The sequence below is a fragment of the Schistocerca piceifrons genome, chromosome 3 (genome assembly GCF_021461385.2).
Source record: "Schistocerca piceifrons isolate TAMUIC-IGC-003096 chromosome 3, iqSchPice1.1, whole genome shotgun sequence".
Taxonomy (NCBI): Eukaryota; Metazoa; Arthropoda; class Insecta; order Orthoptera; family Acrididae; genus Schistocerca; species Schistocerca piceifrons.
This window is the reverse complement of record NC_060140.1, coordinates 472,430,382-472,502,470: the sequence shown is the minus strand read 5'-3', so window position 1 is coordinate 472,502,470 and position 72,089 is coordinate 472,430,382. Positions and strand designations below refer to the sequence as shown.

The 72,089-nt window shown below is 40.4% G+C and overlaps 1 protein-coding gene across 1 annotated transcript; it reads right to left on the bottom strand.

Moving 5' to 3' along the window:
- Nucleotides 1-27,226: 27,226 nt before the first annotated feature.
- On the bottom strand, nt 27,227-47,123 carry LOC124789404 (nuclear envelope phosphatase-regulatory subunit 1). Its single transcript, XM_047256747.1, has 4 exons — nt 46,986-47,123; nt 46,719-46,790; nt 46,500-46,634; nt 27,227-27,547 (listed from the first exon to the last, which is right to left on the bottom strand). The coding sequence occupies exons 1-4, from the start codon at nt 47,011-47,013 to the stop codon at nt 27,402-27,404; spliced, it is 381 nt and encodes a 126-aa protein (XP_047112703.1). The 5' UTR covers nt 47,014-47,123; the 3' UTR covers nt 27,227-27,401.
- Nucleotides 47,124-72,089: the final 24,966 nt, after the last annotated feature.

The following is a 72,089-nucleotide window of genomic DNA, read 5'->3' as shown; positions in this document are numbered from 1 at the left end:
TTTAATGGACTAAGGCTACCCTGGTTTCTGAATGTAGACTCTTGAGAAAATAGTATCTCAGTAAAGAACTTAGAGGGTCATTTGCATTTGCTGATGTGCCCATTCACAAAATACTACCTGGTTATGGAAATCAGCGCCATGAAATTCTTGATGCAGTGACATGTGATATGGATGATGCTTATGATGATGCAATATTGTGACAATACTGCCAAAGGATACACCAGAATCCCACTGTAATTGCGAGGTGCTTATCCGCGGGTTGTGGTACACTGCTGCTAATACAGCTATTTCATTAGCTTCTCCTGTAACACATTTGCTTTGTTTCCTTTTGCTGGTCTGTACACTGCCATCAGACATAAAGGTGTTCACAACCTTGTAAAAGAAAGAACAAGAGCAAGTTTTATGCTCGCATAAAATACAACAGCAGCCTCAACGTTTCTCCTACATTCCCCATAAATCAGGATTATTTCAATTTTTTTTTTTTCCTTCTGTGGTTGCAACATTCATCATCCATTTACATGTCTGTTCTCCAGATGACAGGTGGACGTGTAGGCAATAAATGCTTCACAAGTACTATAATGTTTGGAGCCACTATCCATTCTATGTCTGCATGATATGTGAGCTCCGATCGCAGTGTACTACCTGTTATGATACATTGTAGTTCACTACATGGACATGTTGGTACATCGAGTAGTCCCCAGTTCGATATGTCAGAGGAATACAACATTACAAATGGGGTTTTGAATCTGAAGTTATGAAATACTGGCCTGTCCTAGCCTTGCAGCATGGTGGTGGGTCCCATGTACCATTGGATGTTCAAGGGCCATTGAGTAGCATGTCATAAATTACAACTGTATACCCATTTCTAATCCTCCGATTACCGCGCCATCTGTGGCGAAACAAAGATAATGCTTCACATGAAACATGTATAGATTTTGCCATATAGATTGTAATCTGTAATTAAAAATAGGGGCTCCCCTCAAGATTTCAAGGTTGGCCCCTGCAACCACAGAAGTGATAGGGTGGCTGGTCAAAAGTGTGGTATCTTTCAATGTTCCCTCTCCCGAAGCAAACAAATTGAAATTATAATTTTTTTGTGATGATGTGTAGTTTTTGAAATATTTCAATGTCTTTGGTTAAAATGAACACCCTGTATATAGCAAGAACAAAAGCAAAATCAATATTGGTATCTGTGATACACCGTAAAATGTTGTTTTGTTGGATATACATTTAACATGACACACTCTTTTCTGTTATCCATGCCCAGCATAAACAAAAACATTTGGTTCTTGCTTTTGTTAGCAGTTTTGTAGTGACAAGATGGAAATCACACTTCCCAGTTTATGGTAGCTATACAAAATATATACATATGAGGGGCGTTTGAAAAGTCCGTGCAAAAATAAAAACTACTTACGTGTTTGGGCTAAACCTTTTTAATTTTTGACATAGTCTTCTTTTAGACACATACACTTCATCCAACACTGTTCTAATTTGTTGATCCCTTCCGAATAATATGAATTGTCCAAGTCTGCAAAATAGCTATTAGTTGCTGCAATTACCTCCTCGTTTGAATAAAATCTTTGTCCTGTCAGCCATTTCTTCAAATTGGGGAACAAGTAGTAGTCCGAGGGAGTCAAGTCTGGAGTTGGGTGAATGTGAAATGAGTTGGAATCCTATTTCCATTATTTTTTCAACCACAACTGCTGAGGTGTGTGCTCGTGTCCTGATGGAAAAGGACTTTTTTGCAGTCTAATCGCTGATGTTTTTCTTGCAGCTCGGTTTTCAAATGGTCCAAAAATGATGAATAATATGCACCTGTAATAGTTTTACCCTTTTCCAGCTAGTCAATGAGGGTCATCCCTTGTGAATCCCAAAAGACTGTCACCATAACCTTTCTGGCCAAAGGAATAGTCTTTGCCTTTTTTGGTGCGGATACTCCCTTGGCAACCCATTGTTTAGATTGTTTTTTGGTCTCAGGAGTATAGTAATGTACCCATGTTTCATCCACAGTGACGAAACAACCCTTAAAGTCCTGCAGATTCTTCCTGATCAGCTGCAAACCATCCTTGCAAAACTTCACATGATTCCGTTTTTGGTCAAGCATGAGCAATCGCGGAACCCATCTTGCGGATGGCTTCCTCATGTCCAAATGTTTATGCAAAATATTATGTACTCATTCATTTGGGATGCCCACAGCACTAGCAATCTCACGAACCTTAACTCTTCTGGCATCAATCACCATATCATGGATTTTATCAATGATTTCTGGAGTCGTAACCTCCACAGGGTGTCCAGAACGTTCAGCATCACTTGTGCCCATATGGCCACTCCGAAAATTTTGAAACCACTTGTAAACAGTTCTAATCGAAGGTGCAGAGTCACCTTAATGTTTATCAAGCTTCTCTTTAGTCTCCTGAGGAGTTTTGCATTTCATAAAGTAATGTTTAATCACCACACGAAATTCTTCTTCGTACATTTCTTGACAATCACTCGACTTCCTTGATTCACACAAATACCAAACACAAAGAAATAAACCAATATGGCTGAAACTTGGTGTGTGTTCTTTCCAAAGATGCTACTAACTAAACATGATCTCAATACGTGCCATCTCTTGGACTTTTTCATGGACTTTTCAAGCGCCCCTCGTATAGTAGAAGCATTTGGGTGTATGGATTTGCGAAGTGAATCCAAAACAATGTGAAATTGATAAAATTTAAGAAGCCAGAACAGTAAACTTAAAATCTATGTGTAACTACTAAAGATTATTCTAAAAATTTCTTATATCCAATACACATGACAAAGCACAAACACTATTAAGTTCTATTCAAAGTGGAATGCACATTCCTTTATATGCCCTTTCAACTAGGTTACCCTGTTCGGTAGGGATATTTTTTGCAGTCAGTATTCTGAGAGGTTTTATGCACCCTGGCATGACCTCCTCTCCTGTGCCAACCTCTTCATTGCAGTGTAGCACTTACATCCAGTGTGTATTAGATTACCTATATATAGTTTAATTTGGGTCTTTTCAGATTCATGGTACTGTATTGTTTACACATACACATATGCTTATAGCAGGTGAAAGACACTGTACATATTTGAAAAATGCTAAAACTTACATGCCATTGAACACTGAACCTACAGACTATTTCTGCAATACAAAAATTGTGGCTATTAAGTGACTATAAGGAAAATTTAGCTACAGATACCAGTATTTACTAGACTGCCAGGGCAGACGTTTTTGTTATAACCTTTAATCACTAATAAATTGCGTGGATACACAAAAGTAGAAACACTAGCGGGTTACATGCTACTAACTCCGTATCTCTCATTCAACTGCCGTGCCGTGACATGCGGCCGGCGCCGTTCATAGCCAGGTGGCGCTCCCGCGCTCGGCCGAGCTGCGGAGCGCCTCTATCGCCGTGTTCGCGTACTGACATAGCGGCACTTTTAAATCTCGTGGCACTGTCACAACACTTTTCCCCCTTTGAAAAAAAAACACTCACTTCCTTGGAGACACGGACAGTGTGGAGACATCCATGGCCTCTTGGGAGGCCCCGAGAAGATTCCGTGGAGAAACACGAGAGTATGGTCGAAAGTGTCCAGGACGGAAGCTTGCGCGTGGAACGTGCCTCCTGGACGAGATGATGGGCGAAAACTCCGGAGCAGCATCCATAGGTGTCGTGGACCTGGGGCTGTGCTCCAGCGAGATGGGTCCCGGAGAAGGCTGCGTCGCGACTGGGGCCGGTTCCGGCGTACTTGGAAGCGGTAGCGACGTCGGCTGCAGCAACACGCACAGACGATCAGCAGCAGCGATAGGACTGGCTTCTCGGGCTGGCGGAGGCGAAAGAAGGGGCGGTGGCACCGGCGTGGCCACCACTCATGGGCGCATCTGGTCGTAATGGCGAACAACCATGCCGTCGTCCGTATGTATTTCACAAAGCCGGCGGCCGTGAAGAGCCTTGACCACCTCTGGAATCCATTTAGGGCATGATCCATACCCTCGTGCCCACACGTCGGCGCCCACCAAGTATTTTCCCGCACTAGGGGACACAGTACAAGGCCTGACAGGGTGAAGCAGGTGCAGTAGAGTGCGCGGTTGGTGGCCATGCAAGAGTTCAGCAGGGCTGCGATCACCCAGAGGCGTGAAGCGATAAGAACTCAGAAATTGCGACAGAGTGTCATCTGTGGAAAAATCACTAAGGAATTTTTTCATCTGGCTTTTGAAAGTGCGGACAAGGCGCTTGACCTCCCCATTCGATTGCGGATGGAAGGGCGGTGCTGTAACATGATGAATCCCGTGTCCAGTACAAAAATCATGGAAGGCCTGCGAAGAGAACTGAGGGCCATTGTCCATGACAATCGTCGATGGAAGACCTTCTAGCGCAAAGATTTTGGACAAAGCCAGCGTCGTCGCCACAGTGGTGGGCGACGGACATTGAACAACAAACGGAAACTTCGAGAAGGCGTCAATCAACAGTAGCCAATAAGTGCCGAGGAAGGGGCCGGCAAAGTCAGCATGCACTCGTTCCCACAGCTGCGCCGGATCAGGCCACGGAGAGGGCATTGTACGGGGAGCAGCCAGTTGTTGAGCACACTGACCACACGCAGCGACCATGTGGGCGATGTCCGAATCAATACTGGGCCAATAAACGTGCCTGCGGGCCAGGGACTTAGTCCGAGAAATCCCCCAATGCCCCTCATGCAATAGTTTGAGAACATCTTTGCGAAGAGAGGCTGGCACCACAACCCGTGGAGATGCGCCATCCGTGGCCAGAAGAACAACACCCTCATGAACAGACAGACGCAGGCGCAAGGCATGGTAGTTGCGAAGGGGATCCGATGCCCGGCCCTTGGTCCTGTCCTGCCAACCCCGTTGAACAAAACCGATCACCTGACGCAGGACCGGGTCCCGCGCAGTAGCCGACGCGACCTGTGAACCTGTAAGTGGAAAACCCTCGCCTGCACGACATTCTTCCTCATCAATGTGGAAACAGAGAAGTTCATCACGATCGAAAACCGGGTCGGGGCCCATCGGCAAACGCGACAACGCATCAGCGTTGCCGTGCTGGGCCGTGGGGTGATAGTGAATCTCATAGTGAAAACAAGACAAGTATAAGGCCCAATGTTGCAGGCGGTGAGCTGCCTTATCCGGAAGCGACGCCGAGGGGCTGAACAGAGAGACCAGCGGCTTGTGGTCGGTGATGAGGTGAAACTTAGAACCATACAAAAAAACGCTGAACTTTTTTAAAGCATAAATGATAGCGAGCGCCTCCTTTTCGATTTGAGAGTAACGCCGTTGGGCATCGTTGAGGGTCTTGGAAGCATAGGCGATGGGTCGTTCCGACCCATCCTCATACCGATGGGCGAGAACAGCCCCTAGGCCATACTGTGACGCGTCAGTCGGCAGAACCAAGTGCTGACCCGGACGAAATGTGGCAAGACAAGGCGCCGACTGCAAATGAGCCTTCAGGTGGACAAAAGCCTGCTCACAGTCGTCGGACCAACAGAAAGGAACGTTTTTGCGTAACAGCTGATGCAGAGGATGAGCCACCGCCGCTGCAGATGGAATGAATTTGTGATAATAAGCAACCTTGCCTAGAAACGCCTGAAGTTCTTTGACCGTAGACGGCCGGGGTAGAGTGGTAATGGCCGCAATGTGCTGTCATAGAGGACGTATACCCTCACGGGACAAGTGGAAACCAAGATACACAATTGAGGGTTGGAAGAACTGTGACTTGTCCAGATTGCACTTCAACCCAGCTGAATGCAGAACCCAAAACAGTGAACGCAAATTGCGAAGGTGCTCCTCAGTGGAGGCCCCCGTGACAACAATGTCATCCAGGTAGTTGATGCAGCCGGGAACGGAAGCCGTGAGTTGTTCCAAAAACCGCTGAAAAATGGCCGGCGTGCTATCGACGCCAAATGGTAACCGCTGGTACTGATACAACCCACAAGGAGTGTTGATGACGAGAAATTCCTTGGAAGATGCATCCAACGGCAACTGATGGTACGCCTCCAATAGTCAAGTTTGGAAAAGAACTGGCCCCCAGCGAGCTTGGTAAATAACTCCTCAGGACGGGGAAGAGGATAAGTGTCAATGAGGCTCTGAGCATTGACAGTGGCTTTAAAATCACCACACAATCGCAGACTCCCATTTGGTTTAGAAACCACCACAATGGGCGATGCCCATTCGTAACAGGAAGGAGAATCCCCGAAGCTGTTAACCTGTCTATCTCAGCTTTGACAGGTGCACGCAACGCCATCGGAATAGGGCGTGCCCAGAAAAACTTAGGGCGAGCTGTAGGTTTAAGAGTAATGTGGGCTTCAAAATCCTTGGCACGACCCAGACCAGCAGAGAACACGGACGAGAATTCAGAACACAAGCCATCCAGCTGTTGATACAGAATATCCTCAGATATGAGGTGCACATCATCATCAATGGAGAACCCGAACAACTGGAAAGCATCATAACCGAACAGGTTTTCAGTGCCCGCATGATCCACCACATAAAACGTGAGGGGCCTAACAACAGACTTGTAGGCAGTGGAAGCATCAAACTGGCCAACAATAGGAATTTTAGGGGACTGACACACAGAAGCAATGTGGCCTTTTTTCCTACATGAATTACATGTGGCCCAATGTTTTGGGCATGCAGCCCTGTCATGCTGTACGAAACAATGTGGACAAGAAGGAAGTGCGGAATGAACCTGCTTCTGTGGTTGCTGTTTTCGCTGCGGGCGTGGCGGCCCAACGCGACGTTGTTGACGCGAGTGCACCGCCGCCACATCGTCGTTTCCCTGTGAAACAGGCAAATTGTCCGCGTCGAAAGTGGTTTGTACAGCGCCTACATCACACCATGCGTCTATTTGCGCACCAGCAGCGTGAGACACTTCAAAAGATTGAGCGATGCTGAGAACTTCCGATAACGACGGGTTTGGCAATTGTAAGGCATGTTGCCGAACTTCTTTATCAGGAGCAAGCCGTAGAATAGCGTCCCTAACCATTGAATCAGCATAAGACTCATGATGAGTGTCCGTGACAAACTGACATTCCCGACTCAGACCGTGTAGTTCCGCCGCCCAAGCCCGGTAAGAATGATGGGGCTGTTTACGACACCAGTAGAACGCCACGCGGGCGGCAACGATGTGGGTGTTTTTTCGGTAATAGTTAGACAATAATTCACACATTTCTTGGAAGGACAGAGAGGCAGGTTCCCGCAGGGGGGCTAACTGAGATAGCAGCTGATAGATCCGTGGGGAAATCCAAGATAGAAATAACGACTTACACATAGGAGCGTCGACAACGCCGAAAGCCAAGAAGTGTTGCCGCAAATGCTTCTCATAATCCTCACAGTCTTCAGCGGCCTCGTCGTAAGGAGGGAACAGAGGCAGAGAAGAGGAAGACAGACAATGAGTAAGCGACGTCGACAACGCCTGAATAGCAGCCGTCAGCTGTGTTTGTTGGGCCTGAATAGCAGCCGTCAGCTGTGTTTGTTGTTCAATGAGCGCTTGCATAAGCTGTTCCATGTCTGCCCCGACACGAACACACAATTCCACAACGCAGGAAAAAAAATATCCGACCTCGTCGCCAAAAAGTGTTATAACCTTTAATCACTAATAAATTGCGTGGATACACAAAAGTAGAAACACTAGCGGGTTACATGCTACTAACTCCGTATCTCTCATTCGACTGCCGTGCCGTGACATGCGGCCGGCGCCGTTCATAGCCAGGTGGCGCTCCCGCGCTCGACCGAGCTGCAGAGCACCTCTATCGCCGTGTTCGCGTACTGACGTAGCGGCACTTTTAAATTTCGTGGCACTATCACAACAGTTTTTAGTGCTGTTGTCAGAATATGTGTCGGTCCTAGATAAAAATTAGTCTTCAACAAGTGCAACAGAGAAGAAATCCTGCACAAGAATGGCAGAATTGAACAAAGATGATGAGAGAAGGGAGTATGATGAGTGAAGGCAGCATGATGAGTACAATACAATACACAAAGCATAAGATATTGGACTCAGTGTGAGAAAAAGACTGGGCACATCAAACATCTAGAAGGAGAAAGGGAGTTACAGAGTGGTACAAAACTGAGCTAAAACACACTACAGATGGTGGAGGAAGAGTGAAAGTGTTGCAAAGACAGGCATTACAAAATTTTAAATAAGAATGTCAAACAACAGAAAAAAACTATCCCCAATAAAGATTATTATGTCCAAAGGAGTTACACGCAATGAGAAATGCAGCATGACAGAAGGGATAGAGAAGTATATAATTATGAGCATTGAAGCACGAAGAGGGTTGACAAATAAACAGAAGACACAAAGTAGTTGAAACACAAGTATTGAAAACTATCAAGGAGGAAACATTTTTGGAGGAACCACCCCATAACATGCTTTAGGGATAACTGCAGAGGAGCTAAATGAGAATGGTCGGGTAGAGATTTAAGCCACACTCTTCTTACAGACTTAGTAAGTACATCAGATACTGCTAAAGTAGATGATGACATGCAGACTAGTGTTGACAACAGTTCTGTTCTTAACTTGAGGGAATGATTAATGATGGTGACTGGACTTTTTTCATGTTTGTGGTGCTCCCAGAAGTTACTAATCGCAAGAACAAATTCTCACTGTAACAGAGAGCAGTGCAAACAATACCATCATTGGACTGCAGGCAAGCAGTGTTCATGTTATGGAGTAATGAATCACAGCATATTAATTTTTGTCATGGAGCCAGCAGATGTCTAGTTTCAGAAATACAGTAATAACTACCTTTGTGATTATTTTTATTTTAATATTACATTATAAATTTTTATCCAGTACGCAGTATGGCATCATATCTGAAATAACTATACATTGCAATTTTAATATAATTTCTGATTTAGAATGAACATGGCATCTGTTAAACATACTATTTATTTAGAAGCATGTTTTAGCACTTGTCTTTACAACGCAGTTCAATCGTGTCACTGTTGTAAGGCCCCACAGAGGTAGGGTGTGAGAGTGTTCACCTTGCAGCACTGAGTACATACATTCCCATATTGTCTGACTCCATGTGGTGCCACTGGTAGTGAATAAAAGTTGTATATGTGGAATCAAAGCTATTGATCACGTTTTCATCCCTGCCAGTGATGTCCGCACTGCTTTAATTTGGTGTGCAGCCGAGGCCTTGAGTGTGTACTTGTATGTACATAGCTTGATGAGGATAAAGACAGGGACATTTTACTGAATTATGGCTATTAGTATCAGTCCCCTGCTTGCATGTCATGACCCCTCACCACACCACAGCTCATCCTGAACAAAACAGTTTATACAAAGAATTATATTTTACACGCTGCACTTGACACACAGTTCACTGAATTTTTTGCTTTTGTAGAAGCTGATATGGCACTTCTTCCTCTTTTTCAGAATAAAATTCAGTCATCTGTTGCAAATATATTTTTATTTTGCTTAAAATATATTTGCAAGTGATGTCTGAATTTTATTTTGAAATGCAGGGTGTGGCAGCATTTATAGTAAGATTTTAAAAACACAGCATCAGGCAGTAACTGTAATTTATTTATTACTTCTTATGTCAATTAATAGCTAAAGGTATGCCATTTACTAATGTGTAAGTCATTGTCCACTGCGTGGATTACTTTTTGAATATGACACCTGTCAAATGATGCCCTCTCTGCACAACACATTCATCTAGGCGGCGTTCGAAGCTTTCCATAACTCGGCATAATGTATTCCCTGGGACATTGCCGACAGCAGTTCTGATGCGATCCTTCAACTCAGGAATGGTGGCACAACATGTTTGAAACACTTGTTGCTTCAGGTAGCCCCAAAGGAAAAAGTCTGCACATGTAAGGTCAGGTGAACGAGGCGGCCAGGAAATGTTACCAAATGGGAAATTACTCTACTGGGAAATGCCTGTTGCAATAAATCCATGCAAATTCTGGCTGTATACAAGGTTTCTCCATCTTGTTGATACTATAATTGTTCCACATCCACATCGACCATACCAAATTGGGGAAGAACGAAGTCTTGCAGCATCTTTAGGTAGCGTTCAGTGATGACAGTTACAGCCACACCACTGTCATCCTCAAAGAAGTAAGGGCCAATAATCCCAAAGGAAGCAACTCCACACCATGCTGTGACATGAGAACTGTGCAAGGGCTTGATATGCAGTTCATGCGGGTTTACATCACTCCAATAATGCATATTCTGAAACTTCCTGGCAGATTAAAACTGTGTGCCAGACCGAGACTCGAACTCGGAACCTTTACCTTTCGCGGGCAAGTGCTCTACCAACTGAGCTACCCAAGCACGACTCACACCCCGTCCTCACAGCTTTACTTTTGCCAGTACCTCATCTCCTACCTTCCAAACTTAATAGAAGCTCTCCTGCGAACCTTGCAGAACTGGCACTCCTGAAAGGAAGGATATTGCGGAGACATGGCTTAGCCACAGCCTGGGGGATGTTTCCAGAATGAGATTTTCACTCTGCAGCGGAGTGTACGCTGATATGAAACTTCCTGGCAGATTAAAACTGTGTGCCGGACTGAGACTCGAACTCGGGACCTTTGCCTTTCGCGGGCAAGTGCTCTACCAACTGAGCTACCCAGTTGGTAGAGCACTTGCCCGCGAAAGGCAAAGGTCCCAAGTTCGAGTCTCAGTCCGGCACACAGTTTTAATCTGCCAGGAAGTTTCATATCAGTGCACACTCCGCTGCAGAGTGAAAATCTCATTCTGGAAACATCCCCCAGGCTGTGGCTAAGCCATGTCTCCGCAATATCCTTTCTTTCAGGAGTACTAGTTCTGCAAGGTTCACAGGAGAGTTTCTGTTAAGTTTGGAAGCTAGGAGACGAGGTACTGACAGAAGTAAAGCTGTGAGGACGGGGCGTGAGTCATGCTTGGTTAGCTCAGTTGGTAGAGCACTTGCCCGCGAAAGGCAAAGCTCTCGAGTTCGAATCTCGGTCCAGCACACAGTTTTAATCTGCCAGGAAGTTTCATATCAGCACACACTCCACTGCAGAGTGAAAATCTCATTCTGGAATGCATATTCTGTTTATTCACTGAACCACATAACTCAAAATGAGCTTCATCTGACATAAGGATGGTGTGCAACATTTGTGGCTTTTGGTGAAGATCACGCATGGTTAAGCAGAATGTTTTGCGTGAAACCCAATCGCGAGGCCTAATTTCCTGAACAATCTGCAGCTTATATGGGTGAAAATGGAGATCTTCGTGCAATATTCTCCTGAATGAGCGATCGGACATATGCACAGTTTACGAGCAGATCTTCTTGGGATACGCAATAGTGCAGAATGAACATTTTCCACAGCTTCTAGTGTCTGCACAGTTCTTTCACTTCTTTCTGGTTTGCCATTGCAAACAGAACCCGTTGTTCGAAATGCACATACCCACCTCACAACGGTCCATCCATCTGGAACTTTCCCATGACGTCCCAAGTTGAAATGTTGGGTAGCAATAACAGAGTCCTTATTCTTGAAATAACTTTCAACAGCAAAGGCACGATGCTGTGCACTCCACTGCTCCAGATCACTGTCACACTCAAAATGGCAGCTCATTAGTACACGAATGCGGCACGAGCTGGCGCGCATTCTTGCACTACGTCATCATACTACGCAAGTCAAATTACGCTATGAACACTGCTGCACCCTGTACATACTACAGTTGCTGAAAAATAACAGCTATAAATAAAATAATACTTCTTCCTCTTCTTCATTTGCCTTTCTGCACCATCTTCACAATGTGCACTTGCTGAGTACATAATTAACTATTTCCTTCTCCCTCTTTCTTTCAGACGACCCGTGCATTTATTAGCACCATGCCCAAAATACAGAAGACGTCCAGTTGCCATCTCCCACATGCATTCCTTATAATACAGTCAACTGTCATTTTATCAGTCATGTTGACACCAAACAATGTGCTTTTACAGGAAATTACAGTCTTTTTTTCCTTACTTTGTGTGCTGGAAAAAAGCATGAAAAGTACTTGGAAGATATTTTGATCCTTCATTCCTTGATTCCCTGATGCTAAACTATTGCAGGATGATGAGTACATTTCAGCACTGGGCTGTTTCATGCCATCTGGACTCTCAAATAATGTGGTTTATTGTTCTCAGCAACAAAATTTTCTTCTCATACATCTTCACAGCTATGTGAAGAAAGGTAAAGAAGTTGTCTATTATCATATTTCTTCTTCATTTTAGAAATTTGTCCAGAAAGTACAACATACTCACCTAATGGCTGGTTGTATGGAAGTGTTGTGAAAATGTATTATGCACACATACTTCATCTAATTTGAGGATGTATTATCTTATTTGTTTTTGAATCACTTTGGCAAAACTGCACCTAGTTTTCCTTTTTGTACTAATTTCACCGCTATCACTCAATGTTAAACTAAATAACCAATGACGTTGCCAACAATACGCCTTCCTCCCCCCCCCCCCTCCCCACCCCTTTTTTTTTAGGCTTGACCAAGTAAGTTGAAATTAAGGAATATGAGAAATTCTTGAAATCTATCTCTGAGCATTATGTCCTTCCTGAATGTAGGCTCACAATTTCACAAACAAAAGATCATATACTATAATATTTTTCATGCAAATGACAGCACCAGTTCACACAATGGAAATCCTATTTTCCAGTTGCTTTAGTGACCCAATCCAATAACTGCTCTTTAAGTTATTTCCAGTGACTTAGCTCTTTACACTTCTATGTATAGATTAAAACACTGAAAAGAATTTGAAAAGCTTTGAGAACAAATTTGTTGACTTCTTTGTAGACATAAGACGTTCCTCACTTTTCCAGAATGTCCACAGCAGACTTCTCCAGATGACTAAAGTTGTAAATTTTCCATGTTGTTCCATTACTACAATTCATGCTAAAGCAATTGACAGCCTCAAAAGATTACTGTGGTGTGTCCTGAATTTGAACAGTAACTGCACTCTCCTCTAAGTGAAGGCAAAGGTGTAGGTCCTCAATCACAAGGGAACTTTAGTGAAAAACATCAGGTCAACAGCATTTTATAACAGAATGCTGGATTTAATCACGTGACTGAGGGTTTAGGGCTTTTGTGCAAGTGTTTAATGAAAGATGTTCAAACAATGGTAGTGACTAGGGCAGGGAACAGCTCAGATATGGCCACAGCACACAAATATGGAAAAGTCGCCCAAAACCCCGGGACTGGGCAGACTTACCAGACAGGAAGAGAGTCTAGGTAAACAAGCTTGGTAAATCACATAAATCTGTGGGCCTACAAATGGATCTTCTCAGAATGCAAATTATATACATTTTCTTGGGCACTGGCAAAACAAATCTGGGTTGAAGGGTACATGGAAAGCAATTTAAATGCTAAGTTCTCTAAATTCTGTGCACTGTATAATTTAATTTTTTAAAGAGGTACTTCCAAATGTAGCCACCTCAACAACAGCAACTAAGGGTAACAGATGGATCACTGCAGGTATTAGAAAGTCATTCTAGACAATTACATTTCTCATTTCTTTGCAAAAGCACTAAACTAATCCATAGTTCCTAAATTATTAACACAGTTACAAAAAGATACACACGAAAAATCATTCAGTGACAAAATAATATACTGGGTGTATCATAATTAATGTCATTAATGTATACAGTTTAACGTACATGATACCAAAAGCAAAAAAAGTCTCAGTAAACATAGGTCTGCAAATGAACTATTCGAGAGATGATAGCATTTTTACAATCACCAACTACCACTGACTTGATTCTGTGTAAACATCATCCTAGTTAGGAAAAGGTAACAAAACTGTAAAAAATTAAGAGAAGTTATTACAGATACTTTGGTAGAAGTGCAGGTGGTCTGAATGAACATGACAACTGTTAAATGACTGTTCTCATAGTTAAAGGACATATTCAAAGTGTTGTCCTTTTACCTGAAAGCGGGTCTGTACCCGTCACTGCTATGAGTTTCGAATCCTTTCAGGCATGCCTGGATCATTCTTGACAAGCACTGTCAAGTGTCTGCTCCAATTCTTCAGCCATGTTAACCAGAGTGGCCCCAAACACAGAAAATTATGGTATTCTGATCAGGTGATCTTTGAGGCCCCAGTACGGGTCCTCCTCGCTCAGTCTATCTTTGGCACGTGAGATCTCATCTTAGGAGCAAAATGTGCCAGTGTTCCATCACACAAGACCCACATCCTGTGATCTTGTTCTAAGAGAACATCCTCAAGAAATCCCGCAGGATGATGCTGCAGAAACCCTTTGAGTTTCATTTGGTAACATGTATGGATCACTAAGACGATCACCTAGTAGCACTAACTACATAATCAGTGAAATACATTGATGCAGAGAATCATGCACAGCATATGAGTTTGAGGCTACAGTCAGAATTATGATATTTAAACCCATTATGATGAGTGATCCCTGTTTCATCTGTAAAGGAAATGTTACTGTCAAACATAGTGGTTCCGTACAAACTGGTGCACCCCCTGACAGAATGTTAGTCTAGGACCAAAGTCTACCTCATTAAGACACTGAAATTGGAGGTGGTATGGGTACACTGCATTGTGATGCATTAGTCTCCGAACACTACTGTGGCTAATTCCAGGAATTTGTGTAGCAAGTTTCCTTGTCAAAATTCCTAGTGAGTGTTTGACTTTTTCCAGTACCACATCTTCACACACAGGTGTAATTCGGGCAGACCTACCCATTCCCGCAGCATGTGCAAAGCTCCCAGTTTCTCAGAGGTGTTGACATATCCTTGTAAATGTTGTTCTCTCAGGGTGCCTTCGGGTAGGGTATGCTTCTAGGTATAAGCATGCAGCCTACCGCACATTGCTGTTATCCGTGTCAAACATGAAATGCACATCCATATACTCCTCGTTATTGTAGTGTTCTACGTTATCATCAACATTTCTACCACACAAATGACACTTCGCAACTAACTGACATGAATGGCACTCTGGCTCTGTACCATACTATCATATCCATTCTGTTTACAACTCCACATATTGAAAATGTAACCAAAGACCGCACAATGGACCAGCATGTGGGGTTTACAGAGAATCTTGTCAGTAATAGTTGGTAATCACAAAATCCCAATTATCTCACAAACGATTTGTATGTGGACCTATGTTTACTGAGACTTTTTCCACTTCTAGTATAGCATACCTCCAACTGTGTGAATTCATGCCATTAACTATGATACATCCTGTATAAAGAAGACAATAAAAGTAAAGCAGAACAGTATGTCATAAAACATTAACTTTTTTGAAGGTGCATTTTTTGTAGTGACTTGGCAAAGCTAATTTTTTTGTGTCGTATCAGAATGGCAATCAACTGACTATAATTTTTGATAATTCCATTTTTGTGATTTAGGACCAAAAACTATCATGGCAAATACATCTTATATGGCCATTTTGTGGGTGTTAAAAGTATAGTGATGACTGTATGTATTACCCATGAAAAAATAAGAAAAACAGTGTTTTGTGTTTTTATTGTTTTTAACACAATGTGAAAACAATTCTGAAAACTTTGTTTCAATACAATAAAGAAATGTGTGGATACAAATCACAATTATATATACAGTAGAAATGGAAAAATGTCCTCTGACTTTTACCAGTGACAACAGTAATGATATCACGACAAACAGAAAATGACTGATACAGCAGTTTTTAAATACCTGGTATGTGATCAGGCACATCCAGAGGTGGTAAGAAATATTCACAAAACCTTGTGTAAGAAGTATTCACAAAACGCTTGTCAAACTACTAAACTGGTGGTAAGTATGCCTCCCAAAGCCCACAGAAGTAATATTAATTTTGTTGTACGTATACTTCGCAAGCCTCTTTGGTAATCTACTTTGGATGGTAAGCACACTTCCCACGGCCTGTAAAACAACATTGTTCGGTAAGATGTATACCTCCCCAAGACCCTAAAAGCTATATTTCACAGCAAATAGAAACTACAGCTGGTGCAGCAGACTGCCACCAGTTTCAAGAGCATACAGAAACAGTACAACACACTCCCACGAATGCAAGAAACTGTTATTGGTAAGTATATCTGCCACAGCCTGCAGAAGCACTAAACTGGAGAGCGTAGACAAATATAGTAACACACAAATCAAAAATGGAAGTGGATTCCTGATAAGTCCTCTGGAATTTGCAATTTTTTCATATGAATATTTCTTTAGAATTTCAGAGAAGTTCCAGCAAAATCTTCCTGAAACAAACACATACAACACCTGCAATGAATATTTTTCCCCTATATTTTTCCGCTTCCGGGATTGGAATGACTCCTTACCCTCTCCCTTAAAACCCACATCCTTTCGTTCATTTCGTCTTTCCCTCTCCTTCCCTCTTTCCTGATGAAGCAACCTTGGGTTGCGTGGGTTGCGAAAGCTTGAAATTTGTGTGTGTGTTTTTTTTATTGTCTCTATCAACATACCAACGCTTTCTCGTTTGGCAAGTTACAGCATCTTTGTTTTTATATATATTTTTCCCACGTGGAATGTTTCCCTCTATTTTTTTATATATATATATATATATATATATAATAGAGAGAAACATTCCACGTGGGAAAAATATATCTAAAAAGAAAGATGATGAAACTTACCAGACAAAAGCGCTGGCAGGTCGATAGACACACAAACAAACACAAACATACACACAAAATTCTAGCTTTCACAACCAATGGTTGCCTCGTCAGGAAAGAGGGAAGGAGAAGGAAAGACAAAAGGATATGGGTTTTAAGGGAGAGGGTAAGGAGTCATTCCAATCCCGGGAGCGGAAAGACTTACCTTAGGGGGAAAAAAGGACAGGTATACACTCGCACACACACACATATCCATCCACACATACACAGACATAAGCAGACATTTTCTGCACACATATCCATCCACACATACACAGACATAAGCAGACATTTTCTGCTTATGTCTGTGTATGTGTGGATGGATATGTGTGTGTGTGCGAGTGTATACCTGTCCTTTTTTCCCCCTAAGGTAAGTCTTTCCGCTCCCGGGATTGGAATGACTCCTTACCCTCTCCCTTAAAACCCATATCCTTTTGTCTTTCCTTCTCCTTCCCTCTTTCCTGACGAGGCAACCATTGGTTGCGAAAGCTAGAATTTTGTGTGTATGTTTGTGTTTGTTTGTGTGTCTATCGACCTGCCAGCGCTTTTGTCTGGTAAGTTTCATCATCTTTCTTTTTATATATATATATATATATATATATATATATATATATATATATAATGGTGTTTTCCATAACAGAACCTGAAATCAGGAAGACAATACAGAAATTAAAAAAATAATAAGTCAGAATAAATGTGTTGTTCATGTGAGGTATTTTTTCCAGAGTACCTAAAAAATACGTAAGTTCTACCCTTACTAAAGAAATGTAATGCAGAAAGTATAGAAAACTAGAAAACTACAGGCCAGTTTCATTATTGCCAGTATTCCCAAAAACAACTGAATCAATCGTGAGAGATATGAGTAATGAGTTACAGCCAACCCTTACTATACCTATCACCTGCAATCCACAAGGAACATGTGGCACATGATGAACTTTCATTTGTCAGCACCATCTACTGTGGCAATGATGCAGTTCTGGACACATGTGGTTTTTTCTCCATTTCTAGTCAGGAGTCCCTCTGTCAGTTAATCCAAACTGAGAAGGCAAATGAAATGCTCAATGATGTTTACAAGTGAGAAGTATGTGATAAATTAACTGAACATAAAAAAAGCAATCAGCATGCACTTCTGCACAAAGAGGGAGTACAATCTCTCACACTGGACAAACATGATGAACCCATATATTGTGTAAGAAACAAGAAGTCTTTTATGATGAACACACAAAGGTACTTGCAAAAAAAAAAAAAAAAAAAAAAAAAAAAAAAAAAAAAAAAAAAAAAGCAAGCCTTCAGAATGTTATGCTCTTAGGGTTCTAGGAGAAGTTTGTAACAGCCAATGACTTGTGGTGACACACTATTACTTCATAAAATCAATTCTTAGCCATGGAACTCGTTTTCTGAGAAAAAAGGGAGGGGGAGGAGGAAAAAGAAGAACACACAAGGCACAGTTTGAAACTGTAGAAAACGACCATAAGAATAATAACTTAAAGAATTAGTCAGACTCATACTAAAGAACTATTTTTAAAAACTGGGTATTCTTATTGCACCGGCTGAGTACATGTATCCATCTGTTCTGCATACAAGAAAAAACACCAGTAGGTACTTAGCTAATTGTTATATAAATAATCATGGAACAAAATGAAACTATACGGTTCTAAAGAACTTATCAAGTCTCAAACATCTATGATCGTCACCAGCGCTGCTGTTGGTAAAGCACCTTTGTTGTCACACCGTGGATAAACATTACCACACTGTGTCGCGCAATAGAAGCATCTACATTTGCCATCTTTCGTTGGAGCATGGTATTTTCTGGCACTGAAGTGTTATGCCATCATCAGGTATTGTGAACAAGTGTTTTGTGTTGGATTTGTATTAATTAAAACAGTGCACCATGTCTGAAAACTAAAGATTCACATTCAATGGCTTTGAAAATAATGTTCTGCTGCAAAATATTCCTCTGAATTCAACAATAATAATGGACATTGCACAATACCACTCCGTTGTGATGGATAAAGCTACAAAAATCCAGTGGATGAAAGTGGGTATTTCGCTCTGGGTACAAAGAAATGTTCCACTGGATAAAGTTGAGCATAGCATGTATAAGGTAAAGTTAATGGAACTTGAAGTGTTCTACAAGCCAAAAACCCTACGGTACCAGGTCGACAAACTGACTGATGCTAAAGGACATAGTTTAATCAGGGTTCGCCTGTATCACACTTGTGTAAATCCAACTGATAATACACTCAGTGAGGCTAAAATGCTGAAAAATGAAGCCATTTGAAATGCTGAACCACAGTACAGGTCTCAAGTTGTCAGCCACACCAAGAAGATAGTTGAGGGATGGATTCACGAAGACTGTGACGAGTTTTGAGTAACACATACCTTCCCTTGTTGCCATGTTAAAGTCTACTTTTTTTTCTCAAAATAAAGCATAGTTTACAAATATCCATCTCACTAACATTCTAATGCAGTTGAAATTGCGACAGACTCATGAAATAGTGCGTTATTAAACTAGTAAATGAGGCTAAGTCAGGTCAGTAGTTTATGAAACAGCCCATTCTCAGAATAAAATAAACGCATAACTTCATTTATATTGTCACAAATGTCACAACAGTTCTCATTTCGCCAGTTTTTGATGGTCTTTAAAAATTATGTTATTTCACTGAAATGAATCTGTAGTTGTTCTATTATCACATTGGATATGAAAGTTTCACATATTGATCATAAGGCAAAATAATCTGCCTTTTAAGTGCTATCATTTGCTGAAATTTTGTTTTGATACCTCAAACAGTTTATTTGATAAGTGGGATTTATAACTATTTGTTTCCGGCTTTTTCGCTGGCATGTGCTTTCATGACAAGAGTGGTTTATATACATTCCATTTTCTCGAGATTGAAAAAAGATCCCCCCCCAAGTTTAAATAGTAATTCAGTATGTTTCTACACTTCATATGAGGCAACACACACAAAATGCAAATTCATAGCATACTTTAAGAATTTCTTGCAGGAATACCGAAATATCACAATAACTATGAGCATTAACGAAATGATATTCAGTTCATCATGAATCTGATGAATTAACCTATAAGATGTGTGAGAATCCGATGTTTTTAGCTGATAGTTTCTTTACAGTCCACTAAGAAAGATCGCAGATCGGCCAGCTTGCATAGCTTGTTGTTCACGCAGTCAATTGCTGATGCACCCAGCTCATGCTGGCAACTATGCTTCTCTCCACTCGTGTTATAATAATGAAAAAAGAAACATATGAGTGAATAGAAAAAATTTAAATGGTAATAGAACAGCATTATTAAAAATGTTCTGCTAGTATAAATTTAGGCTATTCGGATTTCTTCTCTTATATTTCAATTGCAGATGAAGGCAGCCGAATTCAAGGACACCAGTGCACATCAAAAAATGAAGAAAATCCTCCTTACTTGGCTCCACTTAACTTCAATAAAAATACTTAATACTGCTGTTAAGTATCCTCTTATCCGTACACACAAATAATACATAACACTCTTAATACTCCATACTGTAAGCAATGCATCTTAACCATTCTTCCACACACACAAGAGAAAAAACAAAATCACGCACAAAGAAAAATGAATGATGATTTTTTTTTTCATTTGTCTGCACCTTACTGCGCATTCATAATTGATGTCTTTGCTGACACTTATGGTCGATTGCTGTTTCAATTTTTTTTTTTTAAATAAATAAATTTTAACCTTAGCCAATACAGGGGGTCTTTCACCATGTACCTACACAATTGCCCCCACACTGTACACTGACATGGTACGGAGATGTACGGCGTATTTGCATGTACATATTTACATTTACATTTGCCAATAGGGGTTGATGCCCTTTATTTGTCGGCTCTCTTTTATTTAGTGGAACGGATATGCTAGCTTATCCTTTGTATGTTAAAGTTCTACAAGAAATTGAAAGATTATTTACATAATATGATGGTTCATTACATATCTGAATTTAGCACGCTGACAACAATGTTCACAGTTTGTTTCGGCCTCACTGCTGGGTTTCGCACTTGTGCCCTATCAGGTTTGGCGGTTAACCACTAGTCGTTAATGGCCAACATGTTAGTTGCTACCGTCGCATGTGCGTGCACTGGTTTTCTTAGTGTCGATTTCACATTTAGTGTCACACTTTCACCTGAGTATTAAAGAATTTCTGTGGCATTTGTCTTCATTCTGGGTGCAGTGGGTGTGTACTTATTGTTCAAAATCGGATGCTGTGGCAGATCTCCATTTTTACGGCCTGGGCATCATTATTACCCATCACACTCGCATTTTCAGCAGACCCTGGCTAACAGCATCTGTTGACGAGGTAAGTACTGGCTCAAACAACTATATTTCACTTACTAATGTGTCACATGTTGTGAGCCACAATACTCAGAAATTATTTCGTTGCACACATATGTTAATGTCACCACACTTGACCATTCTACTTGTTGAAAGACACATATAGCCGACCAAAACATTGTATAAATTGCTTGTCTTTGAAGTTCATCCCTTCACATGGAGTTTGGTTTACAATGAAAATTCATACAAGTATTGAGTTATTCATAACATGACAGCTTATACCTATGGATAACATTCCATCCATCACTTATGTTACGAACATAGATTTCCTAAGTTTTAAAACATCATAAATTTTCTATTAACTGGGTTCTGTTACTACAGTTTGTTTGTAAGTTTTAACTTATCTTTGTTCACATCACATATACAAATTAATTACATAACACATTGTTATAGTACAATACAAGCATATGATATATTTATACTTCATTTTATAGATAGGCTCTTATGACATATGGGAGCTCATTTCTTTCTTAGGTACAGGAGGGAAAAACATTCAAAATACGACTAAAACATTACGCATTGCTAGCCTAACTAAACTTGGCACCGCCTCCTTTTTTTGTTTGGGAAGAAAGAAAATACTCATCTACTGGTTCAAGGATTTATGAGGAAATGTTACTCACACAACATAAACTATTGGCCAAGGAAACTTTTATTTCATGGGAATAATGTGTACAGACTAATCATTCACATAGTATCATGTTCCCCCCCATTGAACCATGGACCTTGCCGTTGGTGGGGAGGCTTGCGTGCCTCAGTGATACAGATAGCCGTACCGTAGGTGCAACCACAACGGGGGGTATCTGTTGAGAGGCCAGACAAACGTGTGGTTCCTGAAGAGGGGCAGCAGCCTTTTCAGTAGTTGCAGGGGCAACAGTCTGGATGATTGACTGATCTGGCCTTGTAACACCAACCAAAACAGCCTTGCTGTGTTGGTACTGCGAACGGCTGAAAGCAAGGGGAAATTACAGCTGTAATTTTTCCCGAGGGCATGCAGCTCTACCGTGTATGAAGAAGCTTGCACAGGATAGAGTAGCATGGAGAGCTGCATCAAACCAGTCTCAGGAATGAAGACCACAACAACAACAGTATCGTGTTGTTTCTTTATGCACTAGTGCTGTCTACTTCAATTCACGAGGAGCTTAGTGTGAAATGTGAAGAAGTTTCAGCCATCATGGACTTACCTTCCTTGAATACCTGGAAATGTCATTATTTAAGCTTTCATGTGACACGACAAAAATTAATTGGATTTTGTAAGATCACATGCTTAAATGTTTATGTGTAGTCTGCAGCAAACAGATACTGGTAAATGTCACAGAGATATACTGCGATGATGCATATTTTCATTTTTCATTTGCCTTATGACCTTTGTATAAATATCCTTATAACTAAATTGTTTACTCGAGCTGCAGCTCGTTTCTTTTCTTGGTGCTTGCTACTCTTGACATAATTCTCTTCTTCTGCACTGTGACGGTGCATTGGTCGCTGAAAGACAAGAACTTAAAACAAACTTTAATTGCATTACGTAGCTCGGTGGCCACTGATACATTTGGTCATTACATCCATCTGCAGAGATTTCCATACTTTGTTTAAATTCATAAATATTCATTTATTTTGTTACCCATTATGATCATTACCCTGCAAAGAAAATTATTTGACATTTCTAATGGTATTGTGCCATTTCTCCTTAGCTTACACACCTCTTATATTTTTCCATAATGCTTCCTTTGGCTTGTAAATATGTTGTATATAGCTTAGTATTTAATTAAAGCTCTGTGTACATATATTACATATATCAATAGGTTCCTTAGTTCTTAGATAGTAGATGCAGTTCCTTAGTACCGGTACTTCCGTTTACTTTGTATTTAAGGTTCAAATGGCTCTAAGCACTATGGGACTTAACATCTGAGGTCATCAGTCCCCTAGACTTAGAACTACTTAAACCTAACTAACCTAAGGGCATCACACACATCCATGCCCGAGGCAGAATTCGAACCTGCAACCGTAGCAGCAGCACAGTTCCGGACTGAAGCACCTATAACTGCTCGGCCACAGCGGCCGGCTCATATTCAAGTTAGGTACATGTACATATCGCATTCCTATTTGGTTGCACCTTCTGCCAGTCTGTTGCGCATGTGCACAGGTCAATGCCTCCTCTCTTGCTACTGACACTAGCGCATATTGTTGAGCGTGGACAGCTGAGCCATAAGCTAATTTTGTTTATACTTTCACTTTGCGTGAAGCGGTGTACTACTTCTCATTGCTGTTGATTACATGCTTATGTGTACAAATCAAAAGAATTACTTATGCCTGTACACATTACTTTATCTTAAAGTACACCCCAGAAGAAAAATTACACTTAAAGAGTTATATACACTACGTACAGTTATCTTGTGACAGAAAAAAAACACTACCTACTTTCATCGTTCTATAAAAGCTTTTATATCTTTATGAGGATGGAGATCCTTCTCTCTCCCTGTTTTCTCATGGGTTAATCTGTACGTACGAGGGTATGGTATTTTGGAAATTATATACGGTTCTGAATAGAGTAAGTGCCACTTCTTATTCAGTTTGTCAAATTTCGTCGATTTAGGGTGCGTCTGTACGAGGACTCGTTGCCCTTCAAAAAACTGTCTAACACATTTCAGTTTCTTATTATAAATTTTCTTTATATACTCAGCCCTTTTTTTCTAGTGTAACCATGGCTTGTTTGATTGTCTTTTAGTGTCATTTCTGTAGTGGATACTTTTGGTATGGGCGACGCCCACTCATTTGTTTGTTTAGTCTGGAACATCAATTCATTGGGTGTGAAACCTATTGAAGAATGTGGAAAGTTATTAAAAACTTGCATGAAAGAAGTTATATATTCTACCCATCGAGTGTGTTTGTGAGGGGTGCATGTCCTAATAAACCAGTCTCTGAATTTTACTGTTAGGGTTACACACGCAGGCAGATGACGTTCCCCGGGCATTCACCATACCCACACCCTGCCATCAGATCGCCACATTGTGTACCGTGATTCGTCACTCAACACAATGTTTTTCCACTGTTCAATAGTCCAATGTTTACGCTCCTTACTCCAAACGAGGTGTCGTTTGGCATTTACCGACATGATGTGTGGCTCATGAGCAGCCGCTCAACCATGAAATCTAAGTTTTCTCACCTCCCACACATCAATCATAGTATTTACAGTGGATCCCGATGCAGTTTGAAATTCCTGTGTGATGGTCTGGATAGACGTCTGCCTATTACACATTATGACTCTCTTCAACTGCCGGCGGTCTCTGTCAGTGAATAGACGAAGTTGGTCTGTACGCTTTTGTGCTGTACGTGTCCCTTCACGTTTCAGACTTCACTATCACATCAGAAACAGTGGACCTAGGGATGTTTAGAAGTGTAAAAATCTCGCGTACACACGTATGACACAAGTGACACCCAGTCACCTGACCACGTTCGAAGTCCACGAGTTCCGCGGAGCTCTCTCACAATGTCTAATGACTACTGAGGTTGCTGATATGGAGTACCTGACAGTAGGTGGCAGCACAATGCATCTAATATGAAAAACATATGTTTTTGGGGGTGTCTGGATACTTTTAATCACACAGTGTTGTCCAGGGATACTAAATCTAGAGGGTTTATTGTGACTATTGTGTGTATCTCAATATATTTTGACAAATTGGACTGTTTTGATTTTTGACATATTGCACACTTTCTTAATACCTGTAGGACTCACCTTCTCAAATTTGGAAAATAACAAAGTGTTGCACTTTTTTCAGTGCATTTGCCGACTCCATAATGTCTCCATACTTCATGTGTGTACATACACACACACACACACACACACACACACACACACACACACCAAAATCAGATTTTTCATGTTTCCTATGAAATAAAACGCCCTTGACTAATGCCTGCTTAATGTTATTGAAGTCCTCCTGACACTTATCATCCCATAACTAAGGCCTATTTTTTTGTAACAAGTTGAGTAATGCATTACTGTTCATCATTTGTTGGGGTACGAATTTATGAGAAAAGGATGCTAGTCCTAAATAAGCTTTTAGTTGTTTTTTATTTCTTGGAGCTGGACAATTGTGTGTGGTATCAAGTTTTTTCGGATAAGGTAATATGCCTTGTTCCGACTCAAGTGTCCCAAAAATTTGGCTTAATCCTTACTAATACTAGACTTTTTTTAAACTGGCTGTTACTCCATAATCTGCAAATCATTGAAGTACCTGTTCAATCAGCCTGATATGTTCTAATCAAGTGGGTGTGGCTATTAGCATGTTGTCTACATAAACTGTAACTCCGGTTGGTAATTGCTCTGATGTTGGAGTTGTGGGTATGTTTACATTTTGAACTCTTCAATTGTCACTGGTACCTGCTGTGGGACTCGTGACAATTTGTGGATAAATACCAACAGATTGTAGTTTGTTCACTGTAGCCTGTGTATTATTTACATGCATATTTTGAGATCCGGTAATACTTCCTTCCAAACAATTTCGGAGCCTATTTTCCACGGCTTGTAGGTTAACACTTTCGCTGCGGCTGACGCTTATAAGCGTCACAACGAGCCACGAGCCAGTGCGGCTGACGCTTATAAGTGTCCGCGCTCACTGTCGGATTACTCAGTTTAGTTGTAGCGTCTAAGCTAGCATCAAAGCGTGTGAACTTTTGTTTTGTATGGTCAGATATCGAACTTATATTGTTGGTAATGGCGGCTAATGAACCAACACCTTGACCTTCCAATGTGAAAAGGAGCAGAAAAAGTGTTAAATTGACAGAGGAACAGTTACTTAGTGTACTCGATGACAGTGATTTTCTGTGTAGTGAGGATGAGGCATACCATGGATATTGTCATTTAGAGGCTGCAAAAGAATTGCAGAGTGATGATAGCGTGGAAGCAAAGGTAAGGGTGGCTACAGAATAACTGGAGAGAAATTTTACGTTTAGAAAATCATTTGACAAAGCATGTTTTCACTATGTATACTTTAGAAACTAAGAGTGCAAAGATATACTATTCTGAATATCATTTACAGAAATATCAGCAGAGTGCAACATTGTATATGGTGGAGAGAAGCATTTCCACATAAATCCTACATGACACCACCCAAAAATATTTGTGAATAAAAATGAATATGCAGAATGCTGCTGGAATGCGACTAAAGGAGCTTTGTATGCTTTAACAGTAAACACAATTTGCTTCGATTTATTGCTACTATGAATCATAAATTAAAATTACTCATCAAGCACCGGCAGGAGCAAACATGTACAAAAGTTATGGAAATGCAAGCTTTCAGAGCCAGTGGTTCCTTCTTCTGGCAGAAGGGCTGAAAGGGAAGGAAGAAAAATGAAGGAAGAGGACAGGCAAGGTTTAGGAAATGGGGAGGATATGGAAAAGTCACCCAGAACCCCAGGTCAGTGATGACGTACTGGACGGGATGAGAAGAAAAGACTTCTCATCCCGTCCGGTAAGCCTGCCCAGACCTGTTGTTTTGGGTGACTTTTCCATAATTCACCCATTTCCTAAATCTTTCCAGTTCTCTTCCTTCATTTTTCTTCCTTCCCTTTCAGCCCTTCTGCCAGAAGAAGGAACCACTGGCTCTGAAAGCTTGCATTTCCTTAACTTTTGTACATGTTTGCTCCTGCTGCCGTTTGTTGACTAGATTTTTGTCTATCCAATTAGATTTTCAAATTTATTATTTTTGTTGATAGAAACTAAAACTAATACATTTAAATAACTTTTTTACAGGTGAAGTACAAAAGTTTGATAAATTAATATAAAAAAATTAAGAATAATGAGAATTGTGAAAACTGATTTGGCTGTGTTTGTTGTCTTTTTGTTTGAAAATGTCATTTCCATACAAATGCAATGAACATTCCTCTAATGTTTCGTAGCAGAAACATTGATGTAACTCGACCTTTGAACATTTCTGGAAAAATGTTTGATTTCTAACTAAAGAGAGATAAAAATATTAACTAGACACACACTCCATTTTACAGTGAGTTATATGTACTATGTTATAAATAAATAAAAAATAAATAAGACAATCATTCACTGTTTTGTCACTGCACACTACACCTTCTTCAAATAAATGGTTTCTTTGCTGGACAGGAAAAACACAAAAAATGACTATTACAATTTGATTTGGTATATGTATTCTTTCTCTGGACATGAATTAAATATCAGATGAGTCACGCTGAAATTAATTCTGGTTTACAGAATGAAAAGGAACATAAAACCTTCACAAAATTATATTTCTAAAATCACAGTCCTTATGTTTATATCTATTTTAAAAGGCAATATTTACAATTTTGTATAGTCATTTCAAGTGGCAACAGCAGGGGGGGAATCACTTTACACATCTAAAAAACACCAACACTGTGAGAACAGTCTTTGTCGATAGGAACTAGTCAGGTAGCTGTTGGCCGAGGTTTTAGAATTAGTTTCCCCGTGTCATCACATGACATATTAAAATCTCCCAAAACTGCTCTAGTCCTTGCTGTTATAATGGATGGGGCAATCACTCGTTTATGGATGCCGAGGAAAAACAGAATCACTGAAAACAGAAACAAAAACAAATGTAAGTATATCCCATAATTATGTGTGATTTAATAATGTTTAGCACAAAAATATAAGGATGAGTAACATAATTAACTGCACTGCCATAAAATTTATTTTATTTAGATTAAAATATAAAAAAATTGCTTCCCTGCTAGATTAGATAATTTGCACTTTTTTCTCATCCTTCATTTTTTTTATATTGCACATTTCATGAAACAGATTATGATTTTTCAGTAGGGCATTTAAATGTAACTACACAGAGCTGATCACTTTTGAGACACTTACTGTCACTTTTAAAAATGATACTGATTGAGCTTTGATACACAGGCAAAAGAAATGTTTCACAAAGAATTTCACAAGTATATTTATCAGGTAAAACTATCCAGGTAAGAAACTAATTTTTGAAAGTGCTTCACACCTCCGTCATGCAAAGGTTAACTTGAGAAAGAAAATGTTAAATAATTACTCAACATATAGTGTGCTGACATGTCTGCTTGCTCTACTGTCAAACTTTTCATTCTTTGAAAAACAGTTTTCATCATATGATGATAACTTTTTCCTCTCAGTATGTTGTTCTACGTAACATTTTTTCACTAAAGGTAAAATTAAATTATAGTTCTGGCAACTTACATTTCAAATTTATTTATATGTGATAATGCAAAGTCACTGATGGAATATGAACAATGAAAGTAATAATGGTAACAACTCACCATATACTTGAGGTGTTGGGTGGTCAATATTCACATAAAAGCTAAGTTTCATATAAATCCTCCTTCAGAGATAACAGAATACACACACTGATGTCAAACTTGGTTTCTCCTAGCATATCAAATATTCATATAACTTGCAGGAATTCAGATGGGGCACACACACATCAGCCACTGTATGCCAAAGACATTACCTGGCTTGCATTCCCACAAGTTATTTGAATCCATATACACCCCCATGGCTGCATCATCCTAGCCAACTACATTGCATTGGCATTGCAGTTTGACTAGGGAGAGAGGTTATATTGGAAGGAGTAGGAGAGAGGACAAAAGAGGGGGGGAGTCAGAGGGAGAGTTAGAGGCAAGGATGGTTGGGGTATGGGAATCTGCGATCTCGCACTGGTGCAGGCAAAGGAGTTTTGTGCGATGCACAGTAATGTGGAGGAGCGGATGAGGTGGGAGAGATGGAACAGAGGAATAAGGGGACCACAGAGAGAAGGGTGTATTGAATGATTGGACACAGAATGGAGGAAGAGAGAGATTATAGAGTGCAGGCGGGGGGGGGGGGGGGGGGGGGGGTATAAAATGAGTGAAATGGGGGGCAAGATGGTACTGATGAGAATGAGTGTGGGACACAGGTTGCCAGAGTTTGAGGTCAGGAGGATTATCAGTTTCAAGGATTTATTATAAGGACACCTATGTAATTCAAAGAAAATGGTATTTTGGGAGGAGGAAAAGGGAGGGGGTGAGATGAGAGATGGCTTGTGCAGGGTATGTCCTCTGGCAATGGTTTGGGAGTAGCTGTGGCAAACATATTGACCACAACATTTTTTAGTCTGTGTTAGCATGAAATACCACTTTTGGAGAGACGGGAAGGATTGTGGGTAAGACACTCGACATTTACAGACTCAGAGGTAACCCTGGACCAAACTTATCCCATACCCAATGACAATCACTTGCCAACTGTGGAGGAGGAGGATATTAGTGTTTAACGTCCCGTCGACAACGAGGTCATTAGAGACGGAGCGCAAGCTCGGGTGAGGGAAGGATGGTGAAGGAAATCGGCCGTGCCCTTTCAAAGGAACCATCCCGGCATTTGCCTGAAGCGATTTAGGGAAATCACGGAAAACCTAAATCAGGATGGCCGGAGACGGGATTGAACCGTCGTCCTCCCGAATGCGAGTCCAGTGTGCTAACCACTGCGCCACCTCGCTCGGTGCCAACTGTGGAAGATCCAGGTGCAAGAACTGTCCTATTCATCTGGTTACAGGCACATCCTATTCTATTAGAGGCAGGAACAGCTGTGAAGCTAGTCATATCATATATCAACTTTGCCATAACTTCTGCACAGCCTTTCCTGTGGGCATGACCACCAACCGACCATCCACATGAATGAATGGCCACCATCAAACGTTGGGTAACTGTTGAGCTGACTACTCAATAGGAGAAAATACTTCTAAGCACAACATCCCCATGGCTGTTTAACAATCCATGATACCTGGATTTCCCACCCCTCTCTCCCAGTGCGAACTTCTCTGAAATATGTAAATATACTTTTTAATCCTACAATCCTCTTGGCACCTATCCCCACTAGCCATATCCCATGCCCACCTCCACCTGTCCCCATGCCTCCACACACTTCTTCACTCATTCTAAAACATGCTCTTACTGCCCCTTCCTCTCAGCCATCAGTCACCCTTGCCTCCAACTATCTCTCCCCCACTCCTTGCTTCGTTTCTCCCCTCACTCACTCCAGTCACTGATAACAACCCTCACTCTAGTGAAACTGCAGTCTCATTACATTGTTGTTGGTCAGTCTGTAGCTACAAGTATATTTTGTTAGTTCAGAGGAATGATTCATATGAAAGCTTATCAATGATTCAACCAATTTATGTGCCTCTCAACCATTACAATCTTGGTTGCAGTGAGACGAATCCATAGTGTAGCCTGAGGTCTAGCTTGGCTCGAAAGGTGAAAATTTGGTTGTAAGATGGCAAGAGCCAAAGATTATGAATATGAAATGAAGGTTGCAATAAAAAACTGACCTATAGCATAGCTGAGTGTCCATGTTCAAGACACATACAACATACTTTCCATCACGAATGACTAAAATTACCAGGTAAATTCACAGAAGTTGTTTTGCAAAAAATCTCTGTTGAGTATTTTGATGCATATAATGTACATACATACATACATCATAAATCCACTATGAAAAAGGCAAGGGGGAGGGTTAGACATGCAAGTCTAACTGGTAATTCTACCGGTGGCTGTTTGTGTGTAAAAGTTAGATCAAAATTACAGAAGTCTGAGATTCATTACTAATTTTTTTTCTTTTGCATGTCTCTTCTTTCACTTCTGGGAATAAATTACGTAAATGAAATACACCAAGTTACACTGTAGTTCGAAATCTACTTTACACTGCTGGTTAACATGTAACTGGCTTGGTAAGACATATTGTACATCAGACAAAGTCTAGGACTTTGTACCTTTAATAGGCCTGTGCCCAGTAGGTAACAGTAGACATATTTTTTGTTCCATAGATCAATAATCAGGATGCATGTTCAAAATGTTATGACAAAAAAATTTACAAAAGAAGATATATGTGTATGTCCCCTCTAAAGATACTATTCAAAATGAGGGTCAATGAAGTACACATGAGGGGGGGGGAATCTTTACAAAATTCATACCAACTTTAGCACAGACATTCAAATGTACATACACTACAATCCATAAGATAATTTTGCAACACTTACTGACCAGGCCACATTGCTGCAATGAAGAGAGCAGAAGTCAGATGTATATATAATACATCCATATATATTATAAAAGTGGATTTGTGGTGCGTGTGTGTGTTTCACATCTCCACCTATGTTTCACATCTCCTCCTAAACCACTGGACCAATTGCAAGCAATCTTGATGAACTATACCTTACAGTCAGGCAACAATCGCTGTGGGGGTAAGAACCCTACCTATCAAAGAAGTGGAGGGCAGAAATGAAAATGAAGCATAGGCTGCATGCATGTATTTCCAGACTTTATTCACCCAGTATTTGAGAATGAGAGCCCTTAGTGACTCGCAATAAACTTTACATACGATTTCAAACCTTTACAAAATTTTTTATCACTGACACCTCCCACAAAATGATGAAAGGAAAAAAATTTATCAATTACTTCTTTTACACTGTTCACGCAATAAATGTACTACACAAGACAAAATGTTATAATTTATTACTTCTTCACTAAGTACTGTGCTTACGACACATTTTGCACACAGTATGCACATACAGCACTGAATGTTATCTGCAAAATTATATCATTGTAAAACATGTGGTTCAGGAGGTATGATATCATTAACAATGAGATGCATCAAAAACTGGTGCATCATGAATGACGTTTGAATTTATTACTTCTTTGCAACTAACTCTATTCGCAATAAATTTCGCAGACACTATCCACATATGTTGCTGAATATACCTTCAATATTACTTCATTGTAAGACACACAACTGAAGAGATGTGACATTATAAATATTGATGTGCATAAAAAACACCTGCACTTTGCATGAGATTAAAATCAGTTACTTCATTCTTACTACATCTATTCGCAACACATTTTGCTGACACTATCCACATACACTGCTGAACATACCATCAAAATTATATATGACATCATAAACATCAAGCACGAGGCCACACGCTGTGGGGTACGGGTGTGGACATACAGCTATAAATAAATATTTGGCCACCGCCATGGCTCTCTGCTGGTTATTTGATATTATTAAACAGATGGTTTTATTAATAAATTTGTCAAAGTAGCAAAAGGATTTGATCACCAATAAATCCCTTAGGCTTACATATTTACATCTACATAAATACCTTGAAAATCACCGTATGTTGTATGGTGAAGCGGACGGTACGTTGTACCAATACTAGTCTCTCCCTTCCTATTCTACATTCAAATGGAACAAGTGAAAAATGACTCTCTGTATGTCCAAATTTCTCGTCTTGTCTTTGTGGTCTTCCCAGTAAATGTAAGTTGGCAGCAGTAGAATCACTCTTCCGTGTTTCACGAAAAGACCCAACAGGGATCAACACACATATGTTGACTGAAGCTTCTTTCAAATGGCACTTCGTCAGTACTTAAATTTTTATTATTTGCTGGCAACCCATTAACTGTGTTGTTGATATTATAAAATGATGTATTATTTATGACAAATTTCTGTACATAGAGGCATCAGTGGTCTGGAAGTGGACACCCAGGTCAGGATGGTCAAATCAGTGACAAAGATGTGAAATGCCAAACTCTGAACCGCGAAAAAAGGGGTATACACTGGTGGCACATAGGGAAGTGAAGAGATGGCCACTAAGACCAAAACTTAATGGGAGGTTTGGGACAGCCAGAGAGGAGCTTGTTAGCTGTTCAGGTGCTGCTGAGCAAGTGACATCTTTTCACTCTGCCCCTGCAGGTCTGCACCCAAGGCACCACATGACCCTCTTACACTACCCCTCTGGCCAACGAGGTTGAATGAAGTTCACTGAAGGTATCCCTCATTCAGCACTCCTTACTGTGAGAACATTTACAGGTCATCATCTCATGATGACGGCATGGGAGACTGTGGGTGGTCAGTGAAGCATCCATGGTTGTAGCAAAGAATTATGAACTATCATTACAAAAAAAACTACTACCTCTACCCTCTCCAGGCAGGTGGTTCCTGCACAATTCATTAATGAGTAAATTTATTATTGGGGAGACTATTAGAATGAGACAGTGAGTGAGTGAATGTGCATGAGCTTTCTATGTCTGATGAAGGACTTAGTCTGTTAGCATATCGAGCATTATTTTTCATTGCGCTTGTGTATGACTGTCTCCTGTACGTGGTGAGTGGCAATATCATTTCCGTATTGTTGAAATGCCACTTCTACACATGCTCCCTGATGCTGCTCTATGCAACATTTGTTAATGTCTATGTTAATATATGTATGGCAACTCCTGGTGAATGTGGCTACTCCTTCATTCCCCACTTCTGGTATACATAAGTGATATGCTAAACTAATTCATGTAACACTTAACACATCTATACTAATGTGTCACATGATAAGGGAGACAGATTACATCAAATCAGTTTGATGATTCATCTACTCAGTACTCCAGTATAATGACAAAAATGTAGCAAAAAATAAGCATAAGCAAATAGGGAGCATCATGCAGTATACAGGGGTTGGTGACAAGATCATTGTCACAATACCGAACACCATAACAACCAAATTCACCAAAAATAAACTATTTAAGAACGCAGAAAAAAAATCTGATCAACGCCTTCCTAAGAGAGAGTTCCACTACTCCTAAACTAACTACGTAAATGCAGACCCGATTTGGCTTAAATTCAAAGAAATGATATTGATGGTAGTTGAGAGATTTATATCAAAGAAATTAATGAGAGAGATTTGTCTTTCCCATTCACGTGGAGGACATACCTAGTACGATCTCAAGTATTCGAAATAATCAAAAGGAACTTTAAGAATGTATGACCTTTGCCCAGGTATAAGCAGCCCTTTCAACTCAGAATTAACTCTCCTGAAATGAGAATTCAAATGAGGATAATAATGGCAGCTCAGAATAAGTACAAATGCAAAACTGAGAGCTTGTACCCTGTGTTCCAGCTCATACTCTTACAATGTACTCATGGCCTCTGAAAATCCTATTGCACAATTCTCCTACTGTAACCACAGAGCCTTCCTTGACGATATATTTACACAGTCATCTCATGTCTCTGTCACCTGGCCCTGGGTAGCACTAGGTTTAGAAATACTGTTGATCTGATACACTGATCCTAGTAATGCACTGTGGTCTTCAAATTAAAATTTGACTGAGGACAGCTTTAAATTATACACACAAACCTTAAGTTTTATACTATAAGCCTAGTAATTGATTGGATTGGTTTGTGGGATTGAAGAGACCAGACTACTAGAGCCATCGGTCCCTTTTTCCATGAACTTGAAACCCCCACAAGGAATAAAAACAAACAATGGAGATGACAAGAGACGACACAGGACAAGAAAGACAAAGGCAGGGACCAGACAAAAGGAATTAAAATCACACCGAGTGTGACAGTGGTTGGCCGATCATAGAAACAAAAAAAAGGAAAAGCCAACCACCAAGAAACACACTAAAAACCCCAGTCTAAAATCGTAGGCCAAATGCCAGACTCAACACAAAAAAAAGGACAAACACTTAGATCAAGCAATAAAAAAACCCTGCACGAATAAAACTCAAAACTAAATCTGCCACGCAATGTCATCTGATAAAAGTGCAGGAAGAGTATCAGGCAGTGCAAATGTCAGCCTGAGCGGAGTTAAAAGCGGGCAGTCCAACAAGATGTGGACAACAGTCAAAGCTGACTCAAAGCGACATTAAGGTGGGTCCTCGTGGCGTAATAAATAGCTGTGCGTTATCCAGGTGTCGCCAATGTGCAGCTGGCAGAGGACAACAGAGTCCTTGTGAGAGACCAGCAAGGAAGAGCGCCACACACCGGTAGCCTCCTTGTTGGCCCGAAGTTTGTTGGGTGAAGGAAGGGTGTGCCATTCTTCACCCCAGGTGTGAAGTACCTTCTGCTGCAAAACTGACCTGAGGTCACTCTCCGAAAGGGCAATCTCCAAGGCTGGGGCACCAATAGCCTCTTTGGCCAGTGTGTCAACACGTTCATTTCCCGGGATGCTACATGACCCGGGGTCCACACAAAGACCACGGAGCGGCCGCAACGGGCAAGAGTATGGAGGGACTCCTGGATAGCCATCACCAGACGAGATCGAGGGAAACACTGGTCGATAGCTCGTAAACCACTCAGGGAGTTACTACAGATAACGACGGACTCACCTGAGCAGGAGCGGATATACTCTAGGGCGCAAGAGATGGCGACCAGCTCGGCAATGAAAACACTGCAGCCAGCTGGCAATGAGTGTTGTTCATAATGATGCCCTAGAGTAAGAGCACAACCGACATGACCAGCAACCATCAAACCGTCAGTATAGACAATGTCAGAGACTTTAAACACGGCAAGGACTGAAAGAAAGTGGCGGTTGAGGGCCTCAGGAGGGACTGAGTCCTTCGGGCCCTGTGCCAAATCGAGCCGAAGGCATGGCCGGGGCACACCATGGGGGGTACATGCAGAGGGGCCCGGAAAAGAGGTGGCAGAGGGAAAACCTCAAGCCCAGAGAGAAGAGCTCCGACACAAACTGATCGTACACCCTGACCCGGGCCGCCGTTCCGGAAGATGGACGACTGCCTGAAGGAACAGGAGACGATAACTGGGATGCCCGGGCAAGCTACTAATGTGTGTAGCATAAGTGGCCAGTAATCATTGCGGCTGGAACCGCAATGGAGGGACACCTGCCTCCATAAGTATGCTGTTGACAGGGCTTGTCCGGAAAGCTCCACTGGCAAGTCAGATCCTGCTCTGAAGGATGGGGTCCAGCAACCACAATGCAGAAGGGGATGTCGAACCATAAGACAGGCTCCCCTAATCTAGACGGAACTGAATTAATGCCTGGTACAGCCGTAGAAGGGTAGACCGATCAGCACCCCAGCTGGTGTGACTCAAACAACGAAGAGCATTAAGATGCCACCAGCACGTTTGTTTAAGCTGCCGAATATGAGGCAGCCAAGTCAACTGGGTATCGAAAACCAACCCCAAGAAGTGATGCATCTCCACCACAGCAAGAGGTTCGCCATCAAGATAAAGCCATTGCTCAGGGCGAACAGTGCGTCGCTGACAGAAATGCATAATGCAGGTCTTGGCAGCCGAAAACTGGAAGCCATGCACTACAGTCCAAGACTGCGCTTTTCGGATAGTGCCCTGCAGCTGCCGTTCAGCAGCTGCAATGCCAGTGGAGTTATAGTATAGGCAGAAGTAGTCAGCATACAAGGAAGATGAGACAGCAGCATGCCCATTCATTGCAGTCAAAAAGAGGCAGACACTTAAGACAGATCCTTGTGGTACCCCATTCTCCTGAACTAAGGAGGAACTATGGGAGGCCGCAACTTGCACACGGAAGGAATGAAGCGACAGAAAATTTTGTATGAAAATCGGGAGCGGACCCCGAAGACCCCAACCATGAAAAGTAGAGAGGATGTGATGTCGCCATGTCGTGTCGTATGCCTTCCGCATGTCAAAAAAAGACGGCGACCAGATGCTGATGGCGGGCAAAGGCCGCACAGATGGCGGACTCCAGGCACACCAGATTATCGGCGGCAGAGCAGCCCTTACGGAAACCACCCTGACACGGAGTCAGAAGGCCCTGAGACTCAAGTAGCCAACTCAACCTCCAGCTCACCATGCGTTCGAGCAACTTGCAAAGAACGTTGGTGAGGCTAATGGGGCGGCAGCTCTCCACGTGCAGTGGGTTCTTGCCAGGTTTCAACACAGGGATTACAACGTTTTCCCACCATTGTGATGGGAACTCACCCTCAACCCAGATACGATTGCAAAGGTCTCGGAGGCGTAACTGCCAGTCCACGGAAAGGTGTTTGAGCATCTGACTGTGGATGCAATCTGGCCCGGGAGCCGCATCAGGGCAAGCAGCTAGTGCACTTTGGAATTCCCACTCACTGAACCGAGCATTGTATGATTCGGGGTGGCACGTGTGAAATGAAGGGCTCCGACATTCCAACCGCTCTTTTAGGGAGCGTAACGCCAGTGGGTAATTCGCAGAAGCAGAACTCTGAGCAATAGGCTCCACTAAGCGGTTTGCAATTGTGTCGGAGTCAGTACAGGGTGCTCCATTCAGTGAAAGCACAGGTACGCTGACGGGGGTCTGATAGCCATAGAGTTGCCTAATCTTCGCCCAAACCTGCGATGGAGAGGTACAGAGGCCAATGGTGGAGACATACCCTTCCCAGCACTCTTGCTTGTGTTGGTGAATGAGGCGGTGGGCTCGTGCACGAAGTTGTTTAAAGGCGACGAGATGTTCCAATGAGGGTTGCTGCTTATGACACTAGTGTGCTCACCTGCGATCTTTAATCGCCTCAGCGATCTCACGCAACCACCAAGGCACAGTCCTCCGCCAATGGGACCCAGAAGAACAGGGAATGGCAGATTCTGCAGTAGTAACGATGCCGGTGGTGACCAAGTGAACCACCGCATCAATGGCGTCATTGGAAAGAGGCTCAATAGAGGCAATGGAGGTGAACAAGTCCCAGTCAGCCTTATTCATAGCCCATCTGCAGGGGTGCCCAGAAGAGTGACGCTGTAGCAGTGACAAAGATTGGAAAGTGGTCACTACCGCACAAGTCGTCATGCACACCCCATTGGGCAGATGGTAATAGGATAGGGCTGCAGATCGAAAGATCGATGGCTGCGTACGTGCCATGTGCCACACTGAAATGTGTGAAGGCACCATTATTTAAAGGAGGAAGGTCGAGCTGTGCCAATACTTGCTCAATGATGCTGCCTCGGCCTGTAGCCACTGATCCACCCCATAGCGAGGGTTATGGGCATTGAAGTCGTCCAGTAACAGAAAAGGTGGTGGCAATTGGGCTATCAGACCAGCCAGGACATGCTACGGGACATAACCATCCGGTGGAAGATAGAGACTGCAAACAGTAACAGCCTGAGGCATCCACACCCAAACAGCGACAGCCTCTAAAGGTGTTTGTAGAGGGACAGACTCGCTGTAAAGGGAGTGAAGGACGTAGATGCATACACGACCAGATACCCTCTCATAAGCTGCCCGGTTCTTATAATAACCCCGATAGCCACGGAGGGTGGGGGTTCGCATTGCCGGAAACCACGTTTCCTGAAGAGCACTGCAGAGGAAAGGGTGAAGGCTGAAAAGTTGTCAGAGCTCAGCAAGATTGTGGAAAAAACCGATGCAGTTCCACTGGAGGATGACATTGTCCACGGCCAAGAAAGGCGTGAAGGGACCGAGGAGACAGATTACGCCACTAGGTCACCTGCTGCCACCGACTGAGTACCTGTGCGAGTGACAACCATTGTGTCTGAGAGTCCGGTGAGACCTAGGTCCTCAGCGGATGCCAGAATCTCTACCTCACCCTCAGACACAGAGCTTGTAGGCTGCGGTGGGGTGGGGTGGGTGCCACCGCAAGTTCTTCATGGACTTTTCTTGCTACTCCTTGGGTTTCTCTGGCTGTGAGGGCTTCACTGATTCAGTCTCCGGGACGGAGGAGGATCGCGAAGCCCTACGTCCAGCTGCTTGTGGGCACTTATGCCACTGCCAGACATAATCCTTCCCACTTGTGGAAACCTGGAAAGGGAGGGACCCAGGGACTCCTTACGAGTGAGAGGAGCTGAAGAAGTTGGACACTTCTCCAACTTGGAAGAGGGGACGGATGTCCCTGATGCGTGAGGGGGGCGGGGGGAGGGTTAGTTGTTAGTTGGTCCCGAAGTAGGTGGCGCAGGAGCAACAGTGTGGGTAGTGTCCCCCATTGGCAAGGGGGCATGCGGAGTTGTATGGCTCAGTGAGCCGACTGGAATTCGCTGAACTCATGGGGCTATCACAGTTGTCATAGTGGCGGCATATGAGGAAGTCATTCGCACAGAATGGAGTCGTTCATATTTCCTCTTAGCCTCTGTATAGGTCAGTCGGTCTAGGGTCTTATATTCCATGATTTTCCGCTCTTTCTGTAAGATCCTGCAGTCTGGCGAGCAAGGTGAATGATGCTCTCCACAGTTGACACAGATGGGAGGCGGGGCACATGGAGTATTGGGATGTGATGGGCGTCCGCAATCTCGACATGTGAGGCTGGAAGTACAGCGGGAAGACATATGGCCAAACTTCCAGCACTTAAAGCACTGCATCGGGGGAGGGATATAGGGCTTGACATCACAGCAGTAGACCATCACCTTGACCTTCTCCGGTAATATATCACCCTCGAAGGCCAAGATGAAGGCACCAGTAGCAATCTGATTATCTTTTGGACCCCGATGAACGCACTGAAAAAAATGAACACCTCGACGCTCTAAATTGGCATGCAGCTCATCATCAGACTGCAAAAGAAGGTCCCTATGGAAAATAATACCGTGGACTATATTTAAACTCTTATGGCGTGTGGTGGTAACTGAAATATCCCCTACTTGTCACAAGCAAGTAACCTTCGTGACTGGGCAGAGGACGCCGTTTTTATCAATACTGACCAAGAGCTCATTTTGGACAAGACCTCCACCTCCCCAAACTTGTCCTCTAAATGCTCTACGAAGAATTGAGGCTTTGTTGACATGAAAGACTCCCCATCAGCTCTTGTACAAACTGGGAACCAGGGCGAATAACTGTCACTGCCATCCTGAGACTTACACTCCTCCCACGGTGTGGCCAGGCAAAGGAACAATTTTTGATCATATTTCTGAGCGTTGAATTGAGCCTGAGAACACTTAGAGACTGCTGGCAGCTCGCCACCAGCAAGAGATGATGTACCACACTTCATTGTGGGTCATCCGCCCTGATGCCACTACAACCAAGGGCCCTCCCCACGGGCACCACCCAGCCTTAGCAAGGGCCACCTGGCAGGATAGCCATTGCCGGGAGTCTCGATGCCCCAGGGAGATAGGCATCTACTCCTTGGCATACGGCGCAGCCATCAGCAGAGTGCTCCTTGTGTTGTCAGGGGGCTACAACCAACAGGGTACTTGGCGGCCCCACCACAATGGACTGGCTATCGTGCTGCATATTAGGTGCAAGGAAGTCCATGGTCGTCGTCTCCACAAAAAGCAACACTGCACAGCGCATGGTGGAAATCTCACCCAGGAATGTATCCTCGCTCGAGAGATGGAGAATGAGCGGGATGGCAATGCGCCAACGAGAAAGCTGGCTAAAGGTCTCAATGCACAACAGACACAATGCACCTTGTAAGGCGCCCTTCCCCAATTGGCTCGCTCTTCAGAAGAATTCGGAAATATGGAGGTCAAACACGAGAGTGGACCATCACGTATAGGCCGAAACGTTTGAGACTCCTTTTAGTCACCTCTTATGACAGGCAGGAATATCGCGGGCCTATCCTAACCCCCAAACCCGCAGGGGGGGGGGGGGGGGGGCTAGTAATTCTTCCAAGCTGGCAGAGAGATGATGCAAACAGCAAAAGTGATAAATAAAAATACAGTAACCACAAACTGAATCAAAATTCAGTGAGATATTAGTGCTGTTGTATGTTAGCTCAACAGGAATAATAATAAAAAGTCTGCCAGCTTCCAAGCCTTTTCAAAGTGACTATCATTCCACAGATTAATAACAAAAACTTTTTTATGGCACAATTGGTGCACGAATGACGATATTACTCACTTTTCTCAGCCAGTTACTAGTCTGGTATATAACTAATGCAGCTAATCAGTATAAATACTAGCATACACTTCCTTCAATTTATTTAATATACAAAGATAAATATTTTTATATATAAAAACAAAGATGAGGTGACTTACCGAACGAAAGTGCTGGCAGGTCGATAGACACACAAACAAACACAAACATACACACAAAATTCAAGCTTTCGCAACAAACTGTTGCCTCATCAGGAAAGAGGGAAGGAGGGGGGAAGACGAAAGGAAGTGGGTTTTAAGGGAGAGGGTAAGGAGTCATTCCAATCCCGGGAGCGGAAAGACTTACCTTAGGGGGAAAAAAGGACAGGTATACACTCGCACACACGCACATATCCATCCACACATACAGACACAAGCAGAAATATGTCTGCTTGTGTCTGTATGTGTGGATGGATATGTGCGTGTCTGCGAGTGTATACCTGTCCTTTTTTCCCCCTAAGGTAAGTCTTTCCGCTCCCGGGATTGGAATGACTCCTTACCCTCTCCCTTAAAACCCACTTCCTTTCGTCTTCCCCCCTCCTTCCCTCTTTCCTGATGGGGCAACAGTTTGTTGCGAAAGCTTGAATTTTGTGTGTATGTTTGTGTTTGTTTGTGTGTCTATCGACCTGCGAGCGCTTTCGTTCGGTAAGTCACCTCATCTTTGTTTTTATATATAATTTTTCCCACGTGGAATGTTTCCTTCTATTATAAAGATAAATATTTTGAAACTTGAAAATCAAAATTTTCATTAATTTGATCTTGAGTTACACTGAAGTTTATTAAAAAATTCCCCACCACAATTAAAAACAGATATGGAAGGAGGAAAAGATATCAATAAGAAATCTGACTTTTCAGAGTAAAATTGAAACACACAATACAATGGTTTTGAAGTAAATTAAGAATGATTATGAGTTAGTTGAATCTCTTGATGCCTGAGAAAGAGGTTAAAACCCTGAAGAGCACCATAAAATGTTAAGAAATGCACAGAAAAGTAAGGTTAGGTTATTTCATCAGAATATTAGGGCACTAAATAATAACCAGAAGAACTTTTTGTCTGTCTGGATAATTTTAAAGGCCTTAAAAGGTAAGACATCCTGTGCCTCTGCGAGCGCAACATAACAACAGTATTAAAGAAGTTAAATATAAAAGATTACACCACAGTAGCTTATTCGTGCAAAATTGATATGGGAAAAAGAGGAGGCGTTACATATATTAGGACAGAATACAAGTTCATACCAGACACAAGTAGATTTTATAGTGATCTGCGCACAGAAGTGTGTGGTGTGGTGTTTTGTGATGGTGGTGGAGGTGGTGTGTGTGTGTGAGAGAGAGAGAGAGAGAGAGAGAGAGAGAGAGAGAGAGAGAGAGAGAGAGAGAGAGAGAGAGAGAATACTTAAAAATAATTCACTTTTCATTGTAACTGTAGACAGAGTGCCACTGGAAAATATTGTATTATTTATGTGGCACACAGAGTCCTTACCATACTATCTGTCAGACAGCAGTTAGCAGTAAATAGTCTTTGATGATTTCAGTGGAGATTTTGTAAATGATTATGACATAAAAGAATGATTTAGAACCCTTATTTGGATTCTACAATTTGGTGTAAGTAACTGAATTTCCAACAAGGGTTGATTAAAAGACAGTAGGACGAACTGACAATGTTTTCTTTGATGAAGCAAACAGTAACTGTATACCCAATAACAAATGCTCTCTTTGATTATGATGGACAATTAGATGGAGCCTTACGGAATGTAAATAGTTTTGGTGTGTAGGATACCACGCACCAGATAGCAGAAGCAGTGAGTTGTCAACAAGCAAAACTTTGCCACCTATCTACACATCAGCAACTGCCCCCCCCCCCCCCCCCCCACACACACACAAACACACTGTGTGTCCAGCTGGCACATACTAGTCTTGTAGGTGTACAGGGGTGAGTGTGGAGGGAGGCGAGCACTATAGCTCATTAAAGGATTTTTTTTTCTGCAAGCCATCAAAGTCTTATCGGTTTCTTGTGTGCCTGTCAACAAATCAATGCCTCTGCTATTCAGTCAGTGGTCTCCTTTATTTATATTCTGCTAGAACTTCTCTTAGTTTATTTATAATGCCTTACTACAGATACTCCTCAGTGGAAATCAGAATAATTAACGACACCTGGAAAAATGTTTTTAAGAATCTTTTACAAGATACAGCCTGTGATGAAATTTATAAGGAACTAAATGCTGACATAAAATTTAATATAGTCCATGATAAACTCATAGCATCTCAAAACAGTTTTCCATATAAGCTAATCAAAAAGGACATTAAAAGCAGTCATGAAAAAAATCATGGATCACTAGATGCATCAAAGAATATTGTGAAAGGAAAAGGGAAATGCATCTGTTGTCATGATCACTTCAGTAATTGCACACTGGAAAAAACTACTCATAATTACTAAGAAAAGTTAGTAAAAATCAAAGAAAAGCACACTATTTTAGAAATAAGTAATTTTGACAGCTATTTAAGTATCCATAGAATGTAGTGAAAGGAGAGATAGGACAACAAGTCACAGAAGATAAGATATTATCAATAATGATTTAAGTGGAAGGGCTCTAAATGATCAGTCATAGGAGGCAGGTATGTTTAATAACCATTTCTTAAATATAGAAGAAAATACATAAACAGTTTAAGAGAAAAATCACAGTAGCATGTTGAAAAACCAACTCTAAAAACTGAATTATATGGATGTCTCACCCATTTCTCCTTATGCAACTGAGAAAATTATATATTCTGTCAAATATACAAGCTCATTTGGATTTGATAGTGTTCTCAACAGAATACTAAAGACTTGTTCCCTTATAATAACCACTGTGTTTTCTGAAATATGTAATGCACCAGCACCTCTGACCACTTTCCAAAAGAGAGTGATATATGCCACTGTTGATCCCCTCTAAAAGAAAAGTAATAGACGTCTGTAACTATCAGCCGGTTTCACTACTGACATCATTCTACAAAATTTCAGAGAAGGTGATGTATTCTAGAATATTATTCCACCTGAGCAACAATAGTATCTCCAAAAAAACACAGTTTTGAGTTCAGAGGAGCTGCTTAACTGAGAATGCCATTGACACATTCATTCACCAAATTTTGGAAGCATTAATTGACAGAAGAGGACCAGTTGGTATTTTCTGTGATCTATCTAAGGCATTTGTATGAATCACAATTTTCTCCAGATGACGTGGTATTTTACGGAATTTATGGTATAGCTAACAAATGGATGTCATAACTAACCTAAAGAATGCTAATAGGTGCCCTTAATAATTCAATCAATGTAAGCAGGGAAAACTCTTCTGACTGGAGATAAATCACTCATAGGGTTTCACAAGGCTCAATCAAGGTCCACTGTTGTTTCTCATATACGTAAACAATCTTCCATCTCATGTACGACAAGCAAAGTCATTCTTTTGAAGATGACATAGTCAAGCTGACCTAAGAGGATCCTTGACAGTTCCAGTGGGCTGAGCACCATGACTTCATGGGCCTATCTCTAGCAGTCATGTAACACAATTTTGTAAATGTCTCTATGGCAATGCCAACACCACAGGTACATAGATTATCATTTACACCTGCACCCAACAGGGCTATGGAGCTGCAAGGTGGCAACAGAGCTTCTAGCTGTCAAGAATCTTCTTAGGCTGACTCGTCTACAGTATTGTAATCAATCTAAACATCCATACAGCAAGAAAAGAAATGGTACATATCATTCTTAGAAGTATTATTGCATGGTTTTTCTGCAAATGGCCTCACTCTCAATTTCAAAAAGACACATGTTCAGTTTTGTACATCTAGAGGTACTACACAAATAATTAGTGTAACGCATGATGAAGAAATAATAACTAAGATAAAAACATTAAAAATTTATAGGTGTCCATACGGATGAGAATTTGAACGAGAGGAAAAAAAAAACTGGAAATCCTAAACAAATTAGTTCAGCCACATTTGCACTTCACATCATTGTAAATTTTGGGAGAGACAAATCAGTACATCGACATATTTTTATTCACTACTGTCATATGGAATCTGGGGTAGCTCGTCTTTAAGAATGGAAGTCTGTGCTGCTCTAAAATGTGCTGTAAGAATAATATGCGGTGTTCACCCACAATCATATTGTAGGCATCTGTTTAAGAAGTTAGGAATTTGACCACTGCTTCACAGTATATTTATTCTTTCAAGAGGCCTATCGTAAATGATCCGCAGCAGTTCAAAAGGAAAAAAGATGCACATGATCACAAAACAAAAAGAAAAACTTACATTCATTACTTATTAAGATTGTCTTTAGCATGAAAAGGTATGCACAATGCTGCCACAAAAATTACTGACACATACCCAATGATACAAATTGTCTGACAGATGGTAAAGTTAAATTTCAAACAAAATGAATAAGTTTCTCCTTGACAATTCTTTCTCTCTCCTATTCCTCTGTATTCCCCCCCCCCCCCCCCCCCCATCCAAAAAAAAGAGAAACAACAGGTTGCAAATTGTCAACAAGTAGCTGTATTTACATCGGAATGTGTACTAATGTGAATGTAAAATGACTCAGTCCACATCACTAGAATTAATCGTTCAAATTATGCATGGAATTAAGACATTACTTTTAGAGGTGACAATAATGTGGTGAGGTGTGATGTCATGAATGGGGACAAAAAGAGACTGATCAGAACTGTGACAATTATTTTCTTCTTTTATTTTCTCACAACAGGAGTCACAAAAGCATTTATGAGCCCTTGGTTGTCAACAGACTGTGAAATGCTTCAATTGGTAACAATACAATGGGAAACTCAACGTCACCACTTGCAAAACATGCAAACGCTTTTGTGAGTGTTCTAACACGAAAATATAAGATAATTAATCAACTGTATAAGCTCCAGAGACAGTCTGCATTTTTTTTTCAGGTCACTTCTATATTTCTGCTTCTGAGCATTTCAGTGACACACTGATATGTAAAATAGACAGAGGTGTAGGTTAGATTGATAGCATGCAGTTCCAAAAAAAAAAAATAAATAAATAAATAAATAAAGAGGATATCACGAGAACTGATACGGTGCACATTTTACAAATATTAGAATTTGATTTTTGTCATGGGTCAAAGCAGATAGGTGGTATCAGTATCTTCAGTATTTCCATTGAAGGTGCCATTCAATCTGAGCATAATATTCCCCATCAACAAAGCACGGTAAAAGTTAAATAGGACCTGACCCCTTTCATGTCTTATAGTTTATGTCTGTTATATGTACAGAAATAAAAGTTAAAATGCTTTGAGACATGCCCACTTAGCACTTTCAGTTTCTATTATGGAAAGTGCATTTAAATATGGCATGAAGCTATATATATAAAGCTACACTGCAGGTCAGTCTGTCACCACAGAAAATTTGGCTTTCACATTCATTGGACTTGCCGAGTCACAAGCACCTTGGACTACTCTACAGATATCTCTGTCACCACAATCAGATTTCAGCAGAGAGGAAGAGGAGAGGTAATACTATATACTCTAGCACAGAGCAGTCAAAACTAAAAATACATTTATCATTTTTTTCTTTTAAGAGAGAAATTTAATTAAGTGTTCCACAAAGTGAAATATATCCCATTTCATACCTAAAATTGTTATTTTTGATTTTTTAGCAAAAAAGATCTAATGATTTTAACTTCAAACATGTAACAAATTTATAAAAACCATATGCTTACAAAACATACCTTTGGATCACACGGATTAACAATATGCACCTTTTTTAGTATGGCCGGGGGAGGGTAAGTGGGGGAGGGTGACGGGGAGAGAAGGTGACAACATTGTCTGTTGGGAACATACGAAGCCTCTACTTTTTAAGATTGATCCACACTTTCTACGTACGATTGATTTATCTGTGACCACGTCGAACTGAGACACACTGGTCGTAGAAATCACATACCTAATGAAATGCTAGCAAGCGTAAAGAACGGATGATTCCACAAAGACTGCATAAACGACACAGATGCTGTGACGGGGTCCGTTAGCCAGTGCCATGCACCCACTGCTGTGCAAACGGATATCACTGCCAGCAGGACTGAAATAAAAATCAGTTGCATACGCAAAAACGTTATGTGTAGTGCAAATCCAAGGAATGCAAAATAGTGATAATTATACATACTTCTCCATCGTATGGTGGACGGCTGAAGGCAAGCAATAACCTCCGTCAATCGCCGCTCAAACGCTTTCAGGTCTATTAATAACACGATATGTTAATAAACACTTACAAAGTATAAACACACTGCAAATGTCACGCAAGCACGCTGAACACATTACTTGATAATAATGAGTATGGTGCTATTCTTTTCGTGGAAGAAAGCTTAGAAGTATTTGTAGCAGATGGAAAAAGTAAACGTAAACTCTAAAGAAAATATCATATTTTTCTAACCTTCACAAGCTGTCTGTTCTAAGGACATCACTCACAAACTTCAAAAACACCACGGTACAGTAATAATAAACATCAAGACTTCACAGCGCATGATACTATGGTTCTAACATCTTTGGTTACTAGTCGCGATCAGTGATCCCGGCAGTATAGCAATCACTGAGATGCGACAGCGAGTTCTCTCCTCGACGCGTAAACAAGATAATCATAATGTGAATTGTAATGCGTAAAACATGAGAACAAATACAAGCCACAAGTGCTCAAAAAACTTACGGCATGCTCTCACTGAAAGTAAACGAAAGCTAAGGAATATACTGATATACTAGTCAACGAAACGAGAGGGACCGTTGTATTTTTCTCTTTCAGTAGAGTTACCGTTTTCGCTTAATGAAAGGTTACTTACTGAAAATCGCTTCATCAATTTAAATTCTTATTTATATATAGTGTAGGCATCAGCTATATTTAGTTATTGTAAATCCTAAACAATTTTTCGTTTTCACATATCTGGCACATCTTGTGGAAGAACACTCAATTTAAAAAATATCTAAGCCGTCACGGAAAATTTGTAATTTTTAAAGAAGAGCTGTTTAATAAAATAAAGACTAAGAAGATTTAAAAGCACAAAATCATTACGATATCATAAGCAAGCGTGGCGAAAAAAGTTAACTTCCGATGCTAGCGGGCTATGACAGGCCCCCCCCCCCCCCCCCCTATCCGCGCTCCACAATAAACGTCAAAATTTTCTTATCGAAAAATCTTGACGGCGGCATCCGTACCTTAGACTGCCTGTGTGAATGCCACCATATGAAATGCACTGTAGGATGTTTTGATGTTAAATTTTGATCCGTTCTGTCACGTCTGAATCGGTCTTAACTCTGTGTCGCAATTCAGAAGTTATGATAACATCGTTGCTTTTCGGTCGATTCACACTGCACGTCGGTGAATGGAATGAAATAACATTTCACAATGCATTTCAAAAGGCAGCATTCACACTCATCGTTTGGTTCTGGGCTCAGCGACTGTATTGACATTTCATCCAGTGCAAACAACCCTCCATTTGACAATGACATTTTCTTCCAATCCATTCATGTCCAGCGTGAAGCGACTTCAAATATCAAAGACTCGCAATGTGAAAATTCCTTTTTTCACATGGACAATATTCATGGAATCTATATGTGCAGATTTTTATCGCCAAATGCGCATTTTCAGTTTGAATTACTAGATGGTGACAACTATGATAAAATTCACAATACCTTCTCTTTGTGCGTAAGACTTTAATTAATAACAAAAAGAAATCTCTGTTCAAAATCATCGCTATTTAGCGTATAACCTTGCATCCAGCGTTTTAGGTTTATCTTATATCCTTCTATGTATCTGTTCAAATTCATTTGTGAACAGAATCCCACGTTAATGATCTCATAGTTCAGGGGCTCTGTTCAGGAAGCCAGTGTTTATTAATAACTGAGAGCGATACCTAAAACGTAACAAGAACTTTAAAAACCTACAACGAGTTAGATTCATTGTGACATACTTCCACTGAAAAGCCTAGTTATGTATATTTTTTTCTTACTGGTGAAAAAGTTGGAAAATGGTACAAAGTGGAAAGAAAACGTACATGATACATACATTATACTCACCTAAGAAAATTATTTGACATATTGAAGTGGTCAATCAACTTAGGATTTATTAAACTTTAAGCACTGTAAGGTGTTACGAGGGTTGCCCAGAAACTAATACACCAATTTTTTCTTCAACTGTTCTTTACTGATCATAATGAGAATTACACAAACAAAAGAATGGTGTTTTACTTACACACCGTATTTTTCCACGTAATCTCCATCCAGTTCTACGGCCTTCCTCCAGCGCGAAACAAGGGCGCATATGCCCTATCGGTACCAATCCTTGTCCTGGTGGCGAAGGCAGTGCTTCAGTGTGTGAATCACCTCCTCGTCGTCCTAAAAATGTCTTCCACAAATGGTATCCTTTAATGGCCCAAACAAGAGAAAGTCCGAGGGGGCTAGGTCAGGGCTGTCAGGTGCGACAGCCGTAGATGTCTCCCTGACCAATGCAAATCGTGGAGCTCGGCCGAACTGCGTTCTGAAGACCTCATCCTCCATGCCCAGCGAATAACTGTACTTCTGTTGACAGTAGGTGCTCCTTAGACTTTGCAAAAGCGTTTGTGAGTATTCCTCAGAGTTTCTTTCACTGCAGTGAGAAATTCAATGATGGCACTTTGCTTGTAACATACATCACTTACAGACGCCATTTTGAAACTTTCCTGCAGCTACACTATCTGTTGGGAGTGACAGAAACTTGGTGCACTCACTCAGGAGACTTCAAATAATACACAAGTAACGTTTCGCATTTGTAGCATTGTTTTTGGTAGAGAAAAAAATGCGGTGCATTACTTTCTGGTCAGTCCTCATATCGTTTATGCCAGATGCACTCAGAAAGGATTGTGGACTTGTAACAAAATTATGTCACTGGCTTGAGTTCTGATCACCAGCTTGGACCTCCGAAAAATTGTTGACAGTAGGTGCTCCTTAGACTTTGCAAAAGCGTTTGTGAGTATTCCTCAGAGTTTCTTTCACTGCAGTGAGAAATTCAATGATGGCACTTTGCTTGTAACATACATCACTTACAGACGCCATTTTGAAACTTTCCTGCAGCTACACTATCTGTTGGGAGTGACAGAAACTTGGTGCACTCACTCAGGAGACTTCAGATAATACACAAGTAACGTTTCGCATTTGTAGCATTGTTTTTGGTAGAGAAAAAAATGCGGTGCATTACTTTCTGGTCAGTCCTCATATCGTTTATGCCAGATGCACTCAGAAAGGATTGTGGACTTGTAACAAAATTATGTCACTGGCTTGAGTTCTGATCACCAGCTTGGACCTCCGAAAAATTGTTGACAGTAGGTGCTCCTTAGACTTTGCAAAAGCGTTTGTGAGTATTCCTCAGAGTTTCTTTCACTGCAGTGAGAAATTCAATGATGGCACTTTGCTTGTAACATACATCACTTACAGACGCCATTTTGAAACTTTCCTGCAGCTACACTATCTGTTGGGAGTGACAGAAACTTGGTGCACTCACTCAGGAGACTTCAGATAATACACAAGTAACGTTTCGCATTTGTAGCATTGTTTTTGGTAGAGAAAAAAATGCGGTGCATTACTTTCTGGTCAGTCCTCATATCGTTTATGCCAGATGCACTCAGAAAGGATTGTGGACTTGTAACAAAATTATGTCACTGGCTTGAGTTCTGATCACCAGCTTGGACCTCCGAAAAATTGTTGACAGTAGGTGCTCCTTAGACTTTGCAAAAGCGTTTGTGAGTATTCCTCAGAGTTTCTTTCACTGCAGTGAGAAATTCAATGATGGCACTTTGCTTGTAACATACATCACTTACAGACGCCATTTTGAAACTTTCCTGCAGCTACACTATCTGTTGGGAGTGACAGAAACTTGGTGCACTCACTCAGGAGACTTCAGATAATACACAAGTAACGTTTCGCATTTGTAGCATTGTTTTTGGTAGAGAAAAAAATGCGGTGCATTACTTTCTGGTCAGTCCTCATATCGTTTATGCCAGATGCACTCAGAAAGGATTGTGGACTTGTAACAAAATTATGTCACTGGCTTGAGTTCTGATCACCAGCTTGGACCTCCGAAAAATTGTTGACAGTAGGTGCTCCTTAGACTTTGCAAAAGCGTTTGTGAGTATTCCTCAGAGTTTCTTTCACTGCAGTGAGAAATTCAATGATGGCACTTTGCTTGTAACATACATCACTTACAGACGCCATTTTGAAACTTTCCTGCAGCTACACTATCTGTTGGGAGTGACAGAAACTTGGTGCACTCACTCAGGAGACTTCAGATAATACACAAGTAACGTTTCGCATTTGTAGCATTGTTTTTGGTAGAGAAAAAAATGCGGTGCATTACTTTCTGGTCAGTCCTCATATCGTTTATGCCAGATGCACTCAGAAAGGATTGTGGACTTGTAACAAAATTATGTCACTGGCTTGATTTCTGATCACCAGCTTGGACCTCCGAAAAATTGGAAAAAATACGATGACAAATTTGCTCACAGATTTTCAATGAATTTCGGTATCTCTGACATTAATGGTACACCTAATCTTGATTGGCTCATTTAAGCGAAATGGAAAACTCGAGTCAGATACTTGGTTTACTCCAAAGGCATAGACTGTGCCATGCTCGAGATACACAGCAAGCAAGAGAACGTTAAGTTCCTTGCAACTTCGAGAAAAGAGGTAAATGTGTCTACAATAACTGATTGCAGATGCCTCAATAAACCAAATTTTCATAGATGAAACTAATTCCAAAGAGTCTGGAGAAAAATGGCAACAAATGACTGTGTTGTTGTGGTCTTCAGTCCTGAGACTTCTTCATCTCCCAGTGCTTACTGCAACCTACATCCTTCTGAATCTGCTTAGTGTATTAACAAATGACTACCATATACTTTATCAGACTGTAAAAATGCAAATGTTGTGTTGTTGCCTACCAACTACTGGAACACAAAAAACACGTAAGACTGTTAAAAAGTGACTTACCATAAAATTCAGTCATTTTCAACTCTATAATGTTGAGAAAATTATAAATTCTTTAAAAAATGTTGATATGAATATGATGGTGTTCCACGAAATATTAAAGAGATATCATGGTATAATAAGCACTATTCTTCCTAAGATACCTGATACATCACTAACTCAGAGCAATTAGTCAGAAAGATTATATTATACACTTTTTAAATCCTTTTTTCTAAACTCATTTTATAAGTCTTTTGAGAAAACTATGCACTTCAGAATATAGTCTCATATTGTTTATAACAACACGGTGAATTAGAATTTGATGAATCACAATTTCAGTTTCAAGGAAGTAGTTCGAAATATGATGTTAATTGCACATTCCCTCAAAAATTTTTGCAAGCATTGAGTAAGAAATGAGAGATATTTATGGCATTTCTAAACACAGATAATAATATTTGATAGGTGCTCTGGAAGAAATAATGTTGGTCAAAGAATGAATGATCACAACCAACAACCAGATTGCATCATATTCAATAAAAAGGAACTAATTGTATACTATTTGACTCATTAATAGTAGAAAGAGGAATTTTTCAAGATTTATTTCAGTTCATTGATAGTGTTCTAATGAGGTTAATGTTTCTTATGGATGTAAATCAAAGACCATCCATTCAGTATACATATGCCATTAGGTCATTTAACATACAGTCTGATAATTTTTTCATCCAAATCGTAACAGACATACTTTAACATATGACAAACTATATCTTTAAAATAATTGTTGGCTGCTATTCTGCAGATAGTTATTTTAATTGTTAAGAATCGTTACAGAAGATTTACTTCTGCACATCACAATACTGCCAGTGGTCTTCTCATCTGCACAAGAATTCATAAGCAGGAAAGGATCTCGAAAATATTTCGGTTTACATTGAGATAAAAAATGAGTGAAAAGCTATTACAGATCTTCTGAAAGAACTTAGGTAAGCCATTTTGCAATTCATGTGATTGCAAGTCATAGACAAGTACAAACCACTGTGTTAACATACACTATTAATTTTCTTTTAATAATATCACACGAGAATCTGAGAGAACTTAAGTTCAACAAAGAAATGCTTTGTTACACAAAAGGTTGTAATAATAATCTTATGGATAAGAAGTTAAAAGATTCATATTTAAGCTATTATACATATATTCCTCCATGAAACGTTTTCAGTAAATAATCCTCAACAGTTGCGAAGGAAAGTGTTCATGAAAGGGCTGGTGATGATATGAATGTTAATAACACCTCTGCAAGGTATACATTGTTTATTTATTTATTTGTTTTCTCCTCTTACTCAGTAACTCACAGAATATCGAATCATAAGGAATAGTTCGACAAAATTACGCTATATTCTTGAAGAATGGCTGCTTGTAGACAATTATATATCCAATAAATCTGTCTTAAGTAAAAATATAACAATAGATACATGTAATAAGTGAGCTGGAGAAAAATACTGGTTACATGATTACACTTGATGCAAAAACATAAATTCGACTTAATCGAAGATAAAGCAACTCTGAGATGTATGAATATTTCAAGACAAAATATTTCATGATGAACATTTATTGTACCCCATAGGAATGTCTTTGCAAGCTACTGTTTCTTGGCTGTCAGTACTGTTTGACCACCCCACCCAGTTAGCCATGTTGTCCGGATTGGGAACAAGAGCTTGGTCTCCGGCACGAATCCTCACAGTGGACTATGTGTCAAGGTCCGATGAGCTGGCCAGTCTGTGGATTGTTTTTAGGCAGTTTTCCATTTGCCTCAGCAAATGTGGGCTGGTTCCCCTTATTCCACCTCAGCTACACTATGACGGCAATTGCAGCGCAAACAAGTTCTCCATGTACACATACACCACCATTACTCTACATGCAAACATAGGGGTTATACTCGTCTGGTGTGAGACATTCTCTGGGGTCCACTGGGGGCTGAACCGCACTATAACCCTGAAAGAGTAGTTCGGTGTGGGGCGACGGAGGGGTGAAGTGGACTGCGGTAGTCGTTGTGGGGTTGTGGACCACTGTGGCTGCAGCAGGGACGGAGCCTTTCCATTGTTTCTAGACCCCCTGTTAACATACAATACAATACTGTTTGACCAAATGGGCTCTTACACATCTAAAATTTTCTTTGATCACTATATACTGTTCTTCTCATGTAGAGTATTGTTGGAGAAGCAATGGTGTTGTGGGCATCTGAGTTGGTTGGGCACCATAGAGCTGTGTGGTAACACCTCTTTAATAATTATCTTGTGTAGGATAAGTTCCAAAAATGTGAATACTGTATCCTCCCCACAAAAATTTTAAAAGAAAAAAATATGACAATATTTAATTATGAATGCTAATGGACACTGCTCTAAGCGTAACCTGTCCACAATGAAATGTACTGACAATGGCAACAAAATGTGAAATTCGCAATCTGACTCAAATATAAATTCTTCACAAAATTTAAAGTCCGTTCAGTGACAAGAAAATACAATTAAACCGAAATATCGGTCTTTGGCCCTGTGCAAAACAATCAGAATTAAAGTCTTACCTCAGAATAAATGGATGTCACATTTCTGCTCTTGTTGTTGCGCACCGCTTGGAGGAACTGCATTGCAAATAATAATATTCTCTTTTTTTGTGATTCTAGTGAAATTTTTTTTTCAAAAGAAGTGGAATGAAATGGGAAGTGCAACGAAATCTTTAGTTCAATAAAAAATTAAATTTTTGAAAAAAATGCTTTTGAAATAAAAATTATTATTGGGGGACTTGTTGGAGAATAATTACAATAAATAAAATTTTTCATTATCTAATGATTATATTAATTAACAGTATACCTTATTCACCATCTTGACCAGTGTTGTCGACCGCCTACATCACACAACCGCACTGGGCTGCTACTACTGACCGACCGCTCTGCATGACGACTATTAGCGTACTGCACGCGACGACTACTGACAGAGTACTGCTCTCAACTAGACAGAGCTACAGACTCGCAACGACTAACTGACCGTCTCGCAACGACTGACTGACAGACTGAGAACCGCTCGCAACACTCGCGCGGTCAAGCGCAAACTCTCTGGTCACAGATGCTACAATGCCTCGCCATCGCTGCTTCGTTACATACGTGTTTCATAACCCTCCACTGGGGGGGCAAAAATTTGGCAGCGATGGTGAGTCATTTGGACTTGGCAATCGCGGCAAAATTTTTCTTTAATTAACAAAATCCTACAACTTACAGAATATTTAAATGTTGTGCACACGCACTAAGTACAAAATATATCAGACAAAGACAAAATGTGAGTACAAAACGTAGTAACAAATCAGAAAAATGTATATACAAATTATTTGACAGAAAACAAAGTGCACAGGCACTGAAAAAATTCATTGGCATATTTAGAACAAATAAACAGACTGGCAAAAAATATTATGTTGACAAGTGACATGAGTGCACATGCACTGCAGTTGAGAACATATCAGTAATTGATGAAATGTATGTACAATTAGTAACAAATGACATAAGTGCATACGCATTGAAGTATTGAATATACAGAATAGTACAAATCATATTGAAAAATGAGAAAAGTGCACAGTCACTGAAGTTCAGTAGGAAACATATTAACACCTAACATAAGTGCACATGCACTGTAGTTCAGAACATATCATTACAATAAAAATGTATATACAATATAAAAGACAAGAGTGTACATATACTGTACTTCAGAACAAATAAAAAAATGTCTTTAGTATTTTTGCAATAAATAAACATAATGGCAAAAAAAAAACATGTCCAAAGTGCACACGCACTGAAGAAATGTCTTTAGCATTTTCACAACAAATAAACATAATGGCAAACATCATGTCGATCAGTGACATAAGTGTACTCACACTGGAGTTCAGTGAATCGAGAAAGAAAAAAAAAATGTATAACCTACGAACATAAATGCTGTTAACCAAAAAAAAAAAAAAATTATTTTCCTTATGTGACAAGAATTAGGATAGGAAAGGGAAGGATTGCATCATGGTTGTAGCACTTTAGATTGCACACAGCTGTTCTGAAAGTCCATATCTTTCCACAGAAGTACAACACCAAGTGACACAACCTGAAGTTCTTTTCCCATCAGAATTTATCAGTGTAGCCAAGACACTGAACTGTCGTAGTAATGTTCCATATTTTCATTTTGGCAGTACATTAGGTACACCAAACAGTGGGACCATAATAATGTCTTCATCGCTCACGGTGGTGGACAGCATGTCGTGTCAACACCACGCTCTTACAAGGCGCACCAACGTAGAATTAGTGCAAAACCAAATATAGTGCTCCATGATCACTAGGATAAACAGGACAAATGGACATTGCAATAATTCAGGGTAGTCAGCTTATGAGGTGAAGGACATCAAGTCACATAATATTGACAATTAGAGACATAATTAGTTTGTGGCATTCATAGCCCAGTTATTGAACATTTCTGTACCAAGTATGTAGTATTACAGAAAAATGTTCATTAATTGTTTTACATGGAATCAGTAGCCTTCTTTTCCTGGTTACAAATAATCGCATTCTTTTCAGTTACAGAGTGTAATTAAGAATCATTAACCTTCTCCTAATTACAGTTAATTAATCATTTGTCATTCCAATAATAATCATTAGCCTTTTCCTAATTACAGTTAATTAATCATTTGTCGTTAATTAATCATTTGTCTAATTACAGTTAATTAATCATTTGTCGTTAATTAATCATTTGTCTAATTACAGTTAATTAATTATTTGTCGTTAATTAATCATTTGTCATTCCAATAGTAAGAATTATTAGTCTTCTCCTAATTACAGTTAATTAATCATTTGTCATTCTAATAGTATTAATTATTAGCCTTTTCCTAATTACAAAGCATTATTAAACAGTCACATTCATTTCCAATTACAAAGTATGAACATTGAAAACAAGAGCTAATTAATGGCATAATTAATAACAATTCATCGAGTGACATTAATTATTGGCACTCAGTGGCCAGCAAGTATTGAATAGAATAAAACATAGTTCATCATTCAGTATTATTCAGATCATTACGAAGTCATTATTGAAAATCAGTTAATTACAGTCATAGCATTAATAATCACAGGCATTATAAGTAGTCTCATTACAATAAACAGTGTTTCTCCTTCAGTAGTATTCAGATCATTACAAAGTCATTATTAAAATCAGTTAATTAGTCATAGCATTAGTAATCATAGGCATTATAAGTAGTCTCATTACAATAAACAGTGGCAGTTATTAACTAGTGACAAAGCATTATTTTAAATATATACTTTTTTTTTGTCTCATTAAGAAGTCATTACTCAAGTGACATACTATTCAGAGCTAATCAGTATTATTCAGAATTTTCTCAAACTGGTATCACTATTTGGGACTGGTAATACATTTTTTTTGTTAGCAATGCATTGCGTTGAGATCGATAATTAATTGCTGAGGCATAACACTATTTGCTTTTGACCTATTGCTGCAAATGAGGATAGGTAACGTCATTCGTCATGAGTCAGCTGTAGCAAGGTTATGCAACAAGGCAGTATATGTGATCACATTCATAAATGATAAACACAAACGGGTAAAAAATAAAAATGCAAGTACTGGAACAGGTATAATAAGTAACAGGTTTAGCAAGTATCATGAAAAGCTTCTCTTGAAAAAATACAAAATGGATTATTGACCTGAAAGAAGAAACGCATTAGTATGCTGAAAAGTAGTGAACCTCGAATTAACAGGTAGTGAAATGTGTATAAAAATGTGTTCCATAGCTGTCCTTTCCAAAACTTTCTGTCATCCTACTATGCAATGTAACACCTGCTGTCAAAGCAAACTGCAACAAAAACTTAAATAATTACATAGCATAAATACATAACTTCAACATTATCCTCATCTGTAAAGAAAAAAAAACTTCATTATTCATTATCCATATTATCATAACTTCATTATTATCATCGCCTGTAAAGAAAAACTTCATTATTCATAATACCATATCCTTCATCATTATTCATCAGTATTCATTATCATCTGCAAAAAAAAATCACTTCATTACTCATTATACAACTATTCCTTATCTCTAGCATATTTCATCACTAAAACTAAGATGTGTAGTTCTGTCTGACAGCCTGCATCAATCACCTTGTATTCTGAAAGAAAAAAATTAGTTAAGACTGCTATTCTACGATGAGTATAGTATATTCTTGTTAATGCCTGTTAATCCTGATCCATTTACTCTTCCTCATAAAGTTATTGCATCCTCTTTCGTTTATTCCGTAGGTGAAATTCCATTTCTGTTGAATTTATTTCTTATATGCATCATTTCTTTCTAAAATTGATGAACAAGGATTAATGTCTTGCATTTAAATCCTATACCCACTAGATAATGACTGGTTTATGGTGACACAATTAGCCATACAGCATAACATGACAGAAAACGTAATATGTCAAAGACATTGACAGTGTTCAGAGCTAAAAATGTACAGAGAATATCACAATGCAGCAGCAAAAAATGTAAAACAGTCACGATGTTGAGATGTCATAGGGCAAAAAAAATGTCAAAGTCAACTGGTGTGTGTTATACCTTAACTATTTAACTATTTCACAGTGCATACAAACAAAACTGGAATACAATCATACATAAAAAAGACAAAATGTGACGTTCGTTGTGTTCAGCTTGTATATAGTGTAATTAATCGAGGCGAGAATTAAAGCCTTTAATGAAAAAAAAACGTAATGAAATTAACATGTCATTAGCTAACATTGCATAATTAGTCATAAAATACGTAAGTGTGTCTGAAAAAATATGCACGGTCTGATGTGTAACGACAAGAAAAGCGACCTGCTAACCTTACCTTGCCGGGCACTTGCCAAGAAAAAGTACGATAATCATCAGTAATTAGTCAGGTGAATATAATTGCATTAGTAAATGGCATCATAGTGTGTTGAATCATAAAGTGTCTTCATTCAATAAACGGTTTAATGTTTGAGATATGGTGATTGCCTTTCGATTTTCTGGTTCTCAAAGTTTCGACGTGTACAACATTGGGGTGAGGGATGCTGCGAATCCGATATGGACCTGCGTATAGAAGTTCAAATTTACTGCACTTACCTTTTAATTTGCTGGATAAATAGTGTGTACGTACTAGTATCTTCTGTCCAACGTGAAAGACGCGGCGTGTACAAACCTGTTTTTGCTGTCTTCTCCGGCGCTCTGCGGCAGGTTTGATGTTGTTCAGCGCAATGTCAATTATTTCGTGGTGTCGTAATCGACGAGATGTAGGAAATGTTATTAATTCTTTAATTTTGTTAGGTGGTTCAGCATTTTTCAGTATAACAGACGGAGATAGCATAGTGGATTCATTTGGTATGGAATTAATTACATCTTGGAATGAGAGTATGTATGTATCCCAATCAATATGTCTTTTGTGGCAGTATATTCGGCACAGCTTACCAATTTCTTTCATTAATCGTTCACAGGGGTTCGAAGAAGCGTGGTACTTGGATATATAGATCGGAGAAATGTTTCTGGCTCGTAACATGCGTGTCCATACGCTACTACGAAATTGAGATCCATTGTCAGAAATTACTTTCATTACATGCCCTACATGAAATAGAAAATGTTTTACAAATGCTTTCGAAACAGTTTTAGCAGTAGCTTTGCGTAACGGAGTGAAAGTAACAAATTTTGAAGTGAGCTCAACAGCGACAAAGATGTAGCAAAAACCTCTGTTAGTTCTCGGAATTGGACCAAAAATATCTACAGCGGCCATATGTCTTAATTTAACAGGTACAATGGGATATAATGGAGGAATATGTGAAGTGGTGTCTGATTTAGCTTTCTGGCAAATTTTACAAGACGCTAAAACTCGTCGTATACGTTTCTCCATGTTAGTAAAATAACAGTTCTGTCTCAGTATAAGAAAACATTTTCGTGCTCCGTAATGTGCGTAGCTTAAATGAGTGTACCATATTAGTTTGTTGACCAGTTCGTCAGGTATGCATAATAACCAATTGTTGCTGTCAGGATGAGAGCGGCGAAACAGAATGTCATTGCGTACAGTGTAGTGGTTCCTAATCGTAACATTATTCTTATCTAGCCAAAGGTGTTTAATTTCTTTCCACACGTTGTCTTTATTTTGCTCCTTTGCTATGTCCTGTAATGACGATGAAATGAAGTTTTCAAATGCAACTTGATGAATGTACATGACACTGAAATTTGTTTTGCAAAAGTTGGTTGCTACGTCTTGCTGATTGTTGCTGAGAGAACGCGATAGTGCGTCTGCTATAACATTTTGTGTGCCGGGAATGTGAACTATTGTAAAATTAAATTCTTGTAAATAAAGTTTCCATCTACTTAATCTGTCATGAGTAAATTTAGCTGAAAGTAAAAATTGTATAGCTCTATGGTCTGTGTAAACGGTGGTATGTCTGCCATAAAGAAAGTGCCTAAATCTCGTAAAAGCCCATACAACACATAATGTTTCCAATTCTGTAACAGAGTAATTTCGTTCAGCGGGTGACAAAATGCGACTTGCAAATGCGATGTTTTTAATTACTGTTGAACCATGTTCTTCTATTTCCTGGAAAATATGTACACCTAAAGCGGTGTTGGAACTGTCGGTGGCAATGGAAAAATTTCTAGTAAGATCAGGGTGCGATAAAAGTGGAGCATTCAACAAAGCATGTTTCAAATAACATTCTCGTGAACAAAATTCTGCGTGTCAAAAGTAATGTTTCCGTTACTGTAATATGCAATCTGTGCTGTATCTGGTTAAAATCTATCGTACGTGCCGTTATTTATTTTACGGGAGGATGCTGTGGCATATCCACTATATGAACTGTTCTGTTGTTTCTTACTGACGTGTTACGCTATAGATGACACCTATTGTCTGTTTCATTCATCATAATATGTTGTTGCTGATGTTGTTGCTGCTGAAAAGATCGACTGTTATTAAATGTACGCTGAAAATTGTGCTCGTTATTTTTACGTCTGTCATGATAGTAATTTCTATACGGCGCATTGCGATAGGAATTGAAATGGTGTGTTGTCTGGACGTAGTTATTTTTTTGCTGCCATGCGTTACTATTTGTTATACCAGGGACTATACGTGCACGCGGCGAAACATTAAAGTTTGGTTGACCTTGTAGACTGCATTGTTGGTTACGTATGCTAAGCGGCTGACTTTCATGCTGTTGTGGTGAAAAACATCTATTGTTACAAAAATATGGTTGCGACTGCCGAAAATTTTGTACATACTGATGATTACGATTTTATCTGTAATTAAAATTACGGCGGTAGTTGTCATTACGGGAGTGCCTACTGAATATTGTCACATTCGGTAAAAATTTGTCATATCCGGTTTTCATTACTCGTTTCTTAATACTAGGTAGAGCAATAGTTAAAGAGCAGTTTGGATAGATATAAAGGATAGTAGAAGAGAAGGCAGCAGTGCAGAAAACTAAAGATGAAACAGCACTACTACAGCTCGGGGCCCTATGCTCGCTACGGCACATATTCATTAAAGCGTAATGAATCCCCTGAGGTCTTTTACGCACTGCAAATAAATTTTAGCTTTTGCGTTGCAGGCAATAGCGGTAAAAATCCAAAGGCAAATTGTTGTATCCAAGTTAAATCTAGTTTCTTCATTATAGGCAATGCTGTTGTAAATACAAAAATAAATTGTCGCATCTGGTTCAAAGCTAGCTTCTGCATTACAGACAATACCGGTGAAAGCATAAAAACAAATTGTCGTATACAGCTCAAAGCGTGTACCTGTGTTCTGTCATTATTAAATTCTTTACATTTTCTTACAAATGCAAACTGCTTATTATCAACGCTCTCGTCACTGAATTTGAGAATACGTTCCGGTTTGTGTGAGAATTTGTTTGTCTGTGTCATTTCGTACTTCAAGTTACGTAGCTTTTCAGATTTTAAGTCGCGTGGCTTTTCGGATTTTAAGTCGCGTAGTTGCTGTAAATTGCTCACATTATACACGCTGCGTGAGTCAGACAAATGTTCGCAAAGTGGCGGATTCTGTGACGTATTGGTGACTGAAATAATTGTTAATTCTGTTACTTTACTACTTTCGTCAATTTGGTTGTTCTGTCGTGCTAATTTCTCGTCAACTTCCATATTCGGAGTGTGTGAAACTTCCACTGACTCTAAATTAACTTCGTTGCGAATCTGTATTGCGTTTTTAGAGCATTGTTCAGTGATTGTATTAATTTCGTGTATCTGTGTTTCGTTTGCTGAACATTGTTCGGTGACTGCAATAATCTCGTCTTTATTTGATTCTGTTGCGCCTACACGTGTACTACTTAATTCTTGTGCAACAGTGCCAACTTCTTCATTACTGTTATTAGCACAAGTCTTAGTATCCACATGTAATTGTTCTTTAATGTCCTGGCATTGCACGGTAATAGCTGTATTCTGTTCACTAACTTGTCTGCTCCGTTCGTTAAGGTTGTCTTGTTTTTCGTTCGTCAGTTTGAAACTTTCATTAATTGTTTCGCTAAGTCGTTTGTAATGGTTGTCAAAACTTCCATTAAGTTGTTTGAAATAATTATTCATCATTTCCTTCCGCTGTTTGAGCTGTTTACTAAGTTGTTTGAGATCTTCGGCATTATTGTCAAGTTTTTCATTTAAGTGTTTGATATCTACACTAAGTTGTTTGTAATTGTTGTCCATTTTCTCACTTTGCCTTTCATTCTGTTCTATCAATATTGCCATAAATTGCTCCAAGGTGACATTACCTACTCTATTCTCAGTACTGTTTGATGGTGTATCTACAATTGTCGCGCTTTGTGTGACCATTTGGTCATTCTGCAATTTACAAAAACGTTTGTCAGTCAAACATACACTGTCAGTCCCTATTTCGGAATTAAATAAATCCGTCGTACTTTCACTACATTGACCATTTTCATTCGAAAAATTTGTCTGTATGTTACTTGAATTTTCCAAACCGATTGTGTTAAGCTGGGTAGCGCTCATTACAATAGAGCGTCCCGCATCATCGATTGTCGTCAAATCAACAGAGGACATAACCGAGTTCGTTTGTTCATCATTAAGACAAAAGTCATCATTAGTGGTTGGAATACACTGATTGTTAGTGAACGCAGGATTGTCATCATTACGCTGCGTATCACAATTACTATCGGTCACGTTGTTTAAGTCGGTAATTTCATTCATAATACTTCGCGATACACTATTCACAGTCCTTCGCGGCATTTTTACAATAGTCACAATTTTTCACAAAACAAATAATCACCAATGCAAAAGCAACACACAATTACAACAGAGCAAAGAATTGCCGTTGATCTGTGGAAAGAGAGTCACAAAATTAGTAAAAGCGTAGCGCCAAATCCTAATTATACTTAAGCAAATAAGAGCAGATATCTGACTGTTTTTCAAAAGATTCTCAACGAAATACGATCCTGGACTGGGTGTCGCCAAGTGTATCCTCCCCACAAAAATTTTAAAAGAAAAAAATATGACAATATTTAATTATGAATGCTAATGGACACTGCTCTAAGCGTAACCTGCCCACAATGAAATGTACTGACAATGGCAACAAAATGTGAAATTCGCAATCTGACTCAAATATAAATTCTTCACAAAATTTAAAGTCCGTTCAGTGACAAGAAAATACAATTAAACCGAAATATCGGTCTTTGGCCCTGTGCAAAACAATCAGAATTAAAGTCTTACCTCAGAATAAAAGGATGTCACATTTCTGCTCTTGTTGTTGCGCACCGCTTGGAGGAACTGCATTGCAAATAATAATATTCTCTTTTTTTGTGATTCTAGTGAAATTTTTTTTTCAAAAGAAGTGGAATGAAATGGGAAGTGCAACGAAATCTTTAGTTCAATAAAAAATTAAATTTTTGAAAAAAATGCTTTTGAAATAAAAATTATTATTGGGGGACTTGTTGGAGAATAATTACAATAAATAAAATTTTTCATTATCTAATGATTATATTAATTAACAGTATACCTTATTCACCATCTTGACCAGTGTTGTCGACCGCCTACATCACACAACCGCACTGGGCTGCTACTACTGACCGACCGCTCTGCATGACGACTATTAGCGTACTGCACGCGACGACTACTGACAGAGTACTGCTCTCAACTAGACAGAGCTACAGACTCGCAACGACTAACTGACCGTCTCGCAACGACTGACTGACAGACTGAGAACCGCTCGCAACACTCGCGCGGTCAAGCGCAAACTCTCTGGTCACAGATGCTACAATGCCTCGCCATCGCTGCTTCGTTACATACGTGTTTCAATACATGTTGGCATATTGTATCTCAAAGATTTGTTGATTTTGTTGTGTTGTTTTCTTCAGTGTGAAGTATAATATGAAGTAGCCCTTTATACTTAACTACCTTGTGATCTCCGCATAATCCCCTGAAATCTGATCCATTATAACCCTTTTAGGTACTGAAGCCTTGGTCTCACTCTATTATTTTTACTCCTACAATTCTCTCCACTACCAAATTGACTACAACTCTAAGCCTCAGGGTGGCTTCTTCTGGTATGTTCATTCTTTTCTAAATAATTTGTGTCAGCATTTTGCATCCACGATTTCTTAAACTGATTTGATACCTATCAGTACATGCTTTCTTTAGAATTGAGATTATTACATTCTTCTTGAAATACTGATCTCATATATCTACCATACCAAGTGGAATAGTCTCCCAAGAATCTCAGTAACTCTGAGGGTGTGTTGTCTACTTTGTCTACTCCAGATCCCTATCTTTCAGTGCTGTGTGACATTCTTCCCTCATAATTCTGCCTCCCATCTTCATCTATTCCCTCTTACGGTTACGTAATTCTTCAAGTTAATTTCCTTTGTATAACCCATAATATAGTCCTTCCACTTTTCAACCATCCTGTCTTTGCTTAGTACCAGCTGCCCACCCCTTTATATTCCTACAGTTGCTTCTCTATTCTCCAAACGTTCACTGAATTTCGCTGTAAGCAGCATCTATCTTTCCTACTGCTTAGCATTTCTCCTCTGCCCATTACCATTGTCATCTAGCACATCCTTTCAGTTTCACTTTTTATATATATGTATTCACTTTTATCTGCTTCACTTCCTGTATCTAAACAGGGTGTTCTGAAACTACATGTTCAAATTAATACAGGTGGTAGAGAACATCAAAAAGAAAATATTTTGAAAAGGAACATAATGGTATCTGAAGTCAATCTGTAATGTTAGGGTCATATTGTCAGTTGTGTTGAAGTAAGCTGGTGTGTCGGTGTACAGATTGGGGTTGTTTACTGACATTCAAAACTACTCTGTTTATGGATGGTTGAATCTGATGTCTGCTTGGAAACGCACCAGTTCATTCTCAACCATCAGAATCTTGTGACAACAACGGTGACTTCCTTGTAAACACAGCGATTTGATCAAAATAATTACCAGCGTGTGACAACAATGAACATGGAGTGGCTTATGTATGCTGAAATTGCTGACAATCTGGTATACAGGTCTGTAAATGGAAATGGACGAACTGCCGTGAGAGAGTATTGGCAGCACTTTCCCAACCAACAGGTTTCACAACAACAAACATTCGAATATCTGCATCGCCTGTTACGTGAAACAGGCACTTTCTGTGCAGATATTCACGATACAGGTCGAAATCAAATGGAGCGAACTCCCAAAATTGAAGACTAGATTCTGCAACTTGCTGAAGACACTCCATCTACAAGTACACAATATATTGCATACATCCTTGATGTCAGACATAGCCTTGTGTGGGGTGTGTTACAGGACTAGCAGCTTCATTCTTTCCATCTTCAGCACATGGCAGCACTGGCACCTGAAGATTTTCTCCAATGCATGCAGTGCACACAATGGTTTTTACAAGAGACTGCCCTGCACCCCTTATTTCTGGCCAAGGTGCTTCACACTGACAAGACTTTGTTTACTCCTGAAGTCCTTTTCAGTACACACAATTCGCATGTATGGGGATATGTGAATCCATAAGGCACTCAACCTTATCCTCATCAACAGTGATTCGTTGCTACTGTGTGGGCCAGCATTCTTAGTGATAGGTTGACTGGACTATACATTCGTCTATTCCGCCTCCACTGATAGAGATAACGTATCTTCGTGGAACATGTGTTGCCAGAACTGCTAGAATATGTATCTCTGAATGTAACACAATGGATATACTTCCAGCATGATAGGCACCAGTCCATTTCAGCACTGCTGTGAGCAGTCATATGAGAGCGGCCTTCAGGAATCGATGGATCGGCCATGGTGGCCCTATGGACTGATCACAAAGATCACCTGACCTCATGTGTCTGGATCTCTTCTTCTGGGAGCATATGAAGCAGCTGCTGTATGAAACCGTTGTGGACACAGAAGAAGACCTCAGCGCTAGAATTGCTGTCACTGCTGATAGAACAAGACTTGTTATGAGAAGATTTATAGGAGAATAAGAGTAGTGAATCAAAGCAATGTGAAAAATTCTTGATTCCTGTTGAAATGTATGGAACAGAAACTCAGTTTTTGGCAGACAATAGTAGTCAAATCAGCGTTCTATCTCAGACAGTTTACGAACACATGACGAAAGAATCAGATGCAACTGAATTTCCTGTTGTGATTGTGAGATTAATAGGTGCTACTGCTGTCTGTAATAAACTCATTGAGACTCAAGTTCTCAGTCAGGGGTGTTACATATGAACAAAACTTGTTGACAGAACTTCAGTTGAGTAGCGAAATAATTTTAGATATGGACTTTTGAAAGAACCTCTAAATAAAAGTAGAGTGACTACCATGCTGGGAAGACACATTTTATGTCAGTTGAAAAATGTGAAAGATGTAAAACAAAAATGGTTGAAAAACTCCCAAATAAACAACTTCCATGCATAATGCCGCCATAAGGGAGTGGGGCATGTATGCACACAAAATCACGAAATTGCAACCCATTTACAAAGGAAATTTCCGAATTGAGAGTTTTCCTCACCCTAATGCTTTCTGTCTTGTATAACCATAGTCAGATACAATATCAGGTGTGCCTAACATTATAGACTTAAAACATTATCGGAGTGGTGGTGGTGGTTAGTGTTTCACGTCCCGTCGACAATGAGATCATTAGAGACAGAGCGCAAGCTCGGGTAAGGGAAGGATGGGGAAGGAAATCGGCCGTGCCCTTTCAAAGGAACCATCCCGGCATTTGCCTGAAGTGATTTAGGGAAATCACAGAAAACCTAAATCAGGATGGCCGGAGACGGGATTGAACCGTCGTCCTCCCGAATGCGAGTCCAGTGTGCTAACCAGCGCCACCTCGCTCGGTCATTATCAGAGTATGAATGATTAGCTTATGTACTATGTGATATTATGTATATATGGCCGAATTGTCTGACACATGTTCATGATTATTTGTGTATAAATTCGTTTTATGACGTTTCAGACCATGATGGTCCACAAATACAGGGTGTACGTAAAGTCAGGGAACATTTTCAATTATTTATTGCACAAGAACCAAACATTGTACAGATATCATACATATGTCATTTTGAAGAGAAAACATGAAAGTTTTTTTATCATGTATACCGCCACAGCTTAGTTTGGTAATTTGTCGATAGAGCTAGTTGCAAACATGGCGAGTTCAGGTGCAGAGCGAGCTTTCTGGTGTTGGAGTTTGACAAAAAAACAGTGTGCTACAGCTGTTCAGCGGATGTTTAGAACCAAGAAGCCATCATCAAGGAAGGCCATTTACCACTGGCACAACAAATTCGCTACGACTGGTTGCTTGTGTCTGGCAAAGAGAAGTGGATGTCCCAGTGTGAGTGAAGTGAATGTGGAGTACATACAAGAGAAATTCATAAGGAGTCCAAAGAAATCGGTGCATCGTGCATCCCATGAACTCGAAATGGCTCCAATGAGATATTGGAAAGTCCTGCAACAGAAGCTGTCTATGAAACCAGTGCAGAAGCTCAATGACGACTACAAAGACAAGTGTTTTGAGTTTTGTTCGCAGTTGCAACATTTGAATGAGGATGGGGTTGGCATTGTTGATCACTTAATTTTTAGCGATGAAGCCACTTTTCACACTAATGGGAACGTGAACAGGCATAGTTGTCGTATCTGGGGTACAAAACATCCAAACGAATACATTGAATTTGAGCGTGATTCCCCAAAGATAAATATGTTTTGTCCTTATCACATCGAAAACGGTATGGGCCATTCCTCTTCCCCGAGAGCACTGTCCAAGTAGCAATATTGGACATGTTGCAGCAATGATTGATGCCTCTTCACCCCATTTTCATCATGAAGTTCGTGGGTACCTGAACATGGGGCTGCCGCATCGATGGATCGGCCGTGCAACAGGAGGGGACAGCTGTCTCATGAAATGGCCTCCCCAATCATCAGATCTCACTCCGTATGACTTTTTCCTGGGGGGCACCTTAAAGATCTGGTGCATGTACCACTTCCACCATGTGATGTAGCAGAGCTCTGGGAGAGAATACGGGAAGTGACTGACACAGTCAATGATGCCATGCTGGGATGGGTATGGCAAGAATTCGATTTCTGTATTGATGTCTGCCAGGCCACCCACAGTTCGCATATCGAATGTTTGAAAAAAAAAAAAAAAACTTTCAGAGTTTCTCTTGAAAATGCAATATGTATGACATCTGTACAATGTGTAGTTCTTGTGCAGTAAATAATTGAAAGTTTTACAGGACTTTATGTACACCCTGTAGTTTACAGCAGAGCAGACAGCTCCTTTCTGTGATGCAAGCCATGGTAGATACGAAACCTATACATTTTCTACATTTCATGTTATCTTATCTAATACAAATAAATTTAATTTGTATAGTAATTAGTAGTAAGAATTGTTTTAAAGGAATTACTAATGGATGTAAATCCCAAATTCAGATGTATTGGAATTTGTTTGTAAGCTGCAAGTTATGTAAAACGTTACAAATTTAAAGGTCACAAACGAAAGAATCTTGTGATGAAAGGACAAAATAAGTGAAAAAGGCAATTATGAGAAATATATGCCTCAAGACATGGCTAATATGCATCAGCAAATGGTGAAACATTAAGAGAAGTGAAAGAGTCTGTGCCAAAGTAATAACTTCCTCTTTCGGAAATGCTAATTTTATGAAATGATTTGTGCAAATGTTCCAATGTTGTGTAGAAAAATATCGACATCTACATGTATAATCAGCGAACCACCACGAAATGTATGGCAGAGGCTACATCCCATTGTACCAGTTACTACTAGGGTTTCTTCCCATTCTATTCATGTACAGATTGTGGGAAGAATGATCATCTGAATGCCTCTGTGCATGCTGTAATTATTCTAATCTTATCCTAATGATACCTATGTGAGCGATATGTAGGATATTGTAGCATTTTCCTACAGCCATCGTTTAAAACCAGTAATTGGGACTTTGTTGGTAGACTTTCTCAGGATAGCTTATGTTTGTCTTCAAGAGTCCGCCAGTTCAGTTTCTTCAGCATCTCTGTGATACTTTCTTCCAGATCAGACAAGCCTGTGACCATTCATGCTGTCCTTCCCTGTATATGTTCAGTATCTGCTGCTAGTCCTATTTGGTGCAGATCTCACACACTTAAACAATATTCTAGAACTGTTCGTATGAGCAATTTGTAAACAATCTCTTTTGTAGACTGAATATAATTCCCCAGAATCCTACCAAAAAAGCGAAGTCTATCACCTGCTTTACACACAACTTAGCTTATGTGATCATTCCATTTCATAGCCGGCCGAAGTGGCCGTGCGGTTAAAGGCGCTGCAGTCTGGAACCGCAAGACCGCTACGGTCGCAGGTTCGAATCCTGCCTCGGGCATGGATGTTTGTGATGTCCTTAGGTTAGTTAGGTTTAACTAGTTCTAAGTTCTAGGGGACTAATGACCTCAGCAGTTGAGTCCCATAGTGCTCAGAGCCATTTGAACCATTCCATTTCATATCCCTACAAAGTGTTAAATCCAGGTATTTGTATGAGCTGACCAATTTCAACAGTGACTCAGTGACATTATAGTTATAGGATACTACGTTTTTCGTTTTTTGAAGTGCACATTTTACATTTATTAGCATTTAAAGCAAGTTGCCAAACTCTGCACCACTTTGAAAACTTATCAAGGCCTGACTGAATATTTATACAGCTTCTGTCAGATAGTATGTCACTATAGATAACTGCATCATCTGTAAAAAGTATGAGGTTACTATAAAATTGTGTGCAAGGTCATTAACATACTACATTGACAGCAACATTCCCAACACACTTCCCTGGGAAACACCCACAGTTCCTTCTACATCTGACAATGAGTCTCCATCCAAGATAACGTGCTGCGTCCTTCCTACCAAAAAGTTCCCAATCCAGTCACAAATTCCACTTGATTCCCCATATGATCGGACTTATAATAATAAGTGTGGGTATAACACTGAGCCAAATACCTTTTGGAAATCAAGAAATACGGCACCTACCGACTGCTTTCATTCAAAGCTTTCAGTACATCATGTAGAAAAGTGTGAGTTGAATTTCACATGATCGAGGTGGTTGGAATCTATCACTAAAGACTGCTTAACTCTTTGTAGAAGACAGAAACATTTTCTCTGTACAATATATATATATATATATATATATATATATATATATATATATATATATATATATATATATATACACACAGGGTTATTACAAATGATTGAAGCGATTTCACAGCTCTACAATAACTTTATTATTTGAGATATTTTCACAATGCTTTGCACACACATACAAAAACTCAAAAAGTTTTTTTAGGCATTCACAAATGTTCGATATGTGCCCCTTTAGTGATTTGGCAGACATCAAGCCGATAATGAAGTTCTTCCCACACTCGGCGCAGCATCTCCCCATCAATGAGTTCGAAAGCATCGTTGATGCGAGCTCGCAGTTCTGGCACATTTCTTGGTAGAGGAGGTTTAAACACTTCGCCATTAAGAAAAAATGTTGCTTCATCACTGAAAACAAGTTTCACACTGAACGCATCCTTTTCCATGAGCTGTTGCAACCGCGCCGAAAATTCAAAGCGTTTGACTTTGTCATCGGGTGTCAGGGCTTGTAGCAATTGTAAACGGTAAGGCTTCTGCTTTAGCCTTTTCCGTAAGATTTTCCAAACCATCGGCTGTGGTACGTTTAGCTCCCTGCTTACTTTATTCGTCGACTTCCGCAGGCTACGCGTGAAACTTGCCCGCACACGTTCAACCGTTTCTTCGCTCACTGCTGGCCGACCCGTTGATTTCCCCTTAGAGAGGCATCCAGAAGCTTTAAACTGCGCATACCATCGCCGAATGGAGTTAGCAGTTGGTGGATCTTTGTTGAACTTCGTCCTGAAGTGTCATTGCACTGTTATGACTGACTGATGTGAGTGCATTTCAAGCACGACATACGCTTTCTCGGCTCCTGTCGCCATTTTGTCTCACTGCACTCTCGAGCGCTCTGGCGGCAGAAACCTGAAGTGCGGCTTCAGCCGAACAAAACTTTATAAGTTTTTCTACGTATCTGTAGTGTGTCGTGACCATATGTCAATGAATGGAGCTACAGTGAATTTATGAAATCGCTTCAATCATTTGTAATATATATATATATATATATATATATATATATATATATATATATATATATATATATATATATACTCCTGGAAATGGAAAAAAGAACACATTGACACTGGTGTGTCAGACCCACCATACTTGCTCCAGACACTGCGAGAGGGCTATACAAGCAATGATCACACGCACGGCACAGCGGACACACCAGGAACCGCGGTGTTGGCCGTCGAATGGCGCTAGCTGCGCAGCATTTGTGCACCGCCGCCGTCAGTGTCAGCCAGTTTGCCGTCGCATACGGAGCTCCATCGCAGTCTTTAACACTGGTAGCATGCCGCGACAGCGTGGACGTGAACCGTATGTGCAGTTGACGGACTTTGAGCGAGGGCGTATAGTGGGCATGCGGGAGGCCGGGTGGACGTACCGCCGAATTGCTCAACACGTGGGGCGTGAGGTCTCCACAGTACATCGATGTTGTCGCCAGTGGTCGGCGGAAGGTGCACGTGCCCGTCGACCTGGGACCGGACCGCAGCGACCCACGGATGCACGCCAAGACCGTAGGATCCTACGCAGTGCCGTAGGGGACCGCACCGCCACTTCCCAGCAAATTAGGGACACTGTTGCTCCTGGGGTATCGGCGAGGACCATTCGCAACCGTCTCCATGAAGCTGGGCTACGGTCCCGCACACCGTTAGGCCGTCTTCCGCTCACGCCCCAACATCGTGCAGCCCGCCTCCAGTGGTGTCACGACAGGCGTGAATGGAGGGACGAATGGAGACGTGTCGTCTTCAGCGATGAGAGTCGCTTCTGCCTTTGTGCCAATGATGGTCGTATACGTGTTTGGCGCCGTGCAGGTGAGCGCCACAATCAGGACTGCATACGACCGAGGCACACAGGGCCAACACCCGGCATCATGGTGTGGGGAGCGATCTCC

What these genes read in the sequence shown, in the direction of transcription:
- LOC124789404 (XM_047256747.1), bottom strand. Translation starts at nt 47,013, where the DNA reads ATGTCCTTAGAACAGACAGCTTGTGAAG. An exon ending in AGAACAGACAGCTTGTGAAG is followed by an intron (nt 46,791 to 46,985) that starts GTTAGAAAAATA and finishes TGTTATTAATAG; the next exon opens with ACCTGAAAGCGTTTGAGCGG. An exon ending in GTCCACCATACGATGGAGAA is followed by an intron (nt 46,635 to 46,718) that starts GTATGTATAATT and finishes TTTTTATTTCAG; the next exon opens with TCCTGCTGGCAGTGATATCC.